The sequence below is a fragment of the Perca fluviatilis genome, chromosome 24, assembly GCF_010015445.1.
Source record: "Perca fluviatilis chromosome 24, GENO_Pfluv_1.0, whole genome shotgun sequence".
Taxonomy (NCBI): Eukaryota; Metazoa; Chordata; class Actinopteri; order Perciformes; family Percidae; genus Perca; species Perca fluviatilis.
In genome coordinates this window covers 1120784-1192872 of record NC_053135.1, presented here as the reverse complement: position 1 = coordinate 1192872, position 72089 = coordinate 1120784, and the positions used below count along the sequence as shown (strand labels likewise).

The 72089-nt window shown below is 40.4% G+C and overlaps 2 protein-coding genes and 2 long non-coding RNA genes across 4 annotated transcripts in view; 1 reads left to right on the top strand and 3 right to left on the bottom strand.

Annotated features, from left to right (window-relative positions):
* LOC120554684 (NACHT, LRR and PYD domains-containing protein 5-like) overlaps positions 1 to 15498 on the bottom strand; it is a 24023-nt gene extending 8525 nt beyond the window's left edge. The window contains exons 1-7 of the mRNA XM_039793696.1: positions 15288 to 15498; positions 13123 to 13236; positions 12820 to 12918; positions 10762 to 10860; positions 5937 to 6015; positions 5580 to 5778; positions 3688 to 5452 (exon numbers count right to left, since the gene is read on the bottom strand). Of these exons, the coding sequence (XP_039649630.1) occupies positions 3688 to 5452; positions 5580 to 5778; positions 5937 to 6015; positions 10762 to 10860; positions 12820 to 12918; positions 13123 to 13236; positions 15288 to 15349 (2417 nt within the window). The 5' untranslated portion in view covers positions 15350 to 15498. The remainder of the gene's footprint in view (positions 1 to 3687; positions 5453 to 5579; positions 5779 to 5936; positions 6016 to 10761; positions 10861 to 12819; positions 12919 to 13122; positions 13237 to 15287) is intronic.
* A 24087-nt stretch (positions 15499 to 39585) lies between these two features.
* LOC120554706 lies at positions 39586 to 54001 on the top strand. The gene is made up of 3 exons (XR_005638565.1): positions 39586 to 39674; positions 40538 to 40651; positions 53813 to 54001. It is a non-coding gene; the product is annotated as an uncharacterized LOC120554706 (long non-coding RNA).
* On the bottom strand, positions 47652 to 49145 carry LOC120554697 (ribonuclease inhibitor-like). Its single transcript, XM_039793710.1, has 3 exons — positions 48668 to 49145; positions 48429 to 48475; positions 47652 to 48306 (listed from the first exon to the last, which is right to left on the bottom strand). Exons 1-3 carry the CDS (start codon positions 48892 to 48894, stop codon positions 48248 to 48250), a joined length of 333 nt encoding a protein of 110 aa, XP_039649644.1. The 5' UTR covers positions 48895 to 49145; the 3' UTR covers positions 47652 to 48247.
* An 8842-nt stretch (positions 54002 to 62843) lies between the features above and the next one.
* LOC120554703 lies at positions 62844 to 66433 on the bottom strand. Its single transcript, XR_005638561.1, has 3 exons — positions 66331 to 66433; positions 63242 to 63432; positions 62844 to 62950 (listed from the first exon to the last, which is right to left on the bottom strand). It is a non-coding gene; the product is annotated as an uncharacterized LOC120554703 (long non-coding RNA).
* Between the last annotated feature and the right edge of the window lie 5656 nt (positions 66434 to 72089).

The window sequence follows — 72089 nt, the reverse complement described above, 5'->3', positions numbered from 1 at the left end:
ATTTCTAGAACTCAGCCACAGTTCATATTTCATGCTTTATGACGTGTGATTATAAATAAAAACAAAATACTTTGAGCTCACAAGGAACAAGGTTACCTCCCCTTTCTCTGCTTTGCCCGCCCAGAGAATTTGGCCCACCCATGAGAGAGAGAGAGAGACATCATGGCTTTCAAACGAGCAAAGTGGCAGTTGGTCAAGACTGAATTTCGGGAAAGGCACTCCAGATACAGTATTAGGGGACCACTAAGGTCTATATAAAAGAGACTTCAGATACAGTATTAGGGGACCACTAAGGTCTATATAAAAGAGACTTCAGATACAGTATTAGGGGGCCACTAAGGTCTATATAAAAGAGACTTCAGATACAGTATTAGGGGACCACTAAGGTCTATATAAAAGAGACTTCAGATACAGTATTAGGGGACCACTAAGGTCTATATAAAAGAGACTTCAGATACAGTATTAGGGGACCACTAAGGCCTATATAAAAGCATTCATGTCATGGGACCTTTATAGTTTAGAGAAATATCCTATAAGAAGACAAATAAGGATTGTCTTTAGCCTATATGTTGATTCTGGGCTTTTGATGATACAGTATATGAAATCTCTTCTCAGCATGTTTAAATATCTGCTGCTCTACTCTAAACGTTTCAAAAGTTGTAAACATGATAATTAATCGTGACTAAATTAAGCAATATTACACAAGAGCAGTGGCGGCTTGTCAATAGAGGGGGCTAGGGCGCCGCCCCCATCAAAATTCCAGAAAAATAAATTTATACTTAAACACAAAAATAATATAAAAATAAAAAATAAAATAGTTTACTCATACGATGTGCTGGCTGGTAGTAATTGCCTCAGCATTTAATAAAAATTGGTTTTAATCAGTTAACTATTTTCTATGTAAATACAAGATGTTTCATGCGGTTTCATGGGCAGGGACGCCGGACAAATGGATGACTATGTAAGTCTTTAAACTTTTGGCAAGCATGTGATCTAAAGCTGGTCTCTAATTGGTTTCCAAAAAATTCTCCTCCGGGCGCAGGTTGTTGCGTCCCTGGAGAATCAGAATTGATTCTCAACACCTGTCATTCAACTTCACGCTCTTGGCAGGCGATACGTCACTCGGCCAAAAACCTTCTAGCTTACAATCACACAATCACTTTTGTAGATATAATGGCAGCAGTTCAACCAAATTCTGTCACTGATTTACTAAAAAACCTTTCACAAGACGTTCGCTGGAAGAAAAAAAAGAGGATAGAGCACCGGACCAATGCGATTTACAAATCCAGCAGCAGGCCAGTGACAGTGACCGAGGACGAAGCTACACCCGGGGATTCACCCGCGCTTGTTATGAGAAACAGAGGTGGCTGGCTGGATGTCATGTTAGTAGGGCTGCAACGATTCTTCGAATAACTCGAATAATTTGATTACAAAAAATCCTCGAACCAAAATTCTTTGCCTCGAAGCTTCGTTAAATCAATGTAATTAAGGTTGTACGGCTCACTGCGTTTCCGCACGGAGGATTATTACTAGCGCACAAGAGGTGTGTGGTTCTGCGGACACAACACAAGCACAGACAGTATATAAACAAGACTGACGGCCCAGATTACAAATGAAAGAAGACGAAAATAGCGAGGGTCTAAGAGAAGAGACAGGCGAGAGAAAACGACAGAAAGTTTGGGATCATTTTAAGCTGCAAACATGCTGCTACATCACCTCTGTAACAAACCTCCAGTGTAGGCTACTCAGCGGTTCCACGGAGCCAACCCGACACAAGGTAGCTAACGTCTGCTGCTCTCGTCCACCGCGCTGTTTACACAACTAGCCTACAGCATGCTACTCTGCTAATAGCGATGTTTTACACAACTAGCCTACAGCATGCTACTCTGCTAATAGCCATGTTTTACACAACTAGCCTACAGCATGCTACTCTGCTAATAGCCATGTTTTACACAACTAGCCTACAGCATGCTACTCTGCTAATAGCCGTGTTTTACACAACTCGCCTACAGCATGCTACTCTGCTAATAGCCATGTTTTACACAACTAGCCTACAGCATGCTACTCTGCTAATAGCCATGTTTTACACAACTAGCCTACAGCATGCTACTCTACTAGCCATTTTGTTTTACACAACTAGCCTACAGCATGCTACTCGCTAATAGCCATGTTTTACACAACTAGCCTACAGCATGCTACTCTGCTAATAGCGGTTTTACACAACTAGCCTACAGCATGCTACTCTGCTAATAGCCATGTTTTACACAACTAGCCTACAGCATGCTACTCTGCTAATAGCGATGTTTTACACAACTAGCCTACAGCATGCTACTCTGCTAATAGCCATGTTTTACACAACTAGCCTACAGCATGCTACTCTGCTAATAGCCATGTTTTACACAACTAGCCTACAGCATGCTACTCTGCTAATAGCCATGTTTTACAACTAGCCTACAGCATGCTACTCTGCTAATAGCCATGTTTTACACAACTAGCCTACAGCATGCTACTCTGCTAATAGCGATGTTTTACCAAGCTAAAACGAAAGCTGTCGGTTTGTAGTCTAACCTTTTATTAGTTTGCTTCTAATCTTTGGAAATGTAGCTGCTGCCGAGACAAATCGGCTCCTCCCCCCAGCATGGCTACTTAATATGCACGTTAATGATGTCATCATGCATTCTTTATTCTTTCTCCTCACCATAGATATATCTATGCTCATCACTGTGTATTAGGCTTCTGAAAATGTGTCCCCCAGAACAGTGTAGTTGAATAGCCCTGCTGTAAGCTTCATACAGTCACATTTAGCCTCTGGTCAGTGAACAGCTCTTTTGCATATCCAGTGTAAAGAGCCAGAGGCAAGAAGGGAATGGGGTGAAAAATATTAACATTTGGGCCACCAAAAATGTACTATTGTAATGTTTTTTTTTTAAGGGTCTTGGAATTTGTCAATACAATTTGTTGCTTTTTCTAAAAAAGAAAACTTGTCTTTTGTATATATACAAGCTACAGGTTTCCAATAATAAATATTTACTATTGCTGTTTACTAAGTATTTCTTACAAAGTATTTCTTATCCGATTAATCGATGGAATAATCGGTAGAATATTCGATTACTAAAATAATCGATAGCTGCAGCCCTACGTGTTAGCAATGCCTTTTTTTTTTTGCTTTCCCTGTCTTTTATTTCAAAGTGTCGGCACTGAGGTTGTGTGGACAACAACGGGTAAGAGACCTAAAACTTTGGTGGATTTGCTGATTTTTACTGTTATTGTAACCTGTACTGGATACAGTAGTTTATGTTTGTCTGTTGTTTGCTGAGCTGACAGTGTTATAGCCTACATACTACTGTAGTAGCATGAAAACTGGGACATGTTGTTGTTGTGATTCTCCATGTTGACATGTTTACTGATTTGGGTATATGCAGAGAAATACATTACATTTTCCTCAGTCTGCAGCATTGGTCTTGTGTAGTGTTTGGTGAAATTATTGTATATTTGCACTTTTTCTGTGTACTTCATTTAAAGTACTATAATTACTGAGAAGTAGAATTGCTAAAAGTGTTTTAGGTTAGCAATATCAGTGTGTAACTGGTTCAAACAGCTGATGTGATCCAAATTATATATATTATAAATATATAATCTCCTGTTGAAAGATATCAGAGTATTTAATGATTCATAAATCCCACTTACAGAGCTTTGTTGGAGGCTTTGACCACTGGCAGCAGCCTCAGAAGAGCCTCCTCTGAAGCAGAGTATTTCTTCAGGTCAAACACGTCCAGATCTTTCTCTGATGACAGTAAGATGAAGACCAGAGCTGACCACTGAGCAGGAGACAGTTTATCTGTGGAGAGACTTCCTGATCTCATGGCCTGTTGGATCTCCTCCACTGGAGAACAATCATTCAGTTCATTCAGACAGTGGAACAGATTGATGCTTCTCTCTGCAGACAGATTCTCACTGATCTTCTTCTTGATGTACTCCACTGTTTCCTGATTGGTCTGTGAGCTACTTCCTGTCTGTGTCAGCAGACCTCGTAGGAGAGTCTGATTGGTCTGCAGTGAAAGACCCAGGAGGAAGCGGAGGAACAAGTCCAGGTGTCCATTTGGACTCTGTAAGGCCTCGTCCACAGCACTCTGGTAGAAACCTGTTGATGTTGTTTGTTCTCCTGCCAGCAGGTTGACTCCAGAGTTGGTGAATGTCAGATGGACATGAAGAGCAGCCAGAAACTCCTGAACACTCAGATGGATGAAGCTGAAGACCTTGTCCTGGTACAGTCCTCTCTCCTCTTTAAAGATCTGTGTGAACACTCCTGAGTACACTGAGGCTGCTCTAATATCGATGCCACACTCTGTCAGGTCTGATTCATAGAAGATCAGGTTGCCTTTCTGCAGCTGCTCAAAAGCCAGTTTTCCCAGAGACTCGATCATCTTCCCGGTATCTGGACTCCAGTGTGGATCTGTCTCAGCTCCTCCATCATACTTGATGTTCTTCACTTTGGACTGAACCACCAGGAAGTAGATGTACATCTCAGTCAGGGTCTTGGGCAGCTGTCCTCCCTCTCTGGTCTTCAACACGTCCTCCAGAACTGTAGCAGTGATCCAGCAGAAGACTGGGATGTGACACATGATGTGGACGCTTCGTGACGTCTTGATGTGGGAGATGATTCTGTTGGCCTGCTTCTTGTGTCTCAATCTCTTCCTGAAGTATTCCTCCTTCTGTGGCTCAGTGAACCCTCTGATCTCTGTCACCATGTCAACACACTCAGGAGGGATCTGATTGGCTGCTGCAGGTCGTGTGGTTATCCAGAGGCGAGCAGAGGGAAGCAGATTCCCCCTGATGAGGTTTGTCAGCAGCACATGCACTGAGGTGGACTTTGTAACATCAGTCAGGATCTCAGTGTTGAGGAAGTCCAGAGGAAGTCGACACTCATCCAGACCGTCAAAGATGAACACAACCGGGAACTCTTCAAACCTGCAGATTCCTGCTTCTTTGGTTTCACTAAAGAAGTAATCAACAAGTTCCACCAAGCTGAACTTTCTCTCTTTCAGCACATTCAGCTCTCTGAAAGTGAATAGAAATATGAACTGGATGTCCTGGTTGGCTTTGTCTTCAGCCCAGTCCAGAGTGAACTTCTGTGTTAAGACTGTTTTCCCGATGCCAGCCACTCCCATTGTCATCACTGTTCTGATTGGTTCATCTCTTCCAGGTGGGGCTTTAAAGATGTCTTCTTGTCTGATTGTTGTTTCTGGTCTGTCTGGTTTCCTGGATGCTGTTTCAATCTGTCTGACCTCATGTTCATCATTGACCTCTGCAGTCCCTCCCTCCATGATGTAGATCTCTGTGAACATCTGATTCAGAGGGGTTGGGTTTCCTGCTTTAGCAATCCCCTCAAACACACACTGGAACTTCTTCTGCTGGTTAGATTGGAGTTTACGTTTACAAACTGCTGGACTTTCTGAATGAAACACACAACAAAAAAGCTCATTAAGTAATTTTGTAAACAGGAACATATTTCGGTCCATCTCTGGAGACATTAGCAGACATTAGTCCAGCAAGTTAAATCTTTAGAGAAATCCTCTTACTGCTCTGCAGACGGGCAGCCAGCTCGTCCTGCTTCATTCTCCTCAGGAAGTCCAGTGTGATCTTCAGAAATGCCTCTCTGCTGCTCCTCTGCTCTTTATCCTCATCCTCCCTCTGACTCTTTAAGCATTCTGGGCTCAGAACCTTCTGGATCTTCTTCAGCTCGTTCTTCACAAAAGTGCTGATGTTCTGCTCCAGCAACTGGAACAGAAGATTATATGAATGACAAATCAAACTGAAATCACAGAAGCAAACATCAGATCCATGTTGGACAGACTGACAATCCACTGGTCTAAAAATTGCAGCATGGAGATGATTGTAAACAAAAATGTAAAAGTAGTTGTTGTACATTTACAGACCATAAATATGGAGTCCAGGTCTGCTTGATGCTGCTGGGCAGACTGACGACTGGGAACCTCTGAGCTGTCCTGGTCCACTCTGTGGAGGAATCAGGAAGAATTAGCTTAAGACCTGTGGATTTAGTGCTCCTTTTGTACCATAATTTCATTGAATGAAATGTTAAGCTTCACTCTACACGAGATGGGTGGGTTTTGTTACGTTACACGCAGCTAACTGGCTATAGTTAGCCTGTACACGTGCTAGCGGAATTAGCTAACGTATGAGCCAGCCAGAGCTGGTGGGGATTGATGGCCTCTGGGTAGTGAGTCTGTATATATTGCCCAATAAATAGCTGAAAAATTGGTAACTCTGTCTCCTGAGTGAATATTTCCACGCGCCTGGCCACAATAAATAAATACATTTTGAAATATATGTTAGATTTTATCAACTTGATCTGTGAGGCAGCAATGTGCTGCAAGGCACTCAGTCTGCTTTAAATCCAAAAGAAGAAGAAGATCTTCCGTTTGTCACAGACTGACAGTCAAAGCATCCAATCAGCAACAAGGAATCATTGTCCAACCGCACCTTCCTTTTCGGTTTGGATCTCACAAAATGTCATTTTTGCAGTTTTACAGATGCTTCTGTTGCCTCTGATGTCTGATCATCACAGAGCAGCGCTGGCATTTAAGTGGACCGGAACTTCCCGCATTACTATTCAGCTGGTAGATACATCGGACCGGGTTTCCAGTACCCAACCCAGAGTACCTCACCGTCGGTTGGCTCTGATCTAGGGCTGGGCGATATGGCCTAAAAATATTCGTTTTTTAAATAAATGTTTTTTCAATCAGAAAACATTTAAGATTTAAATCGATTTTATTTCTCCTTCTACTTAAAATCAATCTGCAGATGACAAATAAATTGTTCAAAACAAGTTTTATTTTGTTTTGACTCTTACACACACGGGGCATGTATACCATTATGATTATTCATGCCAATTTTGTGGTAATATAAATTGGTTTGAGTGTTTTCCCTACCAGTTTTTATTTTAATTTGTTGGGGGTGGGGTTATATATTCAACAACAACAAAACGGATGCGTGACATAAAGCTGTTTTCACACATACAGGTAATTCACTTCTCGTTCCTCGCTAAAAGTTCAAATAATTTTAACGTTTTTGCGCAACCTTGCCCCTATTTTCACCTGTTGCTGTTGTAACGATCGTTAACATCCCATGATCTCTTGAATGTAGCATACCGGTTGTAGCAAGCTGGTAGCAAGCTCCTTGCAGCAATAAAAAAACAAGCGTCGGCAGCTCCGCTATAACACGCGGATTGCAAGTTGTTTAAGCCGCTACAGACCTCCGTCACAGCCCGGTCGTATCAGCGGCATTTAGTAGACATGTTGAGCTGCAAAAGAGTTCCTCAACACCGGGTCCGGTGCCCTTGTGCTCCTTCAGGTCAGCGGTAGCTGGTGGTTCAGTTACCGCAGAGTTGACTCTCAGCCGGGGACAGTGCACCTGAGCGGCCGGTCATTTCGGGCGGAGATTACGGATAAGTAAGTAATGAAACGACTGGTTAAGAAAATAATTAATGTTAGTCCCTGTCGCTGCCATGTTGTTTGTGTATCTCTATGGCAAACGCGCGGGCTTACGGGAGCCCAGAGGGCGTCGGCAGATGTTAAGGAGAAAATCGATTTTTCATTTCCACGTTAGCTACACATTCGAAGTTAATCGATAAAATCGATTTATCGCCCAGCCCTACTCTGATCCAAAAGCAACACGGATGTTGAGGAGCTGCTGTGTGGGTCTGGCCGAGGCAGTGTGGAGGTAGTGCTGGAGCCACTGCCAGATACTCTGCAGAACATGCTGATGGCTGTCGTTTGCTGGAGACCCTTCACAGTAGTTAACGTTAGATGCTCACTTTTTGCATGAGACTCCAGCGCCTGTACACACAATGTTCCCAGTACTTTCTCAGTAAGCAACTGGATTTTTGCCCTGAATTCAGTTTTTCAAGCAAAGTATATCTAAACTTTCACTTCCACATACCTAAAGAATAAAATCTGTTCTATGTCTGTGGTACAATCCGAAAAGAGACTCGCACCAATGGATGTAGGAAAATTAAGACCTGTTTAAAATGATGTAAGACCTAGAACACTATTTCGCAGAATTTTTAAGGCCTCCACCCAGCACCCAGCAGACTCCCTGTAGTGTGCCTGAGCAACCGAGGCAGCTCCTGGCCAATAAGGTGGGTGGGAGTTGGCCGCTGGAGGACTTCACTACACATGAACAGCCAATTAGACAAAGGCATGTGGTTGTTGCTCGCGGTGTGTGTGTATTACTTTTCGGCAGCTAGAAGACATTAATGGCGAGCACTTGATCACATGTTTTTAGTAAATATCGGCCGATAATAATCGGAAGTTGAGCAAACGGGGCAGCCCTTGTTCTTTCAAATGTTTTGTAATGTTGCTGACGTTATAAAGTAACTGAAGAAGACTTACTCAGACTTTGGACGTCCTCTGAAAAGAAGCGGTGGGTCAATTGACCGGCCACTATTAAAGGACACACAGCTGGGTTCAGGCTCAGGTCCCATGAAGGTCCTGTTAGAAAGAGAGGAAGACCACCAGAGAGAGAAATTTACTGATGAAGGGCCGATACTGATCAGTTTTGTGTTTTGTTAGTTAGTTTCTTACGCTTTTCCCAACAAAAAAACGTGCACATACTGTATATGCAGGGTTTTAAACGGGAAACTCTGCTAATGATAGACTAATTTCTCAATGCAAGAACACAAATATGCCGTTGTTTTTTCTTCTGGGGGTCATGTTCAATGTCCGACACGCCGAAAACCGGTATTGTTAACTTTTCCTGCTACAGCTTATACAGTGCACAACTGCAAACTCTGCTGTACCGATCTTATTTTACATCCATGTGCTGTATATTCACTTGATATCTTGGCTACTAAACTTAAAACTCTCCTCTGCTCAGGCTAGCTTGCTCTCTCTGTAGTCACCCGTCACTCTCGCCCCCGAACTGGGACGGGTCACTATTGGTTGTTTCTAGAAGGGATACAGCCCCGCTTTAGCTGAGAAAAATGAGTGACATGTGGCGACAGTTAAGAATAGCAGTGTTTCCTCCATGTTGTTTTGTAGTGGCGCCCACCATGGGAACATTTCTGCCACCACGGTATCAGAAATAGGGCTGTACAAAAAATGTGGTCGCGGTTGCCTTTAAAATCATCCTGCCACTCACATTGCAATTTAACAACAAGTAGAACAATTCAGAGGTTATTGGACCCGTCCAGTTCAACAACAAGTAGAACTATTCAGAGGTTATTGGACCCGGTCCAGTTTAACAACAAGTAGAACTATTCAGAGGTTATTGGGCCGTCGGCCAGTTTAACAACAAGTAGAACTATTCAGAGGTTATTGGACCCGTCCAGTTTAACAACAAGTAGAACTATTCAGAGGTTATTGGACCCGTCCAGTTTAACAACCAGTAGAACTATTCAGAGGTTATTGGACCCGGCCCGTTTAACAACCAGTAGAACTATTCAGAGGTTATTGGACCCTCAGTTTAACAACAAGTAGAACTATTCAGAGGTTATTGGACCCGTCCAGTTTAACAACAAGTAGAACTATTCAGAGGTCATTGGGCCCGTCCAGTTTAACAACAAGTAGAACTATTCAGAGGTTATTGGACCCGTCCAGTTTAACAACAAGTAGAACTATTCAGAGGTTATTGGACCCGTCCAGATTAACAACAAGTAGAACTATTCAGAGGTTATTGGGCCCGTCCAGTTTAACAACAAGTAGAACTATTCAGAGGTTATTGGACCCGTCCAGTTTAACAACAAGTAGAACTATTCAGAGGTTATTGGACCCGTCCAGTTTAACAACAAGTAGAACTATTCAGAGGTTATTGGACCCGTCCAGTTTAACAACAAGTAGAACTATTCAGAGGTTATTGGGCCCGTCCAGTTTAACAACAAGTAGAACTATTCAGAGGTTATTGGACCCGTCCAGTTTAACAACAAGTAGAACTATTCAGAGGTTATTGGGCCCGTCCAGTTTAACAACAAGTAGAACTATTCAGAGGTTATTGGACCCGTCCAGTTTAACAACAAGTAGAACTATTCAGAGGTTATTGGGCCCGTCCAGTTTAACAACAAGTAGAACTATTCAGAGGTTATTGGGCCCGTCCAGTTTAACTCCACATACTGTTGTGTTGATGGAGTTTATTGTGGTTCGGACAGACCTTCCCCACTGCTAAAAGAATCCTAAAGGAAACACTGAATAGTTAACAAAACGAGCCGTTAGCGTTGTTTGTGTTACAAAAACTAACCTGTTAGGTTGTAAACTGTGTATGAGTCTGTTTGCTGCCTTCTCTAAAGAGGCAGGGGCTGGGCTCGGGGGCGTTGTGTGTGTCTGGTCCACCCAACCAGCAGACAAAACATTCAACCCGCAGCAACACTTTAAAAGTAGCCCAATCCCGCAAGAAAAACGCAGAGCTGGCAACCCTGATGACGACTCTTCACCTATCGTTTTGTTAGAAGTAGCGTCGTCGCCTAAGCGGCAACTGCAGCTCCTGGCCAATAAGGTGGGTGGGAGTTGGCGCTGGAGGAGACTTCACTACAATGAACAGCCAATTAGGCACAGGCGTGTGGTTGTTGCTCTTGGCGTGTGTGTAGTAATTGTTTGGCGACTAGAAGACATTAATGCCGAGCACCTGATCACAAGTTTTTTAGTAAATATCGGCCGTTAATAATGGGCAGTTGATCAAACGGGGCAGCCCTTGTTCTTTCAAATGTTTTGTAATGTTGCTGACGTTATAAAGTAACTGAAGATGACTTACTCAGACTTTGAACGTCCTTTGAAAAATAGCGGTGGGTCAATTGACCGGCCACTATTAAAGGACACACAGCTGGGTTCAGGCTCAGGTCCCATGAAGGTCCTGTTAGAAAGAAAGGAAGACCACCAGAGAGAGAAATTTACTGATGAAGGGCCAATACTGATCAGTTTTGTGTTTTTGTTTGTTAGTTAGTTTCTTATTCGGCTTTTCCACAAAAACGTGCACATACTGTATATGCAGGGTTTTAAAACGGGAAACTCTGCTAATGATAGACTAATTTCTCAATGCAAGAACACAAATATGCCGTTGTTTTTTCTTCTGGAAGTCCATGGTCCAATGTCCACGACAACGCTAAAAACCGGTATTATTAACTTTTCCTGCTACAGCTTATACAGTGCACAACTGCAAACTCTGCTGTACCGATCTTATTTTACATCCATGTGCTGTATATTCACTTGATATCTTGGCTACTAAACGTAAAACTCTCCTCTGCTCAGGCTAGCTTGCTCTCTCTTAGTCACCGTCACTCTCTCACTCGCCCCAGACTGGCGGTGGTCACTATTGGTTGTTTCTAGAAGGGATACAGCTACGCCCGTTTAGCTGAGAAAAAGTGAGTGACATGTGGCGACAGTTAAGAATAGCAGTGTTTCCTCCATGTTGTTGTTGTAGTGGCGGCCCATCGGGGGAACATTTCTGCCACCACGGTATCAGAAATAGGCTGTACAAAAAATGTGGTCGCGGTTGCCTTTAAAATCATCCTGCCACTCACATTGCAATTTAACAAGTAGAACTATTCAGAGGTTATTGAACCCGTCCAGTTTAACAACAAGTAGAACTATTCAGAGGTTATTGGACCCAACCAGTTTAACAACAAGTAGAACTATTCAGAGGTTATTGGGCCCGGTCCAGTTTAACAACAAGTAGAACTATTCAGAGGTTATTGGGCCCGGTCCAGTTTAACAACAAGTAGAACTATTCAGAGGTTATTGGGCCCGTCCAGTTTAACAACAAGTAGAACTATTCAGAGGTTATTGGACCGTCCAGTTTAACAACAAGTAGAACTATTCAGAGGTTATTGGACCCGTCCAGTTTAACAACAATGTAGAACTATTCAGAGTTTATTGGGCCCGTCAGTTTAACAACAAGTAGAACTATTCAGAGGTTATTGGACCCGTCCAGTTTAACAAAAAGTAGAACTATTCAGAGGTTATTGGACCCGTCCAGTTTAACAACAAGTAGAACTATTCAGAGGTTATTGGGCCCGTCCAGTTTAACAACAAGTAGAACTATTCAGAGGTTATTGGACCCGATCCAGTTTAACAACAAGTAGAACTATTCAGAGGTTATTGGACCCGTCCAGTTTAACAACAAGTAGAACTATTCAGAGGTTATTGGGCCCGTCCAGTTTAACTCCACATACTGTTGTGTATGATGGAGTTTATTGTCGTTAGTGACAGACCTTCCCCACTGCTAAAAGAATCCTAACAGGAAACACTGAACATAGTTAACAAAACGACCCAGCGTTAGCGTTGTTTGTGTTGCAAAACTAACCTGTTAGGTTGTAAACTGTGTATGAGTCTGTTTGCTGCCTTCTCTAAAGAGGCAGGTGCTGGGCGCGGGCGCTTGTGTGTGTCTGGTCCACCCAACCAGCGGACAAAACATTCAACCCGCAGCAACACTTTAAAAGATAGCCCAATCCCGCCAGAAAACCGCAGAGCCTGGCAACCCTGGTGACGACTCTTCAACTATCGTTTTGTTAGAAGTAGCGTGCGTCGCGCCTAAGCAACCACGTGCAGCTCCTGGCCAATAAGGTGGGTGGGGTTCGGGGGAGGACTTCACTACACATGAACAGCCAATTAGGCACAGGCATGTGGTTGTTGCTCTCGGCGTGTGTGTAGTAATTTTTTGGCGGCAGGAAGACATTAATGCCGAGCACTTTATCACATGTTTTTAGTAAATATCGGCCGATAATGATCAGTGGTTGATCAATCGGGGCAGCCCTTGTTCTTTCAAATGTTTTGTAATGTTGTTGACGTTATAAAGTAACTGAAGCTGACTTACTCAGACTTTGGATGTCCTTTGATAAATAGCGGTGGATCCATTGACCGGTCACTCTTTAAGGACACACAGCTGGGTTCAGGTTCAGGTCCCATGAAGGTCCTGTTAGAAAGGGAGGAAGACCACCAGAGAGAGAAATTTACTGATAACGAGGCCGATACTGATCAGTTTTGTGTTGTTTTTTGTTTGTTAGTTTCTTAAACGCTTTTCTCACCAAAAACGTGCACATATATGCTGGGTTTACCCCTTGTTTTTCAAATGTTTTGTAATGTTGCTGACATTATAAAGTAACTGAAGATGACTTACTCTGACTTTGGATGTCCTTTGATAAATAGCGGTGGATCCATTGACCGGTCACTCTTTAAGGACACACAGCTGGGTTCAGGTTCAGAATCATCAGAGTCCAGTCCCAAAACCATCCTGTATAAGAGAGGAAGACCACCAGAGAGAACATTTGTAAAATGTAATCCTTCTGTCCTCCTATAGGGCCAAAACTTTATTATGAGGATTAATCTCAACATTTATAAATAAACTAAATCAGGATGAAGTAGAGCGGGGGTTAGGAGATACAAGCAGTACCTCCCTTCAGTCATCTGGTAAAGATCTCTGTGTAATGATGGACGAGGTAACTAGAGTTGGGCCGGTCCGGTCCAGTGTACCAGCCTGAACCAGTCTGATTTTAAGCTAACCGGTTGTTTATTAGAGGTCTGACCAGATCTTGTGGGCCGATATTAAAAAGTGATAATATTTTTCGTTGAGGTTAAACATTGTCTTGTGATATTGGGACACAAGTGCAGAATTACGCTTGTACTACTGAGGACCAATTCATATTAAATCAATCGGTGCCAAATTTCGGTACCTGAAAGCCTGTAAGCGCGAGCTTCTCTGTCCTCTCTGCATGTTGACAGAGAGCTCAGCTCTGACACACACACACACACACACACACACACACACACACACACACACACACACACACACACAGACACACACACACACACACACACACACACAGGAGGTGCGGTGCAGATGGAGAGAAAGTTAAGTCGCCTCTGCAGATTGATAAAGCGAACACAAGTCTGGCTACAGTTTTCAAAACTTCAAGTAGACAGCGTTTACTACATTTTATACCATGGTCTGGGTGAATACTCGATTCTGACTGGCTGCAGAGTGTCCATTAAAAAGTGATGTAGGACACCTACTAAAGGAGTTTGGTGAAACTGACTGTTTACTCTTCTATATGAATGCGCTACATTAAATCAAAAGGAAATATTATTTATTATTTCCAACATCGTCCTCTGAACACCACAGAATGGCGCTAAAACACACAGGCTGCAAGAAGTAAGTTCTACTGGCCCTCTGGACTGACTGTTTCACAGCGAATAACGTTATCTCACATCCCGTTCACTGTTCAGCTCGCTGCGCTGCGGCCGCCGCTTCGCAGCAGACAGTAACGCACCACCCGCGCGATCAAATTCTTCGTAAAAGTTGTTATATTGTTTTGGGGACAATGACGTGGCTGATAGCTAGCTTGTCTTGTTGTTCAACATACTGTCAAATTATTTTTACTGATTGCCAACTGTACACAATGTTATTGACTTTGGATCTTGCTAGCATAGCGTCAGCTTTCTGGCTCGTAAGCTAAACTGAAGGGTTCTATCAGCTAAGCGGGACTATATAAATATCTCCGGTTGCTAAGGGAGCCAAGTCGTATCTAAGGTTCTTCCTAATTCCTGGTGGAGAGAACAACGTTTGCATTGCATAAGAACCTGATGGATGGGAATGATTGTTCCCGGTATTAGTCAAACCGTCAGGCGTAACCAGGGAAACGGAGTTATTGTTTGGATAAACTTTAGATTTCGATTGTGAAATTAATTAAAATATGAACTAATGTTTTAAAAATATGTTATTTGGCAAGTGACCATGGTATAAGCGGGTTAATGCCCGTCGAGGTGTTCATTGTCAGGTAGTAATGGACTTCCCGCCGTCGTCCATTAAACCTGACAATGGACACCTCGCGGGCTTAAGCCACATAATATATATATATATATATAATATTATAATGGTAAGATCACTGTGCAGTAAAACTTGTGAGACAGACACCACAGTGTTCTCTGTGCGCCTGGTGACTGACTGACGGGCTGGAGGTTGTAGGGCAAGGCAACTTTATTTCTATATATCTCTCATCTTATTTTTCGACATTGCTGCGCTGCTCTTCCTCTGTAGCCTCTTCTGCAACTAAAAGCAGAACTACCACCTTCTGATACTGGAGCTAAAACTCTTGAGTAGCCAGAGATTGTTTTTGTCTCAAAACGTCATTTAAGATCCAAAGTGTAGTAGTGTAAATGTAACCTCAGAGTTCACCTGGATGACAGGCTACAGGGGCTGGAAACACAGAGACCCTCTACAAGAAGAACCAAACACCCAATGAGACAACACTACTTTAGTTTGCTGGAGGTTTCACAACAACTCACCTCAGTCTTCTCCTCTCCATTTCCAGTTTCCTCATCTCCATTTCAATTCTCCTCATCTCCATTTCAATTCGGCTCCGTCTCACTTGTCTCCATTGTAATCTCCCTTACAGGTCGCCTTGTTTTTTAAAGTAGTGGTGGCTTCATCAACCGGACACTCTTCATGGACACATAGCTGGGTTCAGGTTCAGCAGGATCTGGTCTCTGATGGGTCCTGTTAGAAAGAGAGGAAGACCACAAGAGAGGTAAATCCACTTTTTAATCTCCAGAAACAGAAGCTGCTGGAGAAACTAGAAGCTATCAACCAGAAAATAAAGTCTGGAGCTCTTCACTGAATGCTTTCTGCTCTCTGCTCATCCTGTTCTATCATTCATTGTCTTTCTGAAAGAACAGGAACATTATAAAGACTCTAGCACTAATGTTATCTTGTTAGTCCTCTAAGGGAGCCAAGACTTCATCATGAGAATATTATATATTAGACTTTAGAAACAATGGATGTAGCATCTGTGACGTCCACAGCATTATAAATCATAATATCAGTTAATATGACAGTAAAACTGTTTCCACAGCAGCTCGGCTGCTACTTTAAACTAAGCTATCAGGTTTTAAACTCTCTACATTTTATTTTGAAAGGTTCAAGGGGAAATGTTAGTGTCCTGTTGTGTCTGACTTTATGATAAAATAAACTTAACTTCAGCTGTTCAATCCACTAAATCAACATCATGTAGATTTATCTTCCAAACTTTATCAGGAAATAAATTACTTTACAGATTCTGAATATTAAAACAAAATCTAATCAGCTAATAAATGATGATAGATTAAACTACCGACCAGTATATAAAGTCACTAAATCAGTGTTTTTATTCTTCTTCTGATCTTATATCTCTGTGTGAGCCTCGTGTTCAGACATCGTGCGGTTTACTGTCCCACCAGCAGATGGAGCCTCATGACTTCTAATGACGAGTAGAGGAAGAATGAGAACTTCAATTTAAAACATATTTATCTGTAACATTACGTCATTATTTACTGCTGAACAATACCAAAATAATATAATAAGTTTAGGGAAATAAAAAGTGGGGAAAGTAGAAAGGGAAAATGTTACAGAAATCAGTAAATACATTTAAAATAATTTAAAATAAATGCAAAAATAAATAAAATAAAAAATAAATTAGGAAAATAAATAAAAAAGTGGTCAATTTATGACATATTGTTTCCGTTAATTAATTATTTTGTATATTATTTTTGGTACATTTAATGGCATTTATCAAGTATATTTATTTAATTTTGTCAACTTCTGTTCTGTACTTCCCACAGACGTGACTTGAGCGCGATGACGTGGCTAATGGCGGCTCGGTCTCGGTCTAATGCAAGACAGGCAGATAAAATGGTGAGACATTGTGCAGTTTACTGTCACACCAGCAGATGGTGTCACATGATTTCTAATGATGAGTAGAGGAAGATCTGCAGCCGCAGGCCTCTGACACAGAGCTGAACAAACAGCTTGTGAACTCAATAATCAATACATGATCAATAGGTTTGTTTTTTGGACATAGAGATTGAAACTGCCAGAACATCATTGGTACTGACTTACTGAGCATCAGTGATATCGCTGTGGTTTGGTGCCTGTAATTGTAAAATGACAATAAAGCCAACCCTTAATAAGGAGCCCAAAGTCCACAGAGACAGCACGGTTGTTAAACTATCTGATAAAAGATCAACCTTAACTTCATCAGAGCCGGCTGTAAACCACGATTGCATTTCATTGTGCAATTCTGTTGTATAATGACGATAAAGCCGAACACTGAACCTTTCAGCAGAAACATTAGAGTTGTGTTGTGTCTGACTTTACGCTGGTGGAGACAACTGTTTGTTTTCTGACAGCTGGAGAAAGGAAATGAACTCAGCTGTTCAATTCCAATAAATCAACATGTAGATTTATCTTCGAACACAATAGTCCTCTACACTTTCTCAGGAAATGAGAAGGGAAGTAAAACAGTATATTTAACATTACAGAGCCAGAAACTAACCCTGAAGAGACGAAACAAAAACTTGTTAAAGTATCAAACAGCAACTTACAGTTTCTTCAAACATCCAAAGTGTTTTGACAATAACAGCTTTGTTTCTTCTCACTGTAACTGTGTAACTGTAGTTGTTGTTGTCAGTTTTGTGCCTCTTTTGTCCCGTAAGAGAAACAGGAACTTTCCACACATCTAGTTCCCAAACCCTAAACAGAACAAACTTTAAACTACTCTGTTCAACGTCCTGCATTATTACAAAATGTACTTCATGTAGAAGTAGCAGTGACAGAGTTGATTTGAACTCCTTTATCTGTAACATTACGTCACGTTTTACTGCTGATCAATACTTTGTGTGTAAACTGTGAATCTGCAGAGTAACACGCTGTCAGATAAATGTATGACAATAATAAGTAAAAGGTTTCTTTCTGAAATTAAAGGAAGTATTCAGACATCTTATACTGCAGTAAAACCCTAACCTTTACAGAGCAGACCTCAGCAAAGAACTCTGCATTACAGACGGCACATTGAGGGCTGGGAGCCAAAGGGCATCACTGTGTTTAATCTGATTTGACACGAGAGCAAGAACAACAAACCAGTTTCTAGCTGAACTCAAGTAGTTTTGTCAGGAGGAGGAAACAGAAGAAAACCTTAAGAACCAACACGGAGCTACACTGGAAAGATACAAAACAAGTTTACAGCCAACAACGCTGCGTCAGTGACAACAGGCCTGCAGGACATCTATGAAAACTAAAGACCTGAATGGAAAAATAAATCATGAGATTATCATAAAGTAGGAGTGTCTGTGAGGGGAAGACTTGTGGGTACCCAGAGCACCCGTTTTCAGTCAGATATCTGGAGGTCAGAGGTCAAAGGACCTCTTTGAAGACCGATCCAACAGACATGTCGCAAACAAGCGTTCAGAGTCGTGGCCGATTATGAGGGATGGGACCGATGAATGTGTCTTTACCTCTTGTAGTGTGACATCATCAAAGATGAGCGATCTAACGTCTGGGACGCAACACGACCACGACACTGAGAGTCTAGCATGTCAGGATGTTTTGTCTTTTTCCGCCTATGACGTGTTGCTGGAAGTTGACCAATAGGAAGAGGGAGCGCTCTCTGATGACACTGATTAATGGTTTTAGCCAGTTAGCCAGAACTTCCAGCAGTTGTTGTAACGTTAATCAACAACGCTGAGAGAAGTACTCTGGGGCCGGGGTTGGCCAGCGAGTATCTTCGGGGCTGGCATATACTCCATATATAGAGATACTCAGCGACCGAGGAAACGTCTTCATTTATCGGAGAACCTTTGACGTTCGATGGCTGGCAGGTGTTGCTGCCGAAATTCTCCCAACCTTTACCTTTTTCTAAACTTAAATAGTCGTTTTGGTGCCTAAACTTAACCGTTGTTTCAGTCACGACAGTCACCATTTGTCGGTCACACTTAACTGTAAAAAGACCGCTAAACTTTACAGGATGGGAGAATTTAAGCACAACACGGCGGCCGGTCTGTTTCCCCGACGGATCATAAAACTTTCTGTTGCTGCCGTTAGCATCGTTACCACCTGATGCTGGAGTTTGTGCTGGCTGGGTTCGGATTGCTGTAAGTTAATACTAGTGGCTGGCTGCTGGCTAACCGTGGATGTGTCGTGTCTTCGGGGCTGTTGTCGGCTCTCATCCCGACTGAAGTCCCTTGGCGGCGGGGAGTGAGGCAGAAAAACCAGGTTGGGATAGCTAGCTAAATTAGCATTAGATTAGTCGTCTAGCTATACAGCTAACGAACGTAACCGTGGGTTAGCCCAGTGCTGCTTAACGTTACCTTGGTCAAAACAATTATATTTAAAATGACTTCATGGTCTTGTTGAACGATGTTGTAAGTTTATAACGTTCCCCACCAAGCATTAGCATGAGCTACTAGTCAACATAGCACAAAACATTAAGCTGGATTGATCTATATTGAAATCAATACTGATGCTGTGTGGCAGAAAGCAAGCAGTATTACGGTTACTAAGTAGAACTCTTTCTGTGACATTGTATGATTTACAATTACTCTCGAATGTATCATCTGGGTTCCCGTGTTTTGACGGAAGTTAGTTATATGACGCCACTGACAGGCGACTAAATGAAACGTCCCCTGTCATTATAATAAAATAACAGATTTCTCTGGTTTGAACGTTGTTGGAAACATTTAGGATAGTGTAAGTAGATAACTCAACAAAATATATAACACAGTTTTAGTCATTTTTAGACATTTAAATGCAGAAATATTACATATTGTACTTTTAAAGCCCCCCTTACCCTAAATGTGTTGTTGTGATATACATTAAAATTTCTGTTTTAATTTGATTCTTTAATTATTTCCCTTTGAATTAATTCCCTTATTTATTTACTTTCCTATTTTGTCTTTTATTATTAATAATATCTTTCTAGGAAACAAGTTTGGGGAAATAATTAGAGGGGAAAATACAAAAGAAATACGCAACAAAATACATTAAAAATAGTTTTCATAAATATAAAAATAAATTTTAATAAGAAGAAAATAAATAAAATAAAAATGAACGTATCAAAGAAATAAATACCGAAATAAATTAATCCGGGGAATTAAATAGTGGGGAAAACACAAAGAAAAACATTGCAGAAAAAATAAATACATTTAAAATTATAAAAAATATACATCAATAAATAAAAAGGAAAAAGTAAGGAAATAAATAGTGTAATTGTTATTAAGGTAAATAAATAAAGACGCCCATTAAACAGAAATATCAATTTATGTCATATTTTATCAATTAATTATGTGTACGTTCTCATTATTATTTTTGGTTCCCTTTTATTATTGGCATATTAATTAATTAATTAATACATTTTTCTGGCAGCTTCTGCCTTCTGTATTTTAACTTTAGGTAGTTTCCACAGTTCAGGACAGTCGAGCGTGATGACGTAACTAACGTCTCCTTTTTTATCTGCCTGACTGTCTCGTGCAAAGAGTCAGAATATAAAATGGCTTCCATTACTGTTGTGACCATAGACGGTGAAAGAAAAGTTGTGACGCAGTTACACATTTAGTTGCTAAAATGATTCTGTTTTACCGCCTTTATCAATGAGTTCAAACACATTCATTCAGTCCAACTTTCTCTAAAACATTAAGTAAATTAAACGGAGTCAGATGATGTTTTAATAGTTTAATAAAAGATCGTTTTTTAGACTCGCCATCCTCCCCTCCCCCTTCTCCTCCACCCCGCGGTACAGACAGGGAGAAGAAGCGCTCCTCTCCTGTGTGTTTTTGCTGCTAAACACCGGAAGAAATGCCAGATGTGTTTATGATAATACATAAAGGATGTATAACACAGTAACACGGATCAATAACTGGACTCGGTCTCTTCGTTACTCTCCCACATATTCACCCAACATGGCGGCGGATATTTGTTAAGACGTCAGTTTGACAGTCTGAGTCAGAAGTCTGATTGTTTTGAGTTGTGTTAGTTTCTCTGCAGCTTTTTGATTTTTCTGCTCTCAAAATAAAAACTAACGACAGCTTACAATCACGAGTCAGACGTATCAGAAGAGTTTATTACCTTCAGATGGAGTCTGCGCACGGAGAGAAAAGGTTGCGACATACAACAGCCTCTGGGAGGTGAAACTTAACTTACAGGAAACACACCCAGACAGAGAGGCGCAATATGTGGATGTCACATGACAAACCTTATCAAATATATAACTAATGATATGATCACGATGCAGTTTTCAAACGCCAACACGTTAAAGTATTAATACCTTAATAACTACCAGAGTTTTCACTCTGTGGTTTGTGGAAGATAAACGTCTTAATAAAATATGTTTTTTCAATTAAAACATTTTTTTTTTACTTGAACCTAACAAGTTTAGTCTTTAAGCTTTTTGAGTGTTATTTCTGTATTATCTGCTCTAACTTCTTGAACATTTTAGACACAGATATGTTGATAATAATGCTCCAAAATGTTGTGAAATTGCACTTTTTTATTGACGACGTAACATTTTCTTTAGGTAATACTCCTAGACTGCCAAATACCTGCACCTAAGTCTTACACACACACACACACACACACACACACACACACACACACACACACACACACACACACACACACACACAGATATATAGATACACACACAGAGAAACATACTGTACATGTGTGTGGTGTGTGTGTATATATATATATATATATATATATATATATATATATATATATATATATATATATATATATATGTGTATATATGTGTGTATATATATTATATATCTAAAGTATTGTTTGATTATAACAGAGTATTACGTGTGTGATGGATGTGTGAAGGATAAGTAACTGTACCCTGAGTCTTTGTTACTCTCCCAAATATCCACCCAACATGGCGGCAGATCTTTAAGACGACAGTTTGAGTCAGAAGTCTGATTGTGTTTAGTTTAGTTTCTCTGCAGAGTTTTCTGATTTAAACTAAATGACTGACAGTGGTCAAACGTGTTTATTACCTTCAGATGGAGCTTCTTAAAGAGACAAAAGGCTGAGACTTTAAACAGGAAACACAACCCCCCTCAAGCGCACCCACCGCAAATGTATGCTCCACCGTTGCCCCACACCTGTGAGAACTGAGAAACCTATGAAATACCACACACATGCAAACACACACAATGCAAACACACACAATGCAAACACACACACATACAAACACACACATGCAAACACACATGCCAAACACACACACACGCAAACACACACATGCAAACACACACACACACACACACACAAACGCACACACACACACACACACACACACACACACACACACACTTCATTCAAAGGAAAACTAGATACATGTAATTTATATTCAAAGACATTGTTTGGCTCCTCACTACCTCCTAGATTATAATAAATTATGATTACTGTGTAGAGCAGGTTTCAGATTGGGTGAATGGGAGCCTCCCTTAGAGGAGGTAAGGACAGCCGAGCCCCCCCTTCCCCAAAATCCCGTCCGCCTGCCCTAACCCACACACGCCTCTGCAGTAAATGCCATCTTTTGTGTGTTTGATTATAGTTTCAATAACAACTGATAAAATGTAACTATTTAGTTGCTCAAAACCTTTCTTTTTAGTAAACTCTGGGTACACAATGTTGTCAATGCTTTCGTTAAGGTGTAGAGCCCCTGGTGATACTTGGAGCAAAGTCTCGTGTTGTGTCGAGCCTTCTTAGTGGTTTAAAAATAGCTATTTTGAGGCTAGCATAGCAGTGCCCCTAGCACTCCCATTCAAAAGGCCATTTGACCGAAAATACGGTAAATCTTAAAAGTGGCGATTCTGTCCTAAATATGCTTTTAAACTAAAGTTTGACTCGGGTACATTCACAAAAAGACCCTAGGTTGCATTCTGGCGAGAGTTAGGCTTTAAGTTAGTGAGCATGGGAGGCCTGAGACGGGAGGTGTCCAGGCTGCAGCCATACCTGACTCAGTATTTGAGTGTGAGACTGTGTTCGTTACCTGTCGCCCCTTCGTGACTGATATAGATGTCTGTCTTGCACACGGTGCAGAACGCGTGATGAGGTAGTCTGGACATGTGGAGGCGAGGCCATCTCTCCTGATAACTGTCAAGAAATCGCTGTGGTTTCTGAACCTAGGGATAGGCATCGGCCTACATGTTGGCAGGTCTGAGAGAGGAGAAATATGTTGATGTCACATTACAAATCAAATATAGTACTTAATGATATGATCAAATGTTTTCACGATGCAGTTTTTAAATGCCAACACAGACAATAAACAGAGACACCACATTAAAGTATTAATACCTTAATAACTACCAGTGTTTTCTCTCAGTCTGTGGAAGATAAATGTCTTTATAAATATGTTTTTCAATTAAAACACTTCAGCCTAGTAAGTTTAGTCTTTAATTTTTTTGAGTGTTATTTCTGTATTATCTGCTCTAGCATCTTCAACATTTTAGACACAGATATGATGATAATAATGCTCCAAAATGTTGTGAAATTGCACTTTTTCGATTGACAACGTAGCATTTTCTTTAGGTAATACCCTAGACTCCCCCGCCAAATACTTACACCTAATAGTCTTACACAAACCCTGTAAAAAAACAAAACACTGTAGCTTATATAACATTTAATGTACTAACAAAGGTATTAGTGATGTTAAGGAATCTAAAGTATTATTTGATTATAACAGAGTACGCGTGTGTTACACCTATATAACTACAGACTCAAGGGCTAACATATTAAAAGATGATTTGTTATGAATTAATTTAAAAACGTTGGTTTATTTGAACATTCATAGCCGTTGGGCCAACTGAACTCCGTTAGCTAACGTTACAATACACAATATGATTTAAACCTCTCAATAAGAGTATCTCAAAATATAATCAATATTTCCCTCTCATACAACCAACATTAACTCACTTTTTCTAACCTTAAATCCCAGATTCTCTCTCTCTCTCTGTCTCTCTCTCTCTCCGTGTCCGTTACAGCTACAGCTCAGGATGCTTGGCGTTGCTATGGCAACAATTGACAGCAGCTAAACGCCGCTAAGCTTTTGCTAACACGCGCAACGGTCCAGCAGAAATCACTAATATAATTATAATTTGACACATCTAAACAAAATCAACAATTGCCATCAACAGTCACACACCTTAGGACCTTAGCTAATGTCAGTTTACAACTTTTTCTTTAGCAGATTAGATAAATAAGAGCCTTGCTAAATCCTTCGGGGAACTAGGGTAGCGTCCGAATGACAGCCATTTTCTGCTAGCTAGCTAACTTTACATCGGGCGGTCATTTACGGTAACGAAACGTTACTAATTTACCCAAACACACAATAATAGTTAAACACAAAACACACACAACTACATAACAAAAACACATGTAACGTTAAAGGTCCCGGTGACATTTACTCACCTAAAAGAAATCATTAAAAAAGAGAAGTCCGTCGTCTGGTCTTCAGTGGAAAGTTCCCTCGAACATTGATTCAGACGTTGGGCCAAAACCGTTAATTTACCTAATGTAATGTAATGTAACGCACACACACACACACACACACACACACACACACACACACACACACACACACACACACACACACACACACAACACACACACATGCACACACACACACACAAAAAAAAAAAAAAACAGCACACACACACACCAAAAAACACACACACAAGAAATAATTTAAATGGGGGTATCTGTCATTTTTACAAATATACAAAAGTAAATAATACATACTGTGTAAAAAAAAAGTCAAACACACCAGAATATACTATATGTCCAGAGACTAGTCTGTCTATGTGAGTACCAAAGCGCCCTCTGGTGGACATCAGCAGGAACTACAAGCAGAGCTGAACACAAATACACACATTAAAGGTCCCATGACATGCTGCTCTTTGGATGCTTTTATATAGGCCTTAGTGGTCCCCTAATACTGTATCTGAAGTCTCTTTTATATAGGCCTTAGTGGTCCCCTAATACTGTATCTGAAGTCTCTTTATATCTCCCCTCAAGAAATATATGATGCAATTATGATGCTAAAAGATAATAAGGCATGCGGTATGGATAAGATATCTGCAGAGCATTTAAAATTTGCTAGTAGAAAACTTTGTCCCCTAATTGCTTTTTGTTTTACTGGGTTGTTAGTCCATGGCATTTTACCTGATTCTATTTTACCTGTCACATTAGTGCCTATCATCAAAAACAAAGCTGGTAAGATTAACAGCTTGGATAATTACAGGCCTATAGCTTTGGCCAGTATTTTATCCAAGGTCTTGGAGAGGACTATACTGAATAGGCTGGAGCGGTCTGTCCTGACCTCTGACAACCAGTTTGGTTTTAAAACTCAAACATGTACGGATATGTGTATTTTTGCCTTAAAGGAGGTTTTAGATTTGTATAACAGGCATAACTCCACAATTTTTATGTGTTTATTGATGCCTCTAAAGCCTTTGATCGTGTGAATCATGAGAAGTTATTTTACAAATTGCACAGCAGAGGGACTCCCCAAATATTTGGTGAGAATCTTGGCTTTTGGTATGCTCATCAGTCAATGTATGTGAAATGGGGTAACTCTATGTCTGCCCCATTTAATGTAAACAATGGAGTTAGGCAGGGAAGCATTTTGTCTCCTTTTCTTTTTAATATTTATATGGATGATCTATCAAAGTTGCTAAACAATTGTGGAACAGGTTGTATGGTTGGGGGACACCATTGTAAACCACCTGATGCACGCAGATGACTTGGTCATTCTCTGTCCATATAGTGCTGGCCTTCAACAGCTACTAAGGGTCTGCTCCCAATATGGCTCAGACTTTGATATTAAGTTCAATTCTCACAGAGTAATATAATGATTGTTAGAAGCAGGGACGACAACAAATTGTCATTTCCTGATTTCTCTCTGCCTGGTACTGTCCTTAAAGTGTGTGTTGAGGTCAAATACTTAGGGCACTATATAACTGATGACCTGTCTGATGATAGGGACATTCATAGACAGTATTGTATGTTGTATGCACAAGCTAATATGCTGAATCGCAAATTTAGTATGTGTTCACTGTCTGTGAAGACCACGCTTTTAAAGCTTTTGTACTCCAATGTATACTGCCCATTTGTGGCGGTGCTATAAAAAAGCAGTATGCAGAAACTCAATGTGGCATATAATGATGGCATGAGGCTGCTGCTTAAAATGCCACGATGGAGCAGTGCAAGCCAAATGTTTGTAAGTGTCAATGTATTCACCTGCCCTGCTGTACTCAGGAATCTCATGTACAGATGTATGTGTAGACTAACAGAGTCATACAACAGCATCATTGCAACACTAGTGAACCCTGCATTGAGTGCAGTTAGGTTCACTTCAAGATTGTGGAACCACTGGCGTTTTAATCTATATGCTAATATCTGAACACTTTTTGTGTATTGTGGAATTTTGACTGTTGTAGACATTTCTTATTGTATGTGTTTTATCTTGTATCTGTTTGTATTTTGCTATGTTTTTGTATTGTGCTATGGACCATTTGTGTGTGTCCTGAATAAAGAATATGATGATGATGATGATATATAGACCTTAGTGGTCCCCTAATACTGTATCTGAAGTCTCTTTTATATAGACCTTAGTGGTCCCCTAATACTGTATCTGAAGTCTCTTTTATATAGACCTTAGTGGTCCCCTAATACTGTATCTGAAGTTTCTTTCCCAAAATTCAGCCTTGGTGCAGAATTACAGCCACTAGAGCCAGTCCCACAATGAGCTTTCCTTAGGATGTGCCATTTCTGTGTCTGTAGTTATTGACCCTTTGCAAACCGTACCACGACCATTGTCGACGCCATGACGGACGGCAGAATCACCGGAAGCACAAGCTAAACAGTGTAATAGACGCAGGAAAGTTTCATTAGTTTCAAATAAATAACACTAAATAAAATATAATAATAATAATAATAATAATAATAATACTATCTTCTTCTTTATGGCTTCTTCAGACATTGTTTAAAATTCACCTACCCTGGTCCCTGTCCGATCCTGCCGGTAGCTAAGCTTCCCCGCTAGCCGTTAGCTGCCGCCGGTGAGTGTATTCAGCCAGGCTTCTGTGATAATCATCCCAATAACAATCCATGGAGCGGTGGTGGTGTGGCTATGTCCTGCAGTTACTGAAGGCTAGCTTTAGCTTACGCTTGGAGCAGCAAGTTCATCTGCCTGTTGCCCCTCTGTCTCGTTCTTTCCAACTCTTGTGAGGCTAGTTCTTCGTCTGTATACTTCAGTTCAAATAAATGAGACGACCATATAACTCAAAAGGCTCTTCCCTGTGTTGTATATCTGCTATATTCTCCATAGTTACGTTACTCCAAGCTTCTTCCCTTGTACAACAAATCTGTCTTCACACACTCGCTCCGATCGGCACACTACTGTTTACCTTTTCTTGCTACAACTAGCAGCTACTACCGCTACTACAGTTTTTTTTTTAGGGGGAATACACTTCAATACGTGACATGACCTGTCCTCTGGAGGACATAGCCACACCACCGTGGATTGTTATTGGGATGATTATCACGAAGAAGCCTGTCTGAATACACTCACAGGACGGCAGCTAGCAGCTAACGGCTATCAGCTAGCTGGTCGGCTAGTTTCCATGCCATGTCATCTTTAATTTAACCAATATTTTTTGTATGCGTGTTAAGTTAAATGATCAAGGGAACGGCTTACTTTTGGGATATGTAGGTCAGTGAATAACCAATGATAGTTATGTGGGATCTGTTAGCAGGAACAACTGGTTAGCGGCAGCTAGCTGGGTGAGGAAGTTTTATTATTATTATTATTTATCAGTCATTTAAAACAGAAAGGCAATACATACACATCTTGTGTTGGTGAGGATTACTCTGCAGATTGTGTATGTGAATTCGTGAGAATAAGAACAGTGAACCATACACAGTATATAAGCAGTGAACACGTTCTCGTTTGACTTGCAGTCCGTCTACAGAATAGCTCTTCCGCCGTCCGTCATGGCGTTCATAATTAGCGGGAGTAGAGTGTGACCGCGTGCAAAGGGTCTATAGTAAAGAAATGGGAGCGAGAAGGGTGTGAGGGCACCCTTGTTCTTTCAAATGTTTTGTAATGTTGGCGGACGTTAGAAGTAACTGAAGCTGACTTACTCAAACGTTTGATGTCCTCTGAAAATTAGCTCTGGGTCCATTGACCGCTCACTCTTCATGGACACACAGCTGGGTTCAGGTTTAACATCATCAGAGTCTAGTCCAGAATCATCAGGTTCAGGTTCCTTAAAGGTCCTGTTAGAAAGAGAGGAAGACCACCACAGAGAGAAATTTACTTTTAATCTCCAGAAACAGAAGCTGCTGGAGAAACTAGAAGCTATCAACCAGAAAATAAAGTCTGAAGCTCTTCACTGAATGCTTTCTGCTCTCTGCTCATCCTGTTCTATCATTCATTGTCTTTCTGAAAGAACAGGACCATTATAAAGACTCTAGCACTAATGTTATCTTGTTAGTCCTCTAATGGAGCCAAGACTTCATCATGAGAATTAATGTCACTTTTAAAATCAGACAACTTTCTGTCCTGTGACATGTTGGACGATACTTTTCTACTTTATTATTAAGTGTGGAGTTTAGACTAGATGCTCCTGCTCTTCAGGAGGAGTTTGTTCTTTCTAGAGATGCCACGATCACGTTTTTAGCCTCCGATACTGATTGTCGATCATGAATGAACAATATCAGCTGATAAAGGGCCGATACTGATCAGTTTTGTGTTGTAGAGTTTACTTTTTGTTTGTTAGTTTATTATATGCTTTTCCCACCAAAAACATGCACATATATGCAGGGTTTAAAACGGGAAAATCTGCTAATGATAGAATAATTTCCCATTGCAAGTACACAAGTATGCCTTTGCTTTTTTCTTCTGGGGTGTCACGTTCAGCGTCACGTTCAACTCCAGAAAAGCGCCCGAAAGGGGTATTGTTAACTTTTCCTGCTCCAGCTTATACAGTGCACAACTCCAAACTCTGCTGTACCGATCTTATTTTACATCCATGTGCTGTATGTTCACTTGATATCTTCACTACTAAACTTAAAACTCTCCTCTGCTCAGGCTAGCTCGCTCTCTCTGTAGTCACCGTCACTCTCTCACTTCGCCCAGACTGGCCGGGTGGTCACTATTGGTTGTTTCTAGAAGGGATACAGTTCCGGTGTTTAGCTGAGAAAAGTGATCGACAGGTGGCGAATAGTTAACAAAGGGGTGAAGTAAGCGTCGTCGCGCCCTGAGCAACCACGTGCAGCTCCTGGCCAATAAGGGAGGGACTTCACTACACATGAATAGCCAATTAGGCACAGCGTATGGTTGTTGCTCTCGGTGTGTGTGTAGTAATTTTTTGCGGCTAGAAGACATTGACGAGCACTTGATCACACGTTTTCTTTCAAATGTTTTGTAACGTTGCTGACGTTATAAAGTAACTGAAGCTGACTTACTCTTCCTTTGGATCTCCTCTGAAATATAGCGGTATGTTCCTTGACCAGTCACTCTTAAAGGACACACAGCTGGGTTCAGGTTCAGGTCCTTTGAAGGTCCTGTTAGAAAGAGAGGAAGATCACCAGAGAGAGAAATGTGTAAAATGTAATCCTTCTGTCCTCCTATAGGGCCAAAACTTTATTATGAGAATAAATCTCAACATTTATAGATAAACTAAATCAGGAGGAAGTAGAGCGGGGGTTAGGAGATACAATCAGTACCTCCCTTCTGTCATCATGGTAAAGATCTCTGATTAACGAGGGACGAGGTAACTAGAGTTGGTCCGGTCCAGTGTACCAGCCTGAACCAGTCTGATTTTAAGATAACCGGTTCCAATTCACCAATTCAAGGACCAATTCCCATTCAATCAATCAGTGCCAAATTTCGGTACCTAAAAGCCTGTAAGATCAAGCTTCTCTGTCCTCTCTGCATGTTGACAGAGAGCAGAAGCTCAGCTCTGACACACACACACACACAGACACACACACACACACACACACACACACACAGGAGGTGCGGTGCAGATGGAGCGAAAGTTAAGTCGCCTCCGCAGATTGATCAAGTCACGTTGAGTCACGACAAATATTGTAAAAAATTATAAGGATGTTTTGGGGAAAATAATGAGAATGACAATTGAATAATTTAAGACTGATGTGACAGGGACATTACGACAAAATACTATTCTTGAATACACTGGATGAAGGTTACTACCAAGCACTTTGAACACTCAACCTATAAACATCCATAAACAAAACATAAAACCAATTAAAACAAATGAAAAGGTATAAGGAATACAAAAAGAAAGTTGGATTAACACATTTCAATTGTAGATACTGCACTCTGCTTTTGTAATTGTGTTTTAGTTGCTTGAGGTTAGACAAAGGCAGAGTGCAGTATCTACATTTTTAGGGTCAAAGGTCATATCAATGGTCTTTTTTTTTAATCTATAACATTTTCCTTCCTGTAAAGGTATTACATAAAAGTATCAACACTATTGTACCTACAACATGTTTGGCTGGCCTGTATGAAAACTTTGAAGCCATTTTTCTCAGTTTCAGTGTTGGCGTAGTTACTGCACTTTGCCTTTGTAGGGCAGTATAGTGTGCAGTAACTTATAAATAATTGTGATTATTCACTGACGTCCAGTGATCACCGGTTGATGAGACAGCGTTTGCACTTTGGTTTCAACAACAGGTCGGACGAGTAGCACTCTCCAAAATAGTGCTTTGCCTGAGCCCACTAGCATCAACTTGAGTCATGTTAACCGTACTATGCTTAGCTCGTAGCTGGTAGCTCAAGCTTGACGTGCTTCGGTGATATTTTAATTCGGTTTACACAGTGTGGATACGGCTTTCGACTTGTCTGCGAGCCGTCTGGGAGTTTTGGAAAATAAAAAGCTCCATTCAGAACTGTGTTGCTGCTGCATTTCTCCATCATGCCTGCAGCCTGCAGCAGGAGGATGTGTTAGGAGGAAGTATGGCAGCTTGATGGTAAGTAAAGGTCAAAGGGTCAAAATAGTATCACTTCGCGATTAACGTGTTAATGCTGACAGCATATATATATATATATATATATATATATATATATATATATATATATATATATATATATATATATACACACACAGACACATACAGTACAGAAGTTAGGACACACCTTCTCATTCAATCGCGTTTCCTTTATATTTTTATGACTATTTACATTGTAGATTCTCACTAGAGGCATCAAAACTATGAATGAACACATATGGAATTATGTACTTAACAAAAAGTGTGGAAATAACTGAAAACATGTCTTATATTTTTAGATTCCTCAAAGTAGCCACCCTTTGCTTTTTGATAACTCTGCAAACCCTTGGTGTTCTCTCAATGAGCTTCATGAGGTAGTCACCTGAAATGGTTTTACCTTCACAGGTGTGCTTTGTCAGGGTTCATTAGTGGAAGTTTTTCCCTTATTAATAAAAGCAAAGGGGGGCTGGGAAGAATCTAAAATATAAGACATGTTTTCATATTTCTGCTATTAAGTACATAATTCCATATGTGTTCATTCATGCTGTTCTGCAGTTCGAAGGAATCTAATAATGAAATAGTCATGAAAATAAAAGGAAACAATGAATAAGTGTCAAACTTTGGCCTGTACTGTATATAAATATAATGGCGACAAGATCGCTGTGCAGTAAATGTTTCACTTCCAAGACTGTGCCCTGGTGACTCACTGAGAGGCTGGAGGTTGTAGGGCAAGGCAACTTTATTTATATATCTTTCTCATCTTATTTTTGGATATTGCTGTCTGCTCTTCCTCTGTATTCTATTCTGCAACTAAAAGCAGAACTAACACCTTCTGCTACTGGAGCTAAAACTCTGGAGTAGACGAAGTTGTTTTTGTCTCAAAACGCGCCATTTAAGAACCAAAGTGTAGTAGTGTATATGTAACCTCAGAGTTCAGCTGGACTGACAGGCTACAGTGGGCTGGAAACACAGAGACCCTCTACAAGAAGACCACCCACCCAATGAGACAACACTACTTCTAGTTTGCTGTAAGTTTCACAACAACTCACCTCAATTTTCTTCTTAACTTTTCATTTTCCATTTTCATTGCATTTCGCTCCCTCTTATGTTTACGTCTCTCTCTTTCAATTTGCTCCATCAATTCTCGCCGCTCCATTTCAAATTGCCTCTCGTCCATTTTAATTCTCCTCTTGATTACAGGTCGCCTTCTTTTTTTAACATAGTGGTGCCTTCATGGACACACAGATGGGTTCTGGTCCAGGTTCAGCAGGGTCTGGTCTCTGATGGGTCCTGTTAGAAAGAGAGGAAGACCACCAGAGAGGTAAATCCACTTTTTAATCTCCAGAAACAGAAGCTGCTGGAGAAACTAGAAGCTATCAACCAGAAAATAAAGTCTGGAGCTCTTCACTGAATGCTTTCTGCTCTCTGCTCATCCTGTTCTATCATTCATTGTCTTTCTGAAAGAACAGGACCATTATAAAGACTCTAGCACTAATGTTATCTTGTTAGTCCTCTAATGGAGCCAATTATGAGAATATTATATATTAGACTTTAGAAACAATGGATGTAGCATCTGTGACGTCTACAGCATTATAAATTATAATATCAATTAATATGACCGCAGCCCCGCTACTGCTATTTTTAAACGAAGCTATCAGGTTTTAAATTCTCTACATTTTATTTTGAAAGGTTCCAGGGGAAAATGTTAGTGTCCTGTTGTGTCTGATTACGAAACGTTGCAGCGAGTTTATCCCACGAAGTGTCTTTATTTCAAGAAGCCGGCCATCAGGTTCTTTAATTACATACATACATACAAACCCAATTGGAGGTTGACCTTGTGATATGCACCTCAATCAACACCTAAAGTAAATATGTAATTACTAAGATAAAAAAGCAAATGAGTGGGAGTCCTACACCATTTTTACTCCATGGTTGGTCACACCTGCTCCACTCATTAATAAATGTCCCTCAGTACCTTCTGTCTGACAAATGTGAAGATCTGTTTGCATCAAAGAAGCAAACGGTATCAGGGACACCGCACTAGGTCAACTTAGTGATTAATAATAGGTTTAGTAAAGATTTATCTTCTTTTAATTGTTATTAAAAGAAAATAATCTAAAATAATAAACAAAATGTGATTCATGATTCAGATTCTTTGAGGGGGGGTAAAAACAGATCACATGCTCACAGAAAAACGCTCCGGTGTCTCCGTGCAGCTGCTGAGAGCACGGCGGAGGTTTGTTCACTGTACACATGAACTGGCCGGTCAATATAAACATATGGGTTAAAACGCAAAGGAACATTCATTGCATCTTGGCAAAATCATATTGGCTTGAGAAAATGATATGATAAAATTAAATTATGATAAAATAAACTTAACTTCAGCTGTTCAATCCACTAAACCAACATCATGTAGATTTATCTTCCAAACTTTCTCAGGAAATAAGAAATTACTTTACAGATTCTGAATATTAAAACTAAATCTAATCAGCTAATACATGATGATAGGTTAAACTACTGAACAGAATATAAAGTCAGTAAATCAGTGTTTGTATTCTTCTTCTAATCTTATATCTCTGTGTGGCAGGTGCGGCCGGGCAGATAAAATTCGAGACAGTGACGGAGCAGTACATTAGCACATTTATTGATAAAATAATTCTGTTTCACCTTTTATAAATGAGTTCAAATACATTCATTCAGTCCAACTTTCTCTAAAACAAAAGGAATTGAAATGGTGTCAGATGATGTTTTAATATTTTAATAAAAGATAGGCTATGTTTCAGACTCGCCCCACCTCCCTCCACCTGTGGTACAGACAGAGGAAAGCGCTCCTCTCCTGTGTGTTTTTGCTGCACGCCCGGAGGAAATACCAGATGTGTTTATGATAATACATAAAGGATCTATAATACAGTAACACGGATCAATAACTGGACTCTGACTCTTCGTTACTCTCCCAAATATCCACCCACGGGTCTGTGTTAAGACCGACAGTTTGACAGTCTGAGTCAGAAGTCTGAGTTGAGTTAGTTCATCTGCAGCGTTTTGATTTTTCTGCTCTCAAAATAAAAACTAATGACAGCTTACAATCACAGGTCAGAAGTATCAGAAGAGTTTATTACCTTCAGATGGAGCTTCTTAGGGAGAGAAAAAGGCTGAGACACACAACGGGCTCTGGGAAGTGAAAGTTAAAAAGGAAACAACACCCCGACAGACGTAATACGGTGGATGTCTGCCAACCTGAACAAATTTAGTAATTAATGAATGTAGCTAATATGATGAAAAAAATGTATTAGTGATGTTAAGGAATCTAAAGTAGTGTTTGATTATAACGGTGAAGTGCGTGTATGTATGTATGTATATATATATATATATATATATATATATATATATATATATATATATATATATATATATATATATAACTACAGACTCAAGGGTGTAACGTATTTAAAAGATCTGTTTATTTGTTATGAATTAATTTAACCCTCATGCCCTCCTTAAAAAACTTACTCTCGACACCTTCGAGGCAAAAATGTCCACGCACAAAAAACTGTTATTAAATCATCATATATCAATATTTTTTCTGCTTTTTTTCATAAATCACTTAAACAACTTCTAACCTAATCAAAACTACCAAACATTCAATCATTTTCGGGATTTTAACCCTTTAAATGCCCGTTTATGTATTTGAAGTATTTCATTTTTATTACAAAAACACAAAAATGATTTTTTCCCATATAATGAATAATATGTAGATGGGGCTTTGGTGGTGATTAGAGGCTTGGATATGTCAAAGATTATGAACAAAACCAATTTGATTGCATTAGTATTTTTACATAGTGCCAGATACTCCCTTTGGACACCTTCGAGGCAAAAATGTACATGTCCAAAAACTGTTATTAAATCATCATATATCAATATTTTTTTTCTGGTTTTTTTAATGTATCACTTAAACAACTTCTAACTTGCTCAAAACTACCAAACATTTAATCATTTTCTGGATTTTAACCCTTTAAATGCCAGTTTTAAATCTTTGAAGTAACAATTATTTATGAAAAACCCAACAAAATATTAATTATTTTCCATAAAAATAAATCATAGGGAATGGGGCTTTGGTGGTGATTAGAGGCTTGGATATGTCAAAGATAAGCAACACAATTGATTTGATTGCATTAGTATTTTTATGTAATTCCAGATACTCCCTCTGGACACCTTCGAGGGGCAAAAATGGCCCCATTGACTTCCATTATAACCACATGTTTTGATCTCACTGCCTTTACAGTATAAAACCATGCATTCTGTAATGTCAGCATTTCATTTGGAACAAAAGTGGTTATATTTGACATTTTACAGGATATCCAACCAGATTCTGTAATTTATGTTACGGAGCCGTGTGTGTGTATTTAGTTTACTTCATTTCCAGCAGCAGACCAGCAAGGCTCGCAGCAAGTGACCTAGTGCTCTCTACAAATGCACTTGTTACACATGGTGCAGGTGGTAGAAGACCTCTTTTTGGCCTGTGCACAACCAGCACACACCTCTCCTTCTGGTGGAGCTGGCGGCAGCAGAGGCATTGGACGGTGTTGGTGGTTTCTGCCAGGGCATCAACATCGGTTTTCAACTCTACCACCCCCATGGCAGCAGCAGATGCGTGGGGGTATGCTTTCTCCGCGCAATCTTGGAGGACACCATGGATATCCCCAGCTCCTCTAAGAACAACCTCCGTCTGTATGTTCTTTGCTGGTTCCAGGAGGGATCCACAGCAGTGAACAGCACGCAACAATTGAAGGCGGAGACATCGATGCAATTGAAGAAGAGGACAAGAGGCCACCGTTGGGTCCGCCTCCTACAGCTGTAGGTGCTGACCACCTAAAAAATGTCCAAGAAAACAAAGATCATGAATAAATGTCCTTCCTCAACATTCACAAGTATTTATATAATTTATTCTTCATATAAATGCAAGAAATAGGTATATTAAATTACAAGCAATCATAATAAATACATATTTATCTCAAACAAACACATCATCACAATCAGTGAGAATAAGTAGACTATGTCTGGAATCTATTCATGTAGTAATAAAAGCATACAATCACATACCTTGTCAAGGTTGTCAATGCCACCCTCGAAGCGATTGTAGTCAATGATGATTTGTGGTTTCTGCTTCTCATCCTGATGTACAGCTGGTTCCGGTGTTTGCTGCTCAGAAGGAGGACATTTCTTCCCCCGCGGGATGTAGCTCACTGCAGTGGTGGTGGTTGTGAATGCAAACAGAGATGAGAAAACAGCTCTCTCTTTTGTCTGCTTCAGTTTGGGGGAAGCTCAGACTTGTTTGCTCTGATAGTCCCTACCAGGGCAACTTTCTTCTTCAGAAGCTCCTCAACAAGTGAGTAGGAAGTAAAAAAATTGTCACAAGTAATTGTGACCCCCTTGAGCCCCCTCAGTCATGTCCAGGATGACTCGCTTTCCCTGGCCCATCTCCAGAGCTCCACCAGCAGATTTTCCAGTATATACCTGGCACCTCCAGGCATATGATGTGGTGACATCTGCAGTGACCCAGATTTTCAGCCCGTGCCCGAGTTCAAAGGATTCCCCTTTGGACCGGTGCGCACCACCTGCCAGGATGAGAAGTCCCATGTATGCTTGAATCTCTGGAGCATCCACATCACTCCATCCTGAGATTGAACGCCTCCCATGTAGGTTTGTCATTTCCTGAATCAGCTGGATCATGGATCAAGAAAAGGTCGAAGAGAGGATGCCACATCATGGATTCTTGATATGGCATATCTTGTGGGCCCTGGCATCATGCCGGTTGGTGCTTGAATGTAGCGCAAGCGTCATGTCTTTCTCCTTCTCACTAATAAAATGACCCCTCAGCCAAGCTGCATTTTTATCTTTGGCTGTGAGAGCAGCCAGGTGCATAAACACACTAATAGTTGTTTTTGTTTACAACAAAGACATTTTTTTATTCAAGCAGGTCTTCAAAGACACTGAAAGCTGTCCTTTTTTCACCCCTAAAATGATCAGTGCTTGCTCACAAACTCTCTCACACACAGACATGCAGACGCACACACACACACACACACACGGCTCGTCCATAATATAACTAAAATTATAAAATAATTTAATGCATCGGCCTACAAAGGGAAAATGCTTGAATCTGGTTGAATCCTGTAAAAATGTCAAATATAACCACTTTTGTACCAAATGAAATGCTGACATTACAGAATGCATGGTTTTATACTGTAAAGGCAGTGAGATCAAAACATGTGGTTATAATGGAAGTCAATGGGGCCATTTTTGCCTCGAGGTGTCCAGAGGGGTTATCTGGAATTACATAAAAAATACTAATGCAATCAAATAAGTGTTGTTGCTTATCTTTGACATATCCAAGCCTCTAATCACCACCAAAGCCCCATTCCCTATGATTTATTTTATGGAAAATAATTAATATTTTGTTGGGTTTTTCATAAATAATTGTTACTTCAAAGATTTAAAACTGGCATTTAAAGGGTTAAAATCCAGAAAATGATTAAATGTTTGGTAGTTTTGAGCAAGTTAGAAGTTGTTTAAGTGATTAATTAAAAAAACAGAAAAAATTATTCATATATGATGATTTAATAACAGTTTTTGGACATGTACATTTTGCCTCGAAGGCAAGGCAAGGCAACTTTATTTCTATAGCACAATTCAGCAGCAATGCGATTCAAAGTGCTTTACACAAGACATAAAAACAGTTAAAAATATCATACAAATTGGTAACAGATGAAGAAACAGTTATATAGCTAGGTGTCCAAAGGGAGTTATCTGGCACTATGTAAAAAATACTAATGCAATCAAATTAGTTTTGTTCATAATCTTTGACATATCCAAGCCTCTAATCACCACCAAAGCCCCATCTACATATTATTCATTATATGGAAAATAAATCATTTTTTGTCTTTTTTTTATAAATAATTACATACTTCAAATACATAAACTGGCATTTAAAGGGTTTAAATCCTGAAAATGATTGAATGTTTGGTGGTTTTGATTAAGTTAGAAGTTGTTTAAGTGATTCATGAAAAAAAGCAGGAAAAAAATATTGATATATGATGATTTAATAACAGTTTTGTGCGTGGACATTTTTGCCTCGAAGGTGTCCAGAGGGTACAAAATGAATCATTTAAGTATAAAAGACATGTAAGAGTAAAAAACACTGGATTTAAAAATTTGACTGAAAAGGATTACTACAAAATGTAATGCCATAAGAAGTAACACAGCAAAAATGATCACAAAATGAAAAAAAGAACTTGAGAAAAATGTACAAAATGACCGAAGAGGGCATAAGGGTTAAAACCGTTGGTTTTATTTGAACATTCATAGACGTTAGGCCAACTGAACAATACACTGATTTAAATATCTCAATAAGAGTATCTCAAAATATAATCAATATTTCCCTCTCATACAACCAACATTAACTCACTATTTTCTAATCTTAAATCCCAGAATTAGCTAACTGTCAGGAGGCTTGGAGTTGCTATGGCAACAGTTGACAGCAGCTAAGCGCCCGCTAGCTCAACGGTCCGAGCAATAATCACTAATATAATTACAATTTGACATATCTAAACAAAATCAACAATTACCATCAACAGTCACACGCCTTAGGACCTTAGCTAATGTCAGTTTACAACTTTTTCTTTACAGATTAGATAAATAAGAGCCTAGCTAAATCCTTCGGGGAACTACGGTAGCGTCCCGAATGACAGCCATTTTCTGCTAGCTAACTTTACATCGCCGCGGTCATTTACGGTAACGAAACGTTACTAATTTACCAAAACACAGACACACTACATCACAAAAACACATGTAAGGTTAAAGGTGGCCCGGTGACATTTACTCACCTAAAAGAAATCATTAAAAAACGATAAGTCCGTCATCTGGCCTTCAGTGGAAAGTTCCCTCGGACATTGATTCAGACGTTGGGCCAAAACCAACCGTTAATATACGTAACGTAACCAACGGATGATCTCGTGCCTTAATCTTTTATATATGTCAATGGCCTTAATACCATAGACTGCTATTAATATTTACAGTCTATGCTCTATACTCACATAACACACACACACACACACACACACACACACACACACACACACACACACACACACACACACACACACACACACACACACACACACACACACACACACACACACACACACACACACACACACACACACTATGTACACAAGAACTAGTCTGTCTGCGTCACCAAAGCGCCCTCTGGTGGACATCAGCAGGAAGTACAAGCAGAACTGCAGACACATTTTCCATTTTTTTCCTCCTAATTGTATTATTTATTTTGCCTAAAATCTATCAATTTAAAGATATGTAATATAATATAGTAGTAACAGTTTAATATTTCCCTTTTGAGATGTTAAGGGCAAAATCGTTAAATAATTCATAAAATAAAATGCTAAAAACCTTTTAAAAGTCAGGTAGAGTGAGTTCCAGCTGTCAGCTGCTGGTGTCTGGTGTAATGGCGCCCTCTGGTGGAGATCAGCAGGAACTACAAGCAGAACTACAGACACATTTTTCCTTTTTTTATTTAGCCTATAATCGATCAATTTAACTATGTTAAATCTAATGTAGTAGTAAAAGTATAATATTCCCCTTTGAGATGTTGATGGCAAAATATTTATTAAACAAATGAAGTCAGAATAAACTGTAAACATGTTTTAATGTGTGTATTTTTGTGTTCAGCTCTGCTTGTAGTTGCTGCTGATCTCCACCAGAGGGCGCCATTACACCAGACACCAGCAGCTGACAGCTGGAACTCACTCACTGAACTTTTAAAGGTTTTTAACGTTTTATTTTATGAATTATTCACAAATTTTGTCGTTCACAACATCACAGAGAGGAATATTATATTTTCACTCCTTTATTAGATTCAACATCTTTAAATTGATCGATTATATCGATATATTAAAATAATTAAACTGTCAAAGCGCCCTCTGGTGGACATCAGCAGGAACTACAAGCAGAGCGCCAGAAGACAAATACATTAAAACCAAACATGTTTACACTTTTTATTATTTTAATTTGAATGTTTTTATCTTATACACTAACTCGGCTTTTTAAATTAAATGTTACCTACTGATGTGTATTTATTTTGTAATACTATATGCCTTTATTTTATTTATTACAATTATTATACTGATTATTTAATTTCATTATTTTATTATTCTGATTATTTTTATTGAATTATTTTAAATACTCAATCTAATAAACTGATTAAAATAAAAGGATATCCTATTATAAAATAATTGCATTATATATATATATATATATATATATATATATATATATATATATATATATATATATATATATATATATATATATATTATTTATTTATTTATGGTCCTTAAATAAAATAAAGGATTAAGGATTTAAAATATGCATTTAAATAATATATTATTTAATAAATAATTATTAGAATAAAGGGATATAGATTTACTAAATAAATACATAAAATGTAATCAAATTTAATTAAACAAAGGCAAATATACAAGAGTAAATAATACACACTGTGTACAAAAAGAATGTACAAGAAACTCACTTTAAAAGGAGACACATAGACACAGACACACACACACAGACAGAATTGTATTCAATTAAATCATAATAATCGTGAGGACTAATATTTCTCTCTCTTCAGATGAACACACACGGAGCTCCTCGGTGGATCCTCCTCAGAGACGGTCCAGTGGTGAGGGACGCTGTCCTGACTCCAGGAGACGCAGGTTCGATCCCCGCCTCAGCTACGCCACACGTGAGTGTTTGTGATGAATGGAAGTGAACATTTGAGATTTCACGTCCATCTCAACTTGAGAATTTTACAAACTTCAACTTGGGAATATCCAACTTTTGACCGACATTTAAAAAAAGTTCTTGTTTAAGCTTCTTTAAAATAGTCTGTACATGATTAAAGTGATGGTTGGGAGTAATTTCACACTAGGGTTCTTTGCACCATGACCTCGAGGCCAAACACCCCCAGAAGCTTTTTCACCTGGGTCTAACATTGGGAGAGTTAGGGTAGAGTAGCATTAGCCACTGAATAGCTGCGCGCGGGGGCTAATGGACAGACGTTGTATCTTGTAAGTTACCCCACTAATAGACGCTGAAATGATACCAAAGGTCTACACTAGTACATATAGGTTATGCACTCATAAAGCGATGGATTGGAAAGTTTGTAAGTACACCAGAAGTTTATGTAAATAACACTTGCCTGCTCTCTTCTGCTCTCTGCTGCTGCTGCTGCTGCTGTGAGACGAGTGCTTAGGACCGTCTACAAATTACAACACCGAAAGAGATGCAACAAACATATTTATTAATTTAATGATTAAATAAGGTAATGTCTCCAAACTTACCTCAATTATAACTTGTCTCCTGCTAGTTATACTACAGCACTTACTTTAAAAATAAATTAAATTAATAAATATTTTTGTTGCATCTCTTTGTGTAATTGAATGTCCTAAGCACTCGTCTTCTAACTCTTGCAGCAAGAGAAATGGCAGCAGGCAAGGTGTTATTATAAACTTCTGATGCTACAATCGTTAGAGTACATAATATCTACTATAGTGTTTAGCACGTCCAACAGGTGACTGTGAGGCGGTTCCAGGTACTGCCAGATGACGGTGCTTTCAGGGACCATGGTAGTGGAGTTTAGCCTGAAAAGTGAGCGTCATGCAGCGATGAAAGTTAAGTTAAGCGGTTTTCTGATTTCTATAATTTCACTGTGTGGGGAATTGGCAGATCAGCGCCCACAGCCGCTGCAGGCACCCTGCTTGCTGAGAGAGGTCAACACCCTACTTTCACAATGAAATGGACTAGTCCGTTACAGTGCCTTAACTGGGTTCCCGAGGCAGTTTATAACTTTCAGGAAGCGGAGTTTGATCGGGAGATTATTCCATTTCGCTGCATTATTGACATCTGCAGTCGGGGGCTCTCATGTTCTGTCTGTTTACGTAGCTCTGTTAGCTCGGTCATTTAGACAATAGGCTGTTGACAGAGTAACGTTAACGTTCGGTTGAAAAGGTTAAAAAATGCTTGTGTAGTTGTGTCGAATTGTATGCACTTGTGGGAGTTATATGGTACGTTTAAGTTACTCTGTCTTTTGCAGACAGCAAAATGTAGGCTATAGGCTAGGCTAGTTAACCTTAGCATAGCTTCCCGTCACTCATTAACTTAGCTGAAACTCCCCACATGGATTTGGGCAAACAAATAGAAAAGAGTGTGGCTGCTGCTGAGCCATCTCTTGGTCCTCCACCAGCCAAAAAAACTTGCTCAAGTTCTGTGTGGAAGCATTTTACAGTCAGTGCTGCAGATAAAACCAAAATGATATGTAATGTGTGCAAAAGTCAAATCAGCAGAGGCAGAGATATCAAACATCTGTCAACATCTGCTATGCATAATCACATGCACTTAAAGCATCCTCTCCTGGTACTGTGTGCCAACCCCCACAAGCACAAATCCCCCACCAGCAAAATATATTTCATAATGTTCACAATGGTATTTTATTAGTTGTTGGTTTAACCATGGATGAGGTAATGGCTATTATTTTATTTTATTTTCAATGACGTTCCTTGTTATGTTCATTGCTGGATTTATGGAAAAACATCAACCAATATTGCATATCCATAATTATTATAATGGATATAATTAAATAATACTTACACTTTAACGTAAATTAGAAGTGTAGCGTAAAACGCAAAAGCGCCTATTTAGAATTTTACTTCGAATACAAATACTTTTCCCCCCTCAACAAATACAGATACAAATACCGGCTGCTTTGCCACCTACTATATATATATATATATATATATATATATATATATATATATATATATATATATGCTACACTGGTATTTCCCATTTTTTTGGGATCAATAAAAATCTATCTATCTATCTATCTATCTATTTATTTATTTATCATGTTATGTGGTGGGCAGGTCTGGGCCAAAATGCCAGGCCTGATTTCTGGTCCCAGTCCGTCCCTGTCAGTCACTGCGGCTCAAGCAGAGAGGAGCTTTTTCAAACTAAAGTTGATCAAGTCATACCTGAAGTCAACTATGTCCCAGGAACGGATCACTGGTCTGCGTCGTCATCAATATCAATCACTCAATAGGAGAGCAGATTTCATACGATGACATCATTGATGATTTTGCATCAAAGAAGGCCAGAAAGGTCAGGTTTTTTAGTTGCAGTTTGGGTTTTCTGTTCTTAGTGCTATAGTGTAATACTTACATTCTCTTTAGTGTGTTTTCACAATTGTGTGATGGAGGATTTGTGCTATTTCGAATATTTATTCAATATTGTCTTTTGGCAATGTTGGAGGTAGAGATTGTGCACCTTATAAAAAAATTGTGGGGGCTCAGAGAGGGGGTCAGGACGGCGTCATTCAATGTAGAACCGCCCTGACTTTAAGACACACTTTCACACTCAGAATCCTAAGATGTGTTAGTCATGAAGGTGCTGTTTGAGGTTAACAAAGGAAAATAAATACGGACAAACACGCTAAAATAAATCCAGTGAATGTAGAATATCTGAATGATTATTAATGTTTCCTGTGGAGCTGCAGCAGCTTCGTGGACTCCTTCAGGGCAGATGTGTTTCCAGATGTAACTGACTCGGCTTCTGCTATTTGAAAACTACAAAACTCGTAATTACAACAACTCTGAAATGACATGAACGCAGCATAAGACACAGCTTTGAGCTAAATGCTAACCGTGACGATGAGAGCTGAAATTAATCAGCAACTACTTTGATAATCAATGAAACGTTTGATTAAAATGTTTATTGACGTTGTGAGAATCAGAAGACGTCATCTTGAACTGTGATGGACTTTTTTTACTATTTTAAAATTAATTATTTAAGATTTTATTGATAAAATGTTGGCATTTTTTTGTTTATATTTGTGTCTTTGTTTTAGGAAGTTAAAAATAATTTTTAAGCATGTAAAAAAAAAGAAAAGAGTTTTCCAGCTTTGTGGCGTTTTAGGTTTATTGAAGGTAACAAATACAAATAAATTCTCATATTCTGAGAATTTCAGATTGAAGTTGCAAATTTACAAGAAAATAATTCAGATCTCTCTGAGATTAATGTGATTAGAAGATTACTGCCCCTACTCACTGATATACACCGTCCTTAATCACTGCTCATTACTCAGCTGTTTTCAACGCTTCTTTATACTCCAGCGTTTTTAAGTCTTTCATGCTTCAATCACTAGTTACTACGGTCAACGATTTCAATTTTGAATCAAAAATGTATCAAAATGTGTTTCGATTTCGACTGTTACACTCAGAAGCAGAACAGGCGACTCTTCCGGTATAAACAGAAAACAACAACCCGACACAGCGTAGTTTACCGGCTGGTAGCATGCAGCTAAAGACACAAGATAATGTTAGTTTAATGGCTGGTAGCATGAGAAAGAAAACACACACGTTACGCGTTATGCTTTTATTGTGAAGAAACAAAAAGAAAAATTGTGACACAAGTCAGTGACATTTCCACAGTATCATCATCAGGACTATGTTCAATCATTCTAAATTATTTTGTACAAAGTAAATTTTAGTAGTAAGTATAAATGTAGAATGAGGTGGTCATTAAAACAAACTTTTCTCGATTCCACACAGGCTATTTCCGCGTTACAGCAGCTCAAATGCAACACAACAGATAAGAAAAAACCCATTAAAGTGTAAGATTGCGAGGTTAAAATTTTCATGAAGTTAATCAATGTGCTTATTTAACAGAGAGCCACCACCATTGTTTTGTGTGGCTTTTTATAACAAAATGCTGAATATAATATGAAAAGTTGGTACTTGTTACAGTGGTTTTAAGCACTCCCCTCCCTTCCACTAGGCGGGTGTGACATCTTAAGAGGGACTCCAAGAGTCTAACGGCTAGTAGGCAGTAGGCTAGCAGTTATATTGGAGACCTAGCTAGCTAGCAAAAATGGTAAACTATTGTGTTTGTGCGGATGTATGCATTAATTGAGAAACAGGGCGCAGGGTCCACCAGGACAAACGGCTGATTTGCGGCCTGGGGAGGTCTGGGGCTACCAAAGTGGGCTGATTTTACTGCTGCCCCACTGTCTCCTCTGCCTGCTGCGCTGTGTGTGTGTGTGAGGCCGTGTGTGAGACCGGCTGGCCAGCGAAGGTTGTGTGGTGCTTGTTGAGTTTAACTCGAAAAGACAGTTAACCCCAGGTTCCCATTAATCTTATGGATGGACATGTGTTGTGATATTTAAACAAACGATCAGTCAACGGCGAAATAAAAGCCTTTTATTTTACGAGAGCGGTCTGAGAGACCTCCAGCCCCGAAGAGCAAGCAGCCGGGCAGGCTGCTAGTTGTCGCGCGTTACTTCATGGAGCTTCTCAACTCCGAAAACTTTAAAGCAAATTGTCAATTCAGCAACGCTTTTCGAACTGCCTATATTCAAAATCTAAATAGTTAATTTCCGCCTAAAATGTTCTCAGAAGTGAATTTAGTGATGAATAAGATGGCGAAAATGGATAAAATTGTCCCGTTTTATTTACCTGCTTTGGGCTGCTACTCCCTGTTATGACATCATCACCCAGTTACTGTAAAAACATGCTACCTTTGAAGAAACCCCAATAAATGTTATTTTAAAGCATTTTAAGACATAAATGATTAAATATATACATATTGAGCACTTTATTTACATATTAATTGGTTGTGGTGGTTAACCTGCACTTTACACTTTAAATAGAAATAAAATAGAAAAAACGGGTCCCTGGGTGGCCTAGTGGTTGAGCCCATATACAGAGGCTCAGTCTTGAGGCACTTTCCTGCACATCATTCCCCTCTTCTCCTTTCATGTTTATTCTGTCACAAAAATAAAAGCCTACAGGCCAAAAAACAAAATGTAATAGGAAATAGAAATTAAGAGTAACAATATTATAAGAATATCTTTACTTTCATATACATTCATACATGCATATTATTATGAATTAGAACCCCAAGACATGATGCAAGTCTCAAATCAGCCTAAACACATGCTTATAACTCGGCTTATTATACAGCGTAGTAGAGCCCAGCATATATATCGGCGGGCCGATATTATCGGCCGATATCATCTCCCAAAAACTAAACATATTAAGTGCATTTAAGTGCCCTATTAACCTTCGATAAAAAATATAATATTCGATAAAACATTGTTTTTAAAGAAAACATTCCCTGAAATTAAACATACTTAAACATTACCTTCAGTTGTGCAACTTAACTTTCAGAACTACAAGTTTCAACCTGAGACTGATTGACTGTATATAGGCCTATAAGTATATACCGTACTTTCCGGACTATAAGTCGCACTTTTTTCCTACTTTGGCTGGTCCTGCAACTTATAGTCAGGTGCGACTTATATATCAAAATATACATAATTTAACATGTTTTTAAATGTTAATTGATACTGAAAACATTACCGTCTACAGCCAAAAATATATAATATGCAGCCGAAAACGGTAACCGAGCAGCAGAAAGAAAGTTTGAAATGAGGGAGAAACTTGTGAAGGAGACTGGAGAAAAGGTGACTCTTACTGCAATGAAGAAAACAAAGAAAGCTAATCGGCTAATAGCAAGATGGCCAGAGCTGGAGGAACGAGTCGGAGGGGCTGGTAACGGTGGCCTGGTGGTAGTTCTGTGTGCTATTGTATATTTGAATAACTGTTAATGTGTTACGTTAACATACCGGACACCTACCGTATTCAGCCTGTTGTTCTGGGTGCTATTGTGTAGTTGACAGATGAAAGAAAAGAAAAAGAAATCAAAATAAATGCGAATTTATAGTCCGGTGCGACTTATAGTCCGGAAAATACGGTATACAGTAAGTTATACTCAACCTATTTTCATTTATATATTTGATTACAATGCTACACAGCTCTGTTACACTTATGCTATTAGATCGTTGATCAGCTGTTTCTCCGTGAAGAGAGAGTGCGAGAGAGTGGTGCCTGATAATCAGCTGTTTTTCCGAAGGGATAGTCAACGCGTCAGCTCTTTAGATCAGATCGTGGTCACCACTACGTATTTTCTTGTCTTTGTTTTGGTAGTTGTTGTTTGGTGTAGTTTCATCGTCCATATGACTCTGTGATTTCTTTAGTCGGTCCTCTTCGGTGGAACGGAGGATTAAGTTAGTCTCCATGTTTTCTGTTGAGATGCTGAAGCATTGACGTCGTGCTATTATTGTGGTAAGCTAGTTCCATTTTGCAGTAGACACACTATACAGAGTTTTTCATTGTTATGTTTGAGCTGATTCCAAACGTTGGACACTTTCTCCAGCCTGTCTCTTCTCTTAGCCCCTCACTATTTACCCTCTTTCTTCATTTTGTAATCTGCGCGGCCAGTCTTGATGGCATGTTTCGACAGCAGCGTCAGCCCAGTGTGCAATAGTAATAATCATCCGTGCAGAAACACGTGTAGCGTCACGTTGGTAACATTGATTAAACAAAGCTTCGGAGGCAAATCATTTTTCATCATTTTTTTTTTTTTTTTTTTTTGTTTTTTTTAAATTTTTTTTTTTTTTTTTTTTTTTTTTTTTTTTTTTTTTTTTTAAAATTATAATATTTTTTTTTTTTTTTTTTTGAGATAAAAATTTTTTTTTTTCTGATTTCTATGTTCTCAACGCTCCCTCCTTCTGGGTCAGTCGCAGCAGTAGAGTCATTTTTTGCTGACATTTTGTCTTTTTATACTTTTTTTCTTTTTGTTGCTTTTTTCCAAAGTTTTTTTTTTTTACATTTGTCGCTTTTATTTATTTTTTTTACCTTTCGCTGTTTTTTGTCGCTTTTTTTCAACATTTTTGGCGGTTTCTCTGACATTGTTGGACGCAGCAGTGAGAAGTTTTATCTGACAGGAGGAGACTCTCCTTCCAAAGAACACAGAGACACTGAGGAACCAGACCGGACTCAAGTCCAAACCCAGGATAAAGAGGCTGAAGTGAATGGTGGTGTTGAAGGTGTGGAGGAGGATCAGTGAGTCAGAGGAGACTGTGTAGAAGGACAGAGAGCCAGCAGGAACGTCAACAACTACACTGCTACTCTACCAGAGAACAGAGGAGAAGGAGGTGGATGTTACTGTCTTATTGTGACAGACGGAGTACTACCCATCTTTAAAGCACTCCAGACTCCAAGACTGATCGTTCATTCCAAACAAACAGTCATTATTGTCTCCTCCTCTCCTGATTCCTCTGTAACTCACTGCTACATGAACCTCTCCTCTCGTCTCAACCTCCCAGTAACAGCGACCAGTCAGAACATCTCTACACAGCAGCTGAGGCCAGGAGTCAAACCTTTCTTGATGATCAGGATATGGCTGATTCTCTTCTCTCACATGTGTCACTTTCCTGTTGTTGTCAGACAGTTTGAGGTTTCCTGTTCACTGTGTTTGTGTCCAGTGTGAGTTCACAGGAATCTGGACGGAGAGAACGAGACACAACGCAGCTGCAGTTATTAACCAATCAGCACTTTGATGATGACATCAGAGGTTTGAATGAGTGATGTCACAGTTTTAATGAAGGAAATTAAAACCCTTACACTTCCTCAGACCTGGTGTCAACCATCTGACTCCAGCAGGCTCCACCCTGAGAGGAAGGGGAGGGGCATTAAAAGGATTTTGCGCGTTAACTTGTTATCATGTTTATTTTGACAGCCCTGATTTATATTAATTTATAACTAACAAAACTCAAAGAGATGTGTCAACAGCTTTGAAACAAAAATGTTTCTCTTCGCTCTACCAGACTGACTGACTGTGGCTGCAGCAGGCCTCTTCATACCTGAGAGTGTCCAGTCTCCAGAGTGGATTCTTCAGTCCCGCTGACAGTAGCTTCACTCCTGAGTCTCCTGGATGATTGTAGCTCAGGTCCAGCTCTCTCAGATGGGAGGAGTTGGATCTCAGAGCTGAGACCAGAGAAGAACAGCCTTCCTCTGAGATCAGACAGCCTGACAGACTGGAAACACACAGAACAACACACAGGAATCCTCTGTGAACATGTAGCGCCATGTTTGTTTGTTGTCCAGGTACATTTTTACAGTGGCCGGAAACGGTTCATCAGAAGTTCAAAAGCTACAACGGAAGTTGTTGATTTTAAGCCACAATGGAAGTGATGTCTACGGAGCCCCCTCCTGTCAGCTGAAAAAAAATAATCAAACCCAACAGATATTTAAACGCAATGGATTCAAAATCCTTCCCCTTTGATTTAGTTTTTTTTCCACTCAGCAACGAATGGAGTGGACCATTCTACTATAGTAATTAGGGGTGTGACAAGACACTTACCTCCACGGACACATCACAGGATATGGTTCACGAACGAGACGCAGGATTTTAAAAAAAAATTTAAAGAAATCCTCAATGATGAAATATATGAATGGAAAATACTTTTTTTATTCAACTGAAAAATCAAACACTGCAAAATGTTTTGTATAAACTCTACCAACTGGCTTCTGCCCTGTACAATTTCACATGAGAAATCTAACTCCTTTCCACAAATTGAACATAAAAAAATAAACAGTATAAATAAAATAAATGTGTAAATAACAGAAAAATAACACTTTAAATGCAAACAGTAAGTGTATCAATAACCAAAGTACTGCTCTCTCAAAACTACAAGTGCAAACAGAAACAATTTTTTTCTTCAAGCATTAAAGAGATAAACTAGAGAGCTGTGGTGGTGCTGTAAGTGTTTTTGCATAGTGCTCGTGTTAGCCGGTATACTGGCATTTTTTCTTACAATGTTTACATATTGTGTTGTCTTGTCTGTCACTCTTCGTGTTATTATTTTCGTGAAAAACCAAAAATGTTGCCACACAAATGATTTAAAAGTGGCAGGGGATCTTCAATAGTAATTTCGCTCCATCACGCTGACATCACATCGCCTCGCGACAACTTTTCACCTCGGCGGAGAAATCTCGTCACACGTTTTATCTCGCGAGATCTCGTAAAACCAGATCCGTCACACCCTTTAATAGTAATGTTAGCTCCGAGGGATTTAAGCTTTTATTTATCTAATTTTAACAATATAACTTGTGATCACACATCTGTTACAGTACTTAAGGGTATGACTGTTGGAAGTTAGGGGTCATTTGTTTAGAGAAACTATTACATTTGAGAAGAAGCTATTTTTAAATCTGGTGGTGCTAGATTGTATAGACCTATAACGCCTGCCACAAGGTAACAATTGAAACAGGTGGTGGCTAGGACGAAGTTCTATCCTTCATGATGTTCTTGGCTCTTCTGCTGTGCAAAGCGAAAAGACCGTGAACTCAATTTTGGTCGAAAATGAGTTATTGTCATTTTTGGAACATTAAAGATCTGCTTTATCATGTGGAAAAATATCTTGAGTCAATTTTATTGTTTTGGGGAGAAAATTGTGTGTCGTCTTTGCCGTAACTTCAAAAGCTGTAGAGAAGCCGGCAGAATACCGTAACATCAGTTACGGTTCTTTGTCTTAGTTTCATGGTGCTTCAGAATGCTCAAATTGAGTTAAGGTACTCTGTTAATGCGCTACACACGCACCGCGAGAGGACGACGCGGACATGCGGCACATGTACCTGACTGGGAAAATACAGCTTCACTCGTTACTGTAAGTAGGCTACAATAAAACCTAAAAGTAAATACGTATCAATACCCACTCACCTGTCTACAGTCCTACACATGCCTGTCCATGCAGTCCACTCTCGACCCACCCACCTGTTTACACAAACGCAGCTCTTCTCTACTCTAAAACAAAAGCTGTCGGTTTTAGTCTAACTGTTTATCTTAGTTTGCCACAAATCTTGAAATGTGGACAAATTCTTGTGAAGTCAACTGCTGGCTAAAGTAACCATCCTCTCTGCAGAGCATCTATGGATGTATTATAAGATCAAAACAAACCAACGTGGCTACTTAATATGCACGTGATTGACGGATCTTTATGTTTACGTCTTGTTCTTGCAATGAGTCTAAATTAGTGCCTCATATCCAAACAGAAGAACATGCTTTATATGCATTAAAACATCAAAACACTCTCATGCTTAATTCTGTCTGTCAGAGTGTGTGAATCAATCCTGTGACTGCCTGTGTGGTAATATGAGTATGACATACAGAAAAAAACGTATTGATATATCATCTTTCCATATGATGTTGATGAATGTGAAGCAATTTTTATCATAGTGAGTCCAATAGAATTAATATTGCTTATTATCATTGCTTATTAAATTATCATTGTTATCATAACATTGTGCTACAAAATAGAAGTTAAGGTCTTTGCCTTGGTATGACCGATTTGTCATTTTGTGGGCAATGCTAAGGCAGAATACAGTAACTTCCGAAAAGGGTCAAAGGTCAAACCTATAACTCAATTGTCAGGACATTAAGATAACTTTAAAGTCATTTTTCTCAGTTTCACACTCTGGCGAGTTGAGGTCTTTTGCGTTAGTAGGGCAGTCTTGAGAGAGTCGGACTGAGTGCAATATCTGACAGGAGGGAGGGGGAAACCAATGATTTTTTTTTCCTGCCATCTTGATAATTCTCTGCAGAGCCTTTTTGTCTTGCTTGTGGAACACGCAGCAAACCACACAGAGATGCAGTATGAAAGGATGCTGTCAATGGTGGATCTGTAAAGGACACCAGCAGCTTCACATTCATGTTGTTTTCCCTGAGTATCCTCCAGGAAGTGAAAGCGCTGCTGTGCTTTATTTATTTTATTTTTTACCACTGTTGTGGTGTAAGTTGACCATGTGAAACAGTTTGTTATATGGATGCCCAGGAACTTGAATGAACTCTCTCCCGCACTCACCATTTATGAAGAGAGGTTGGGGGTGTGTGTTATGTTTTCTAAAGTCTGTTATGAGTTTTTTTGTTTTGGTGGTGTTTAGGATGAGGTTATTGGCAGAGCACCACTCAGACAGATTCCGCACTTCCTGTCTGTCGGCGACTCGTCCCGCCGTTATAAGTCCTACCACAGTAGTGTCATCTTCAAACTTTATGTTGGTGGGAAACGTTGGTAAACAGTCAAAGGTGTATAGTGAATAGAGGAAGGGTTCAGCACACAGCCCTGAGGGGAGCCGTGCTAAGTGTGATGGTGGAGGAAGGGGGGGGGGCCAATTCTGACAGTCTGTGGGCAATTTGACAAAAAGTCCTTTATCCAGCCACAGGTAGGTGAGGGTCAGCAGTTTGTTTATCAGGATGTCGGGGGATGATTGTATTAAAGGCAGGGCTATAATCTCGAAGAGCATCCTGGCCTAGCTGTTTCTCTGTTCGAGATGGCACAGGGCAGCATGGATAAGGCGTCATCTGCAGATCTGTTAGGCTTGTATGCAAAGTGGTGATTGTCCAAGTAGTGAGGGAGACTGGCTTGTACCTGTGTGAGTACCAGTCTCTCAAAGCACTTCATTATGAGAGGGGGAAGGGCCACGGGTCTGTAGTCTGCTAGGCTGTTTGATGATGATTTCTTGTGGATGGGGATGATAGTTGCTGATTTCCGAGAGGAGGGGACAGTGGCCTGAGTGAGAGATAAGTTTGAAGATGGTGGTAAAGACAGCAAAGAGTTCATTACAACATGATCGGGTACCTTCCCAGGTACCCCATCAGGGCCAGCAGCCTTCTTGGGGTTCACTGCTTTGAGAACCTGTCTCACTTTGTGTTGTTGGACAGTGAGAACAGAAGTGTCAGTGACCACAGGGGGGTTGAGGTAGAGGAGCTCTTGGTCTCAAAGGGCAGGCAAAAGTTAAGGTCTTCTGCCAGCAGGACACCATGTGTTGTTGTTCCTTCTTTTTTTTGCCCTGATAGTTGGTGAGATGTTGTAACCCCTGCCACACTCGTCTTGGAACGATATACAAGACATGGTTCTCAGCATTTCGTTGTACGCTTTGGGACTCTTTCCAAAAGAAAAAAAAAGCTATATTACCCGAAGGGCCCGGTCCCTACGCTTTGAGAAGTTTGTGTCATTTTGTGTTTTTTGTCTGGGTGGGTGGTGATATCGAGGGGGATATGTTCATGTTGTGAAATGTATGTTTTATATGTTATAAAAATTGGTAATCACAAAAAAGTCCTTTGACACTTGGTATTAGCAGACACAAAGATACATGTTAGCTGTTTCTCAACTCAAGTTAATCAGAGTTTAAATGGCCATCAGTTAAATGAATCCTGACCGGAGAGTATCCAGCCTGCAGTGTGGACTCTTCAGTCCAGCCGACAGCTGCTTCCCTCCTGAATCCTGCAGGCCGTTGTTACTCAGGTCCAGCTCTCTCAGACTAGATGACTGGAAGCTGAGAACTGAGGACAGAGCTTCACAGCTTTTCTCTGACAGCTTACAGACACTCAGGCTGGAGAGACAACAGTAAACATGAAAAATTAACATTTGTGGTTACATTTTTAATCGGCAAGTTAAAATCTTTGATGTTTTACTTTAAACAAGTTGGAGATGAAATGACTAATTGTGACTGAATCAGGATTCAGGAATAAGCAAACATCTAGTAATCAAAGTCAGCGTGATTAATGAGGTGTTCTCAACCAGAGTTAATATTCTGTGCTTTTAAAACGTGATTCTAAATAGAACAACATACTTGATTTTCTGAACAGTAAAACTTGAAATCCTGACCGGAGAATGGCTGTTTAAATGAGATGAAGCTTTAAAGTTCAGAAAATATATCTCAGAATTAAAGACAAATATTAACAAACGCTGACCTGAGAGTCTCCAGTGTGCAGTGTGGACTCTTCAGTCCAGCCGACAACTGCTTCACTCCTGAATCCTGCAGGTTGTTGTTGCTCAGGTCCAGCTCTCTCAGACTAGAGGAACTCAGAGCTGAGAACTGAGGACAGAGCTTCACAGCTTTTCTCTGTCAGATTACAGCCACTCAGTCTGGAGAAACAACAGTTATTTATTTTTCTCTCCTGTTCAAAGATATTACAGTATTTAATGATGAATAAATCCCACTTACAGAGCTTTGTTGGAGGCTTTGACCACTGGCAGCAGCCTCAGAAGAGCCTCCTCTGAAGCAGAGTATTTCTTCAGGTCAAACACATCCAGATCTTTCTGTGATGACAGTAAGATGAAGACCAGAGCTGACCACTGAGCAGGAGACAGTTCATCTGTGGAGAGACGTCCTGATGTCAGGTACTGTTGGATCTCCTCCACTAGAGAACGATCATTCAGTTCATTCAGACAGTGGAACAGATTGATGCTTCTCGCTGCAGACAGATTCTCATTGATCTTCTTCTTGATGTACTCCACTGTTTCCTGATTGGTCTGTGAGCTACTTCCTGTCTGTGTCACCAGGCCTCGTAGGAGATTCTGATTGGTCTCCAGTGAAAGACCCAGGAGGAAACGGAGGAACAAGTCCAGGTGTCCATTTGGACTCTGTAAGGCCTTGTCCACAGCACTCTGGTAGAAACGTGCTGATCTGTCTCTGTACACTTCAGTTTGTTTTTCTGCCAGCAGGTTGACTCCAGAGTTGGTGAATGTCAGATGGACATGAAGAGCAGCCAGAAACTCCTGAACACTCAGATGGATGAAGCTGAAGACCTTGTCCTGGTACAGTCCTCTCTCCTCTTTAAAGATCTGTGTGAACACTCCTGAGTACACTGAGGCTGCTCTGATATCGATGCCACACTCTGTCAGGTCTGATTCATAGAAGATCAGGTTGCCTTTCTGCAGCTGCTCAAAAGCCAGTTTTTCCAGAGACTGGATCATCTTCCTGCTCTCTGGACTCCAGTGTGGATCTGTCTCAGCTCCTCCATCATACTTTATGTTCTTCACTTTGGACTGAACCACCAGGAAGTGGATGTACATCTCAGTCAGGGTCTTGGGCAGCTCTCCTCCCTCTCTCGGTCTTCAACAGTCCTCCAGAACTGTAGCAGTGATCCAGCAGAAGACTGGGATGTGGCGCAGCGTCGGGGAGGCTTCGTGATCTCTTGATGTGGGAGATGATTCTGCTGGCCTGCTCCTCATCTCTGAATCTCTTCCCTGAAGTACTCCTCCTTCTGTGGGTGCAGTGAACCCTCTGACCTCTGTTACCATGTCAACACACTCAGGAGGGATCTGATTGGCTGCTGCCGGTGTCGTGTGGTTATCCAGAGGCGGAGCGGAGGCAGCAATTCCCCCTGATGAGGTTTGTCAGCAGCACACCCACTGAGGTGGACTCTGTAACATCAGTCAGGATCTCAGTGTTGAGGAAGTCAGAGGAAAGTCGACACTCATCCAGACCGTCAAAGATGAACACAACCTCTTTAAACCTGCAGAGTCCTGCTTCTTTGGTTTCACTGAAGAAGTGATGAACAAGTTCCACCAAGCTGTACTTTTTCTCTTTCAACACATTCAGCTCTCTGAAAGTGAATGGAAATGTGAACTGGATGTCCTGGTTGGCTTTGCCTTCAGCCCAGTCCAGAGTGAACTTCTGTGTTAAGACTGTTTTCCGATGCCAGCCACTCCTTTTGTCATCACTGTTCTGATTGGTTCATCTCTTCCAGGTGGGGGTTTAAAGATGTCTTCTTGTCTGATTATTATTTCTGGTCTGTCTGGTGTCCTGGATGCTGTTTCAATCTGTCTGACCTCATGTTCATCATTGACCTCTGCAGTCCCTTCCTTTGTGATGTAGATCTCTGTGAACATCTGATTCAGAAGTGTTGGGTTTCCTGCTTTGCAATCCCTTCAAACAACACTGGAACTTCTTCTGCTGGTTAGATTTGAGTTTACTTCGACAAACTGCAGCTGGACTTCCCTGAAGGAATACAGAACAAAGATCAGTACGTGATTTATAAAGAAACCGGAAATTATTTCTGTTCATCTCTTGAGACGTAGTAAACGTCCCAATTATCCATCAAGTTAAATCTTTAGAGAAATCCTCTTACTGTTCTGCAGACGGTCAGCCAGCTCGTCCTGCTTCATTCTCCTCAGGAAGTGCAGTGTGATCTTCAGAAATGCCTTTCTGTTCCTCCTCTGCTCTTCATCCTCACCCTCCCTCTTACTCTCTAAGCATTCTGGGTAATCTGGACTCAGAACATTCTGGATCTTCTTCGCTCGTTCTTCACAAAAGGTGACAATGTTCTCCTCAGCAGCTGGAACAGAAGATTATATGAATGACAAACCAAACTGAAATCATGGAAGCAAACATCAGATCCATGTTGGACAGACTGACAACCCACTGGTCATAAAAGTGCAGCATGGAGGTTCATATATGTAAACACCATAGTTGTAAAAGTAGTTATTATACATGTACAGACCATAAATATGGAGTCCAAGTGTGTTTGATGCTGCTGGGCAGACTGACCACTGGGAACCTCTGAGATCTCCTGGTCCACTCTGTGGAGGAATCAGGAAGAATTAGCTCACATTATGTCTGTCCACACAGAGACAAACAAGGTAAAAGTCCTTTCACTTAAAGTGTTGATTTCAACATTGAATCGGATGGTTTTCATTAAAATGTTGGGCTTGGTTGGCCCAAATGACTACAGAAGCACAACCTGTCTGGTCTATTATGAGGCCAGGAGGTCTGCAGCTTCTGTGGTCATGGTTTAACAATACGTCTTTCATGTTTAAATACATTTTTAGTAATTTTATATGTATACAAATTGGTCATTTTTTTTATTTTTATACTGTTTTTTATCTACATTTTACTGGCCCTGAAATAAATATCATAGGTGTGATTGGCAAAAGGACAAAAAGCAAGATAATATACGTACACCTACTATGAAGCTTCAGAAAATGGTTATAACCAGCTAGCCACTGCCACTGGATGTTGTGCCATAGACGTTTTCACGGGCAGACATGTTGACATGTAATAGTAGGAAAAGCACAGGTGTATTCAAAATCATTAATGATGGCTGCATTCCACTTAGTAGAGGCCCTGGTATTGTGCATGCTGACTCACTGAAATAGTTTACTGGGACACTTGATGGAACTGAGCCATCGTTAAGGTTATCAATTTCAGCTGTGCTTCTCCTACTATGATAAGTCAAAATGTCTGCTGTGAAAATGGTCCATTAGCAGTAAAGCTAGACCAGGGGTCATCAACTACATTTTTCCAAGGGCCAGAATTTTTTAAGCATACACTCCAGGTGCAAGACTTTCAAATAAAGAAAATAAAATTATACCTATACGCATCTTCTTGTTTGATATTTTCACTTTCTTACTAAATTAATGCTATATTTTTACATTAGTGTAAGCAAACCCCTAAAAACATGGAAAATCCATAATGATAACTTGATAGGCTACTTAACTAGAAAATAATCTCAGATTAAGGGGCAGTTCACTGAGGAGTGATGGTTGAAGTCTTGATTACTGAAACGTAATCAGTGTCCTGATTGGTGGAAAATGCTTACAGAAAGAAAGTCCTGTTGTCAGGTAAAAATGTCACTCGTCAAAGGGGCTGAAGTGAAAAGTTGTGGAAAACAGCAGCTGTAATGATGAATGGACTGATAAGCAGGCTAGCATTCATCCTGTATGCCTCATTTGAAATAAGACAATGTTGTTGCTAAATAATACAACCGACGCAACGTCATTCACGTGCATATTAAGTAGCCGATGTATTTGTTCTTTGGTCTTATAACACATCCATAGGTTTACCGCTCCAGCGGAGAGGATGGCTCGTTTAGACAGCAGCTACGTTTACAAGAGTTTGTCCAAAGTTCAAGATTGGTTGCGAATTAAGATAAACAAACTACAAACTGACATCTTTCATTTTAGCTTGTTTGTAAAGTTGCTATTTGCAGAGTAGAGCTGTGTTTGCACAGCGGTGGACAAGAGTGGACCGCGCAGACAGAGCAGACTGAAATATTAGCTTTCTACGTGTTTCTGCCTGTACAACAGGTAGGTGGGTATTGATAAGTATTGACTCTTTAATCATGGAGGTTTTATTGTAGGCTACTTACAGTAACGAGTGTAGCGTTAGTTCATCTGCGCCATCGGCGGTAAATAATCCTCGGTAACGTTTCCAGTCAGCTACATGTGCTGCGTGAACGCACACACCTTGGCCCCGCTGTGTAGCTGACAAGAGCGGGGCATCGGTGTTCAGAATCCAATTTATCTTCCAAAATGCAGCTCTTGTATCCAAAATGAATTGGTTATAAATTACCTGAGGTGAAAATGTGAAATGTTAACAGTCACACGCTTCGTGCCACTCTGTATGACGTTTGTACTGGCCCGGCGGGCCAGTGACTGGCTAATCAACCAGCCCGACATACGTTTTACTGGCCCCGGGCCATTGCTTATGTCGAGCCCTGAAATACATTTGTAACATTAAAAGTATTTGCTCCTTTACCGTTGATCATTGTCAGTTAATAGTGTTTCATAGTTGTTTTTAATAGTTGTTTAGCTTCTCTACAGAAATCATTCTTGTAAGTTTCCTTTGATTATTACTTTATTTTATACTGAATAGTTTTACTGTAGTCTATATCCACAACGTTTCACTTCCGGGATTGCCCTCGGTGCGCCCAGATGCATGTATTTACCGATGTCCGTTTCCTTCCTCTTTCTTTGGACATGCGTTCAAAATCCGGTGGATTTATGAGGACTATGGTTAACTGCTCCTCAGATCTGTCCAATCTGAGTTTTCTCTCGCAACGACTATTTTAGCGGCGTCTGCGCGGAGCTTAACCCGCGCACGCATGACGCATTGTAATTGGTTTAAAGAAATGCCAATAAACCAGAGCATGTTTTTCTCCCATCCCAGGATGCTGTGTGGACTAGCCAGACCCTCCTCCGGTCCGCAAGGTGTGGATGGTCTGGCAAAGCGAGACTAGTTTGACTGAGACCGGGCTTGTATCCCTCAGATCCCGAGGCTTGTTAGCAAATAAATGATCAACGACATTGTAGCTGTCTGTGCTTCTTCCGTTGGGGTCCAACTGTCTACAATCATATCCGACATAATGCAGACCCTACCATCAGCCACAATAAAAGTCTTAACGGGGATGTTAATAACTGTACACAAAAGAAAAGAAGTGAACCCCTGTTTCAATTGGGTGAGCACCGCTGTCTAATGGACACAATGGCACCGGATCCAGGCAACAAACAACTATGAGCAAGCGTGTGTGCATGTGGCAAAATGATAGCAGCTTGGAAGATCCACCAAGGGTGGAAGTATCTTTCTGGACCAGGAGCAACACAATGTAAAGGTGTCCAACCGGGTGAGACGAAGGAGTAGCCGGGCTCCGGAGTCACCCAACAGTGCCAGAAACCTCAAAGTGTTTCAAACCATCTCTATAACATCAAGTCTGAAAGGAGGTGGATCAAATGGCTTGCAGTGAACATAGTGCTCGGGTGGTATGACCAAATAAATGTATCACGGCATTTTCTCAGATTCTGGTGGTTTCACAGTTTTTTCTTCTTTTGCTTGATGGGGTCTTTATTAGGTTTAAATAGCACTAACGTTACCTTGGCCACAGGTAACGTGAATGTTGTAGTGTTATGTATGAAAAGTGGCGACTACGCTGTCAGCCTCCTTCAGTGTTGTTTGAATAACGTTAGTAGTTTGGCGGAAGTATTTTGGCAAGGAAAGAAATCTTAAATACAGTGTGGTCTGTAGTGGGACCGTAGATGGATTGTTATTTGCGTTCATAATGTTGCTCCGCTGCATTCTTGAGGTGACCAGTCTTGCCGATCGTGCTAACGCTCGGTCGAACTGGCCCGTCTCAGCTTCGACTCAAACCAGCTGATTGTGTCGCTGAGTCTCCAGAGGCTGGTTTTAGAACGTAAGAGACGTCTCAATAGAGAAGTCAGCTGGTAAAGTCAGCTATAAACTATAGAAATAAAATGATCCATAGTCCATTTTTTTGTTACAGTTGGTCGAAATGGCAGAGTTTTAGACGGAGCTTCAATGACAGCCCGAAAGCACGGTAACGTTATATGGTCTAGAGAGAGATTAAAGAGAGAGAGGCTCCAGCAGCGTTGAACAAAGCTGTCAATCAGAGAAATAAAACAGTTTTTTACGATTCACGTATCACTACGAATTTAACAGTAGCCAGCATCTCAATATCACTAAAGTTATCCACATTTATATTATAGAAAACAAATGATATATTTGGCTACAAAAAGCATAAAGCCGGAAGTTAGAACGGAAGTACAAGAATCATTGTTATGGAGATCATAATGTCGTCATTTTGGTGTGAACTGGCAGCTTTCAGAACGCTGCAGACTTGTTGCAAGTAGCTGGAAGTTTCCACTCGTTGCCAATCTTTGGTCTGAACTGGGCTTAAGTGAAATTCAACCACAAGAAACAACATCAACAGAACACTAATCCCATTTTTCAATATGTGTGTCTGTGCTGCGTTCCGTCTGGGCCATAGTTTTGTTCCGTCCACCATGTGCAAAACCACAGCGGAGATTTCAGAAGCAGAGCGTGTTTCTGCCCGACTCTGATTATATTGTCTCTACGGGTAGTTAAAAGAACAATGACGTCTTATTAGTCTATCTACCTTCCACCCAAGCACTCCTGTTATTAAACTCCATGCTTCTCTTTTCTGGTGTTGTCCTTAGAAAGACCTGTGATGTCTATCATGGTTTTTCCATCTCCAAGAAGAATTCTCTCTGCCGTGGTGATGTAGAGGAGACATATATGATATTGGGGTGTCTTTTGGTAAAATGACTAGATAGCCTCACTGTTCCTCCTACTGCCACCATGCGGCTTGAGTGAAACCAGACCTGGTGTGTATTTTTAGCGGAGCAGAGAACCACTTCCTGCACACTTTGGTACGGCGCTTGTCACAACATTTTATGTTATTGACAGCTTACCTTTTTTCAGCGGAGGGTTGTCGTCCTTTAAAATCAGTTATAATATCCTTTGACCAGTTGCTCTTTAAGGACACACAGCTGGCAGGTCAGGGTCAGGAGATTCCCGTGTGATCCTGATAGGAAAACACATTTGTTGAGTTTTATTATTAACAATTAAATGGCAGTAATGCCTTTCTGGCAGAAACATGGTTAAAACCATGAAAAATATATATCTGGTTATACTGGGCAGCTAAAATGATGCTTAAAATAAACCTACAGGCTTGATATAATGTATCTCGATAAATAAAATAAAATATGGATCAGATCACTTTATTAACAGCTTACCTTTTTCAGCGGAGGGTTGTCGTCCTTTAAAATCTGTTATAATATCCTTTGACCAGTTGCTCTTGAAGGACACCGCGGCTGGGTTCAGGAGACTGATAGAGTTTCCTGATAGAAAAACACATTTATTATATTATTATAATATATTTACTGTATTAAATCAAACAATGACCACAATATGTCATCAGATATTAAGGAAACATGCTAAGTTGAAATACTATAGTCTCTGATAACGATGTTAAAGCCAGTATTTTCTCCTTAAAAATTAGCATTCCATGACAGAATGTCTGTTTTGTTTTTGGCTTGTTGATGATTCATTTGTCCAGGCCAAGCAGCCGAGGCCACCAGAGAGCCTGATCACAGTGTCTTTGAGGAGCTTCCGTCGTGGGCGGCAGAGTCTTTGCCTCGCGATGACAGCTTGTGAGCTGGCAACACAGTGGGGTGACCCCCGGCATCACCAGACAACCCGATGGGCGGGAAGCAGCCCGTCCGAGCAGGATGGTACGCCACCAGCCCTCTGCCTGCGTACGTGCCAGTGTGTTACCAGATGTTGATCAGCCATAGCAAGGAGCCACAGCCCCAGCAGCTGCTGCAAAGGGGCCGGTGGTTGTGACAGAGAGCCGTGAACACCACCACCATGCCGATGAAGAAGGAGCTGCAGTAGCCGCGTGGTGTCGATCGCGAGCCAGGACTGTCAGCCGGGTTCACACCCAGCTCCGACAAGGCATCGAAGCGATTTGAGACGCTGAGGGGAGGCCTTCTCCCGGCCGCAGACCACCTCTGTCCAGGACGAACGGTGGCTCGGATAGACGATGGCAGGCGGACGGATCCCAGGGCGCCGTATCCTGGAGAGTAGCCGGGAGAGTTGAGCCTGCAGCCACTGATTATGAGCCACGTCCAAGGTCAGCTATTTCTTTGTTGACATTCCTCAACAACGAGGTTATTTTGCAGGGCAGTGGGGACTCATCAGGAGGTGTGGATGTAGCACTAGCTTAGCAGTGTTTAGCTCGGCTTGGCTAGGGCTAATGCACTCTTTCTGGTATCTTAAAATAACTTAAAATCCAGTCCTCCGATGACTAAAATCCCTCATCCGGATAAAAGATACGGATGAAAACAACCAAAATCTAAAAGGTGTAATGTAAAATTTTTGCTTAAAACTAGGTAAAAGTTAATTTAAGGAGGTTATTGTCACAGCCAGTATCTATATACATTTAAATTTATTAACCGGCTTACCTCTCAGCAGCGGAGGATTGTCAGATCCTTTAAAATCAGTTATAATATCCTTTGACCACTGCCCTTGAAGGACACACAGCTGGGTTCAGGTTCTGGTTCAGGAGACTTTGGTCTCCTCCTGATAGAAAAACACATTTGTTGAGGGTCACATGTTCAGTAAAAGTCTCCCTGCATAAAATATAATACAAATAGGAATATAGGCCTAATTATTAACAATTAAATACCAATAATGCCTTACTTTCTGGCAGACACACGTTTAAAATCAATATATCTGGTTATAATGGGCAGGTAAAATGATGGTTAAAATAAACCTACAGGCTTGATAAAATGTATCTCGATAAATACGAGTTAAAATATGGATCAGATCATTTTATGTTATTAACAACTTACCTCTCAGCAGAGGGTTGTCGTCCTTTAAAATCAATAAAAATATCCCCTGACCGGTCGCTCTTTAAGGACACACAGCTGGGTTCAGGAGACTTTGGTCTCCTCCTGATAGAAAAACACATGTATTGAGGGCATGTTCAGTAAATTACTTTCTGCATAAAATAACTGAAAATATATTAATATGAATATGTATATAGGTTTCATTATTAACAATTAAATTAAGGCTTTTCCTGCTCTTCAGGAAGAATTTGTTCTTTCAAATGTTTTGTAACGTTGCTGATGTTATAAAGTAACTGATGCTGACTTACTCTGTAGTTGGGAGATGTTGTCCTTTCAAACACAGTGGTGGCCCAATGGACCGGGTTGCTCTTCATGGACACACAGCTGGGTTCAGGTTCAAGTTCCATTAAGGTCCTGTTAGAAAGAGGGGAAGACCACCAGAGAGGTAAATCCACTTTTTAATCTCCAGAAACGGGAAGAGCTGCTGGAGAAACTAGAAGCTATCAACCACAAAATAAAGTCTGAAGCTCTTCACTGAATGCTTTCTGCTCTCTGCTCATCCTGTTCTATCATTCAATGTCTTTCTGAGAGAGAGCGAAGCCTCACTACAGTGGGCTGGAAACACAGAGACCCTCTACAAAGAAGACCAACCACCCAATGAGACAACACTACTCCCAGTTTGCTGGAGGTTTCACAACAACTCACCTCAATATTATTTTCAATTGCTCCCTCTCATAGTCACGGCTCTCCATCAATTCTCTCCGGCTCCATTTCAAATGGCCTCTTGTCCGTTTTAATTCCCCCTTGATTACAGGTCGCCTTCTTTTTTATGTAGTTGTGGCTTCATGGACATACAGCTGGATTCAGGATCAGCAGGGTCTGGTCTCTGATGGGTCCTGTTAAAAAGAGAGGAAGACCACCAGAGAGGTAAATCCACTTTTTAATCTCCAGAAACAGAAGCTGCTGGAGAAACTAGAAGCTATCAACCAGAAAATAAAGTCTGAATCTCTTCACTGAATGCTTTCTGCTCTCTGCTCATCCTGTTCTATCATTCATTGTCTTTCTGAAAGAACAGGAACATTATAAAGACTCTAGCACTAATGTTATCTTGTTAGTCCTCTAACGGAGCCAAGACTTCATCATGAGAATTAATGTCACTAAATAATATAAAGAGCCGATACTGATCAGTTTTGTGTTGTTTGGTTTGTTTTGTTTCTTAGTTTCTTATATGCTTCTCCCACCAAAAACGTGCACATATATGCTGGGTTTAAAACGGGAAAATCTGCTAATGATAGACTAATTTCCCATTGCAAGTACACCAGTCTGCCTTTGTTTTTTCTTCTGGTTCAACGTCGCTCGCAAACGCCCAAGACAGGTATTGTTAACTTTTCCTGCTACAGCTTATACAGTGCACAACTGCAAACTCTGCGATTGTTACAGTGCGTCATTCCGTTCATAGAACGCTCCTTATCAAAGTTTGTTTTCACGAGGTTTACCAGTTTACCTGTAACCAGCGCAATTTTGCGTTGTGTTGTTTTTCAGACGAACAGCAGCGTGACCATAGGCTGGATTTTGTCTTTTAGCTCATAGATTTAGCAGCAGACTGTTTGACGTCCCGCTGTTGGAATCCTCTACAGTGAAATACTGTTTAGCTGTCAGCATTTTAGCCGTGTTTAATCCAGTTACTACTGTGGCTAACGGTAGGCTAACGTTACCTGCTGTGTAAGCGTGTTGTTAGGGTTTACTAGGCTGACATGCAGTGATGTTTCTGTTCTGATGTTCTGTCTTTTTTGGAGCATCAGAGCGCAATGCGAACATTTAAGTGGCACCGTAATCTGCTTTGCTATTTTGATGGTAGATACGATTTTAACATGCGCCCGTTAACGTAACAGAAAACTAAGTTGCCTGTATCTTTCCACAGACGCCACATGTTTGGAAAGTGGTTGCACTACAGCTGAAATGGCATAGCCTACTCCTTCACAGTATCCTTCAACAACAGGAGGAATGTAGCACAATATGGTAGCTGGTTGTTCTGTGTGCTATTGTGTAGTTGAATAACTGTTAATGTGTTACGTTAATACCGGACACCTACCGTAATCCAGCCTGTTGTTCTGGGTGCTATTGTGTAGTTGATAGATGAAAGAAGAAACGAAGAATTCTAAATAAATGCGACTTATAGTCCGGTGCGGAGCTATCTAATATCTTTTTTTTCCTCTTCATGATGCATTTTTGGACTTGCACTTATAGTACGAGGAAAATGCGGTATATTTCTATTTCTCTTTCATCTTATTTTTCGCCATTGCTGGCTGCTCTTCCTCTGTATTCTATTCTGCAACTAAAAGCAAAACTACCCCCTTCTGCTACTGGAGCTAAAACTCTTGAGTAGACAGTAGGGCTGGGCGATATGGACCAAAAAGTCATATCCCGATATATTTTGGCTGAATATCGATATACGATATATATCGCGATATTTTTTCCGCCAAGTGAGAGCAAATGTTCAGTCAAAGCCCAAATCAAATTTGACATGTCACAAGTAGTTTCATAGAAACAGTTGCAAAATCAAATAAATAATAAACCGGTTTCTTCACCTGGTTCATGATTAAATGCTCAGCTGTTCAAATAACAATAAAATGTAAACCTAAATACTGTATAACAGGAGTAACTTTTTGAAATCAAAGCTCCATAGGCTATTTGTGATTTGTTCCAAAGGTCAATTAAGCTTTTGATATTAATATAATCTACTTTGTTCAATGTAATGCCTCATGCCTGTAAGCCTAGGTTATAGTCCCATTCTTCCACTTGATACTGCTTCCACTTAAGTAAACTAAAAGATGAACTATCGACTACAAAACAAAGAAATTTATTATGATCGGTTCACAGATCGACTTCAAACGGAAACTTCACCCTTCTGAACTAAGAGTTTCTGCTTCAAGGTGAAGTTTAAACAGACTGAAATGTCCAGGCTCATTCCTCCACTATTTATTTCTGTATGTATTTAAGCGTTACATGTAATTTTAACGGGCACTGAGCTCCACATCCTGCAGCCGCGAAACCGTCGCTGCCCCGCTGTAGCGTTCTTTCCGTCCGCCTCGCCGCGGCAAACTTAGTGGAACTTTCCACCGATATCGACATACAGTTCGTCCTGGACTAGGCGTAAGATCCTACCGATCACCACTCTGTCTTTGGCTGGTCCGATCTGGATCAGCGGGGACCCGCGCCGCAGCGAGACGAAGCTGTGTTTTTGCCGGGGAAGAGACGGCTGCGGCCGACCGCGGGGCTCCCGCCTCCCGCTGCCGCCGGAGCTCAGATTGCTGGTCGGGCGGCATATATAATCATAAAACACATTGTCACCTGTTAAATGTTATCCATGCTGTTTGTTCTTTTCATTTCCTCTATCGAACATAATTAAGCAGTACAAAAGTCCGGCATCTTTAGCGTTGATCTGAATGCCCCGGACCCCTGTTCCAAGATGGCGCGGGTTTTGACGTATGTTTAGAACCTCCCGGCGACATATCTATGGGAGCAAGGATCACATTTGAACTATATCGATATATGCGATATGGTCTAATTCCATATCTCATTTAAAAATATATCGATATATTTGTCTATATCGATATCGCTCCAGCCCTAGTAGACAGAGATTGTTTTTGTCTCAAAACTCCATTTAAAAACCAAAGTGTAGTAGTGTGTAACCTCAGAGTTCACCTGGAAATACAGAGACCCTCTACAAGAAGACCAACCACCCAATGAGACAACACTACTTCCAGTTTGCTGGAGGTTTCACAACAACTCACCTCATTCTTCTTAACATTTCATTTTCCATTTTCATTGCATTTTCATTGCATCTCTCCGTTTCAATTAGCTCCATCAATTCTCTCAGCTCCATTTCAAATGTCCATTTTAATTCTCCTCTCGAATACAGGTTAGCCTTCTTTTTTTAAAATAGCAGTGGCTTCATGGACACACAGCTGGGTTCAGCTTCAGCAGGGTCTGGTCTCTGATGGGTCCTGTTAGAAAGAGAGGAAGACCACCAGAGAGATAAATCCACTTTTTAATCTCCAGAAACAGAAGCTGCTGGAGAAACTAGAAGCTATCAACCAGAAAATAAAGTCTGAAGCTCTTCACTGAATGAACTGCTACTTTTAAACTAAGCTATCAGGTTTTAAACTCTCTACATTTTATTTTGAAAGGTTCCAGGGGAATGCAAAATAAATAAATAAATAAAAAATAATTAGGAAAATAAATTTAAAAAGTGGTCAATTTATGATATATTGTATCAGTTAATTAATTATTTTTGGTACATTTAATGGCATTTATCAAGTATATTTATTTAATTTTGTCAACTTCTGTTCTGTACTTTCCACACACGTAACTTGAGCGTGATGTTGTGGCTAATGGCGGTCTTGTGCCAGATCTGCCAGATGGGCAGATAAAATCAGATGATGATTTAATAGTTTAATAAAAGATAGTTTTTAGACTGATGATGTTGTGTTAATATAGATTAAACTACCCAGTAGTTTATGAAGTCATTAAATCAGTGATTTTATTCTCCCTGTCTGAGCGTTTTGTTTAGACATTGCGCAGTTTACTGTCCCACCAGCAGATGGTGCCACGTGATTTCTAATGACGAGTAGAGGAAGATCTGCAGCCACAGGCCTCTGACACAGAGCTGAATAAACAGCTGTGTGAACTCAATAACCAATACATGATGAATAGGTTTGTTTTGGAAACTGCCAGAACATCAGTGGTACCAACTAGAGGTGGAAGGTTACACAGAAGTCCCAGTTCGGTTCATACCTCGGTTAAGACATCACGGTTCGGTACAATGGAGGGAAAAGCAAACCAAAATGCAGAAGGCAATTTTTTTATTGTGCATGTCTCAGGCTGTACCACCTAGTGTCATACAGTCTCTCCTCTGAGCTAGCTGCAACAGCCTGAAGTGTGTAAAGTAAGATGTAAACAGTTAACAATAAGTACCCCACATCATCTCCATACTCTATCTGGAACTTGTAAATAAAATAAGACAATCCGCTATAAAACTGAAAATACAGCATCTCTTATTTATGAAAGTCCGAGAATTCCATTGAATAATAACAAAACAAAAATACGTGGACGTGATGGCATGTTGTACCGAGGTTCGAGTACAGACAGCAAATACGATTCAATACGGCATTGAAGATGACATGTAAATTCAGATTTCAGATTCTTTTGGCCCTATTTGTATGTGTATCTTGTTCCAGTGATTGGTACATCTGGGTGATGGCGTTGGCTACTTGAACTGACCGAAGCCCAAGTTTTCGGCGGGACAGCACCAGTTGGGAGGGCATGAGACGAGAGGCTCCAGGCTGCAGCCAAACAGTCTTGAAGTTTTGCCAAACTTGCGATCTTAAAGAGGCCGGCGGGGAACTCTTGTGGAGTCGCCACCACTGCGCCATACTCGTCCTTTAGTGCTGCTATCTCTGACTCACTCACTGGACCGTCGACCTGACAAAACACTGCGCATGCGGGCTCCGGCTAGCTTCAGAGCTAAGGTGGGGCAACAGATTAGGTGTCCCCAAAACACACGTATCTAACAGTAGTTCCGCATTACATTAATTAATTAGCAAGTTTTATTTATTTTTATACCGTGTACTCCGTGTAAATTCATGTACCGAACCGAGCCGCATGTACCATTTCGGTTCAATATGAATAACGTACCGTTCCACCCTTAGTACCGACCTACTGAGCATCAGTGATATCGCTGAGGTTTGGTGCCTGTAATTGTAAAATTACAATAAAGCCAAACCTTAACCCTTGATAAGGAGCCCAAAGTCCACAGAGATAAGATGGTTGTTAAACTATCTGATAAAAGATCAAACATAACTTCATCAGAGCCAGCTGTAAACCACGATTGCATTTCATTGTGCAATCCTGTTGTATAATGACCGAAAAAAGCCGAATCTTGAACGTTGAAACTTTCAGCAGAATCAATAGAGTTCTGTCTGACTTTACGCTGGTGGAGACGACCGTTTGTTTTCTGACTGATGAAGAAAGGAAATAAACTTAACTTCAGCTGTTCAATTCCAATAAATCAACAACATTTAGATTAATCTTCCAACACAAGAGTCGTCCACACTTTCTCAGGAAATGAGAAGGGAAGTAAAACATTATATTTAACATTACAGAGCCAGAAACTAACCCTGAAGAGACGAAACAAAAACTTGTTAAAGTATCAAACAGCAACTTACAGTTTCTTCAAACATCCAAAGTGTTGACGAAGAAAATCTCAGCTTCCCCTCTATCTACCACTATACTGCACTCTTTGTTTCTTATCTATGCGCAATCAGAAAATTAACCTTACCCTTATATTATATCGCCTCACTTGGTAACTCATCGCTGTTTTTCAGTGTCACTTTCAACTTCTGCTTCACCACACTGGGCACAAATATCTGTTCCTCTAATCTCAACGATACTAAATGAGTTGATTTCATTGTTACTGTGTAGGGCAGTCCCAGTAATGTTGGTTATGCTAATCACATACGTCCACTCATGTAGCTTACAGGCAGTGTGCAAGTGGCTAACTGGAATTGCTAATGTCAGACTGAAATATTTGTCCTAATCAAGATTTAAAGTTGGTGTTGATGCTTTGTACTGTGCCATCTCTGCTGCCCAATAAAGTAAGAAACACACTCAAACAAACTCAGCTGTTTGCTGATGTGTCACAGCTCCACCTGTCAGAGAGCAGATTTTTCACAAAAATAGCTTGATTCTTCTCACTGTGTACAGTAACTGTGGTCGTTGTCAGTTAGTTTTGTTCCTCTTCTGTCACGTGACGGCAACATGAGGAACTTTCCACACGGTATGTTCCCTAAACCTAACACGGTAAACACAAATAAAATCAGTGAAGTGGAATAAGTACTCCAAACTATTAATACTACACAGTGAAAATACTCTGTTCAACGTCCTACACTGTTACAAAATGTACTTGATGTAGAAGTAGCAGTGAGAGTTGATTTGAACTTCTTTATCTGTAACATTACATTATGTTTCACTGCTGATCAATACTTTGTGTGTAAACTGTGAATCTGCAGAGTAACACGCTGTCAGATAAATGGAGGACAATAACAAGCAAAAGGTTTCTTTCTGAAATTAAAGGAAGTATTCAGAAATGTTACTGAAGTAAAACCCTAACTTTTACAAAGCAGATCTCAGCAAAGAACTCTGCATCACAGACTATTGAGGGCTGGGAGCCAAACATCTGTCACTGTGTTTAATCAGATTTGACACGAGAGCAAGAACAAACAAGTTTCTAACTGAACTAAAGGAGGGAACAGAAGGAAACCTGTAGAACCAGACAAACACGGACAAAAGGAGGAGCTACACTGGAAAGATGCAAAACACATTTTCCAGCCAACAACGCTGCGTCAGTGCCAACAGGTCTGCGGGACATCTATGAAATCTGAAGACCTGAATGAGAAAAATAAATCATGGGACTATCATAAAGTAAGATATCTGGAGGTCAGAGGTGAAGGGACCCTTTGAAGACCGACCGACAGACAGGTCTCAAACAAGCCGTTCAGAGTCGTGGCCAATTACGAGGGTCAGGACGTATAAAGCGTGTCTTTACCTCTTGTAGTGTGACATCATCAAAAATAAAGCGATCTAACGTCTGGGACGCTAACACGACCACCGCACTGAGAGTCATGTATTTCATACATTCATGTCCAGAAACATATTGGGGAAATTCAGTGTTCGAATTCGCGGGAGCCAGAGGGAGCTGAGCTCCCATAGAGTGAAGACTGGCATGAAAGTCAAAAATCTGAGGGGGTCTCTCATATCTGAAGGTGTCTGCCACATGTGGCATTGTAATTTAATCTTAATCAACGCTCATTATCTTACCATTAAAGACGTTAAATTAAATTATAGGCTACTACAGATGACCTGAGCCTAACCTACGCTCATAAACGCAGCATGACTGCACTCCAATACCACACCAAATGTGGCAGTGGAAATTCAACTCATGCTTAGTAGGTTACACGTTAACTCAAAGTTCGCAGAAAAAATATAAACGTTGGAGGCCATTATCGGTGCACAAAGTCCTTGAAATCCATTATGCAATAAGCATCATATAGCCATGGCAAAAAGAAAACAAGGCAGTTTAATTAATTTTGGTTTTACTAAGAAATTGTGTAGCGATGACGTTAATGGCACGACTAATTCACCTGTTGCAAGCCCTGTTAGCACACCTCCCACCGGAGGACACGCACAAGAAGAAGCTGAAGAAATAATGTCCTCTCTGGCTGAAGATGATCCTAACCCCTCTTGCTCCTCTGGCTCCCGTTAAATTGGAACGGCCAGCAGTGGAGAGACTGGAAGAGCCCATATACATGGCTGTTTGTTAAGGATGGAAGCTTGGGGTGCATCGCTAAGGCCTAATTGAACGGAGGAATTCTGGTATTCTTCGGTAGCCTGAGTAACTTTAACCGTTGTTCATGTGAAATCTCAAAGACAGTCTGATGCTTTGTTTATAGACTATTTGTGGCTGTTTGCTATTTGACCTATCTATAGTATTCCTGTCGATAAAGTATGATAGTGTAAATCCTGTAGTGCGCACACTTGTAGCTGTTATGTATTTTTGTAAGTCACTGTAAGTCGCATAAGCGCACACTTGTTACTGGAGACCGCTAGTTACGTTTCTCTGGCAGAGTCTATGATTATTACTAAGCAACCAAGATGCATCTTCAACCAAGCAAAAGATTAAAACAAAAACAATTTAAATGAAAAGACAGATTATTTTAGGAAAAGTCAGGTACCAGCAGGATTGTATTTTTTGATTTAGCAAAAGTTATTACACATAAATTTCAAAACGGTCAAAATGACCGTCCTGGCCGTTCTAGTGTTAAGGAACAGGCCACAGTGGGACCATCTAGCAGCATGTATGCTACTCAGCATTAATGGGCCACCTCTTTCTGAATTCCCCTATAACCGAGCCTTGGAGTTATTTTTCCAAAAGCCAAGAAAAATCAGATGCACACAGCAAGGCTGCCAACTTTGCCACTGAGGCAAATATGCAATTAGTTTCATTATGAATGGTTTCATACTATAGCCTGCCTTTGGTTTTGGTTTCCCTATGAATAATTTCTTGTAAAATTCATTTTGTAGACCTACAGTTCCTAAAAATACAGTTCAATCAAAACGAAATGAAAATATGCCTCATTGTGTGTGAATAGAGGTGAACAAATATATTTGTTTGTGTTGCAGCGGTGTCAGTTCTGTTTAATAACTAAAAACATTTGTTGTCGGGGTGGCGGGGGGTTCCAACAGATCTGCCCCCACTGCTAAAAAAATCCTAGAGGAAATACTGGAATTAGCCTACTGTTGCTAACATACGTTCATGAATCCTGCTTTAACGTCCCCTACCTACAGGACCTCAGACTTACCCCTCAGTCACATTAGCTACAAGAGACAGAGACAAAGCGACAGGTTGCCATTCATTATAAATGGATTGGCGTTTGCCAGCAACAAGCGACGGGCTCACCGCTGCCACGAACAAGCGGGGGCCAAAATAGATAAG

Excerpts from the sequence above, each read along its gene's own strand:
- LOC120554697 (XM_039793710.1), bottom strand. The coding sequence starts at position 48,894 with ATGGCGCTACATGTTCACAGAGGATTCCTGTGTGTTGTTCTGTGTGTT. Across the intron at positions 48,476-48,667 it reads TGGAGACTGGACACTCTCAG|GGTGGAGCCTGCTGGAGTCA; the intron begins GTATGAAGAGGC and ends CCTTCCTCTCAG. Across the intron at positions 48,307-48,428 it reads GACACCAGGTCTGAGGAAGT|ATTCCTGTGAACTCACACTG; the intron begins GTAAGGGTTTTA and ends CTCTCCGTCCAG.